We start from the raw sequence: 71,813 nt of genomic DNA, 5'->3' as shown, positions 1-71,813 counted from the left end.
TGTCGAGGAAAGAACTTTACAGGGGAGATTTGCCAGTTTAACTCTACATCAGGTTTTACCTTCTTGTCAGGTATGAAATGGCAGAACAGGCTTAAGCAAGCAGTGTGATAGGAATCCTAGAGAGAAATTAATGAATTAAATAAAATTAAACAGTAAATAAATAGATATAATTTATTTATTCAATTTATTCAATAATAAATAAATCAAAAGTAATAAATTATCATTTAAATACTAAATAATAAATTAAAATAAGTACAATTAGGAGAACTATTTTGCTGACAGTGAAGTCCTTTGAGTAAATTGAATTGGGTGTCTTCACTGACACATCTTTTTAACAGGGTTTACAGTACAGAAGTTTTGTGCAGCAATTGGGAAATATTCTGAAAATTTCAAATATCCAAACCATATATGTGGAACAGAATTTCAAGTGCAAACACACTCAAAATTTGGGGTTCTTAATATTCAAGGATTTGGCCCAATAACAAAATATGTATTTGAGAAACACCTGTGTTTGTTTCAGAAACACCTAATGCCTGCAAAAACTCTTCCTCATATCAGGGAAAACTTTGGTGTTGCCAATTGCTTGAAATGGTTCTAATGTAAGGTAAAATTAAAGACTGTCAAACAAACATAGCAATAAACTGTAAATTGCATCCACATGTTATAAACAATTTACATATCTGACTGCAGGAACCGCAAAATTATGTTAGTTGCAAAACATCACTAACAACCTCATAATTAATATCACTGGCACCCTGCTGGAAATATTGCCCAGCTCTGTGGACGTTTGGCATCCACATCTCTGAATCTTTCTACACTACGTGAAAAAAAATCAAGTATATTTATTCAAAATTCATTAAAAGCCTAATAAGTGTCATAATAAACAATTTGCTTCTTCACAGATTAATTTTAACACTGACTTATTTTGCCACGCTGATAAAATCTATCTCCATCTCAAATATTATGCAAGCTGCCTCAGGATCTGCCACTTTTTTTTCCTAAGTTCATTCTTCCTTTTTTTCCTTTCTTTTTTTTCCTCCCAGTGTCTTAGATGAGGATCTGTCTTTATCTTTGCCCCAAGCTTTATGGTATAGCAGTCTTGAATGGCATATCAGAGTCTATTTCTGAGTACTGGAACAATGTCTTTGACAATACGTATTAGCATTCTGGCACATTGCTCTAGACTAAATTTCTACATACTTCAGACAATAGACAATGTTAGGAGAGTTGGACAGACGCTAAAGAAGAGCAGTATTCATCTGCCCTTCTTGGAAACCATTTCAGTACTGCAAGCAGAAGACAACAGAAGGCAGAAATAACTGAAGAGTCAGCTACGAACAAGGAAGGAGCTGTAAGGTTGAGGATTTTATGAAACAGGAAGTATATCATACTTCCTCTGGACAGACTGACCCACTCAACTAAACAAAAGGCAAAGGTAACAAAAAAGAACAGGCCCCAAAATCATGGGTTTGAGCCCCATATTAGTCAAGACATCAAAAGAGTATAAAATAATTACACTGCCTATATCTGCATGATGCCGGCCTCTCCAGTAAAGCACCAAAAAAAGAAAGAAAGAAGACAGACATGAAAGACTTGTTCGTTTACGAGCATAACTACAGCCTTACTGATATTATCAACACTTGCTAGAACAATCTCCTAATGGGAAAATAAAAGTGGTTTCTAAAAACACTCTAAGGAAGGAGCTAGTGCTCTCATTCAGATAGAATTGATTAAAAGAAATCCATGTGTTATGCCAGACGGATTTGACTACTGTGATAGCTGGGTACAACAGTCCTGGATAACGGACTTCATGCATATGATAGGAATACCAAGCAGACATGATGCAGTTGGTAACACTGACTTTAATTGACAGCATTAAGTTTAAGAAAAATTTCCCTGACCAGTTTTCCCTCCAGAAAACTAAAGATTGTGGGCTACCCGCAGTCTTATGGCTGGGTGCTGCGCTGGTTTGTCTTCAGGATATCACCACCAGAAAGCTTCTCTTAGGTGTTTTACAGACATCAACCATACAAAATATTGATAGAGAGCCTTAGTAGCATGTGGCATCCATACTGTATGGGGTTTTTTTGATAGCAACAAATTCAGAAGCAGAAAACAGCCCCCCTTATTACAAATAATTTTTTTTGTTCACCACTGATATATGTACAACTTCTATACAGACTGGCAGGCCCAAACTATTTACTCTCTAACCCTCCTACAATTTACAGAAATGCTTTGCACACTATAACGACCATAACCCTTTGAGAAGCTGAACATTAATTCAGGTCATGGGTATAGCGGAATTTTAGCTGCCTTATTCATTAGTAGTGGCAAGGGCTCATTTTCTCTAAAAACATCCTGACAATTAAATCTACTGGAAACCGATACTTACCTTCCTGTAAAATAGTACCTTTTTTTTAAAAAAAAAATTCCATTAATTAATCCACTCTGTGAGGGTTAAGACCATACTCTGAAGGCACTTTTGTTTTAAATCAAGGACTTTCAGTCTGTGCTTGATGGACTTATACTCTATGAGGTCCAAGTCAGTGGACTTAACTAAGTTATTTCATACGTGCTACTCAGCAATCTGTGTATACAAAAGTTTATAGTAGGAAATGTGTGAATCATAACCAAAAGAGTAAAATCTACTGATTTATGCCATCAGCTGGAAGTGATAGTGCAGCTTACAGATCAATGCGATCATGTTAGTCCCTGCCACATCAACAATAGTTGATTGGTAAAACAGTTCATTCCAGAATCATCATCTTATGCGTTAATACTACATAAAAACAGGATAACAGGCAATGGGGAAGAGAGAAACACAGGACAGCAATGAAAGGCAGTGTCCTGGGGAAGAACTTTTTGACCAATGCTGAGCCACTGTCTGAACTGGGGAGGAAGGTGTCAAGAGAAAAACAGCAGTAGGAGCCACAGCACATCTGCTTCAAGAAGCAGCATTCCTATTTCATTCATTAGGTAAATTGTGAGCTGTCAACTTTGTTATCCTACTAAACTGCAGCTATTTTGTTACCTTGATCTCCTGCTCCCTTCCCTGACCCCAAGTTTTTGCTGGCTTTGCTCCATGTGTCACAGTGGTTACACCAGCAGTGCTCCTGGCACGGTGACTCTCTTTACCCACGGAGCATCCGTGCTGTAGAAAGCCATGGATCTGCCTGTCTCAAAAGGGATCTACAGGTATAACCCTAAGAGTAGCAATAAACAATACCTTCCTTACTAAAAGACTCTTTTTCAAAGCCACCCAGCCAAATATAACCAAAAAACCATCTGAAACATCAGCACAACCTTAGAGATGTGCCTGCTAGGGGCAAGAGAAAGAATACCTCTTTGTAGCAGTCTCACTTGTTATTTATACAGTCACATCACAGGAATACAGCATGGTCCCTCACACAAGCTAATCTGCACTCACAGCTACTTCCAGAAGTGTGTGACCATGTTACCCCAAGATCTGACACAGGCTGTTACACTCATCTGAACTAAGTAACTCTGAGAGGTCTTCCTGTGCCCTCCTGGTACTGCAGTACATTATATGGTGCGAGCACACCCAGAGCAACCCCTACCTCACAGGACAAATTGTGTTCCTGGACCTGGGCTGGTAGGTCCCAGCATGCTCAAAAGAATTTGTGCCAGTGGGGAATTTAAACATCATTATACCTATTATCTCCAAATCTCAGTTCGAAAACCTGAAAAGCTTCAGAGTGGTACATGTTCCACACAAAACCTGTTGCCCCTTTGCCTCTACCAAAGCTGGAAGTAGCATTAGTTGCACCAAACAGACAAGCCTCCAGGATTTTACAAGCCCTCCATTTCAGTGTGAAGTTCCTGTTAAATGCTGCAGTTCCCATTTGGGGCTGGACAAGTTTCTCCCTGCAAGTAGCTACTGAATGACGACAGTTCTCCCGCTGCAACTTGAAAAACAAAGCTGGTGCAGGGATCATCCAGAAACACACCTGAATTCCACAAAGCCCTTCCATGACACCTACTGGATACGGGACCCAGAGGCTCACAAAGGAAATATCAACTACTCAGTCCTGAATTTTAACGTGTGTATTCACATCTCATATTAACAACACCCAACAGAAAGTCCCAATCATTCTGAGGATTGTATTTCTTAAACAAAAAAAATGAAGTGAAAGAAAGAGAATAAAAATTCTGAAGTAATAGTCACAGCCTACAGATAAGTACACTGGGGCAAGCTGTTACCCACCAACAGAATTTCAAATTTGAATACCAGTGTTTCTATGCATTTGTTGTTTGGTGCTTGGTGGGAAAATTTAATAGAAAACTGACTGAAGTTTGCCCCTTTTGCCTCACAGTGAACAAAATATATCAGTGCCTATCATCTTCCATGTCTGGCTAATCAGAGGAATTCAAGCATCAGGAATTAAACTGCAATAAATCATGAAATTAGCTTAAAACCCACCTGATTTCCCAAATTCCAAGTACAATAAAGGTAAGTCAGATTATCTGGATATTTCTCTTTTGAACTCTTGCTCTTTTCACCTCTAGAGTTTTTAAGTCATTCTTTGTAAGACTGAGGACTAACCATTTCTTTAGTAGATCTGGATATGTAAGAAGCTGATTTCCTATGGGTCCAAGAGCTGCATTAGCAATCAGTTAAGCTGTATATAAATATTTCTATTTTCAGGGTCGCACATTTTTGCATTACAGAGACCTGTGATCCTGCAAAGATTTATGATAAGCCCCCTGTTCACTTCAAGCACTCTAAATGGTTTGACTGAATTTTTCATCAGGGATGTCTCACAGGGCATAAATTCAGTCTCTGCAGGAGCAGTGTCAGGGAGCAGCATGAGTGGGGCTGTGCCATGAGTGGGGACGAGCCAGGAGCCACGTGTGACCCAGCACAGTGCAGTCCCACAGGGTCTGAACACAGGGCAGAGCCAGGTGGTGACAGCAATGAATCCCATCAACAGCCTCAGGCAAGGCAATGTAATCCGCCAGGTCCAAGGTCCATCCAGCAGACAAGGGCCAGAGGTAGCACTGGAGACAGGACTACAACATGGATCCATCCAGGAGGCAAGGTCAGAAATAGACACGGCCACGATGTAGGTCAGGCAACAACTGGGTGCCAAGCCCTGAGCTGAAACGAGCAGAAAGTGGCTTGTCAGGGCCAGTAAGGGTCATTAGTGTCTACAGAGCCCTGACAGCCACTGCATTTGGGGAAAAGCTCAGGCAGAGTCCTGACCCCAGGAAAATCAAAGAAAATACTTCCATTGACTTCCCTGAGCTCAGGATCCACTGGATGTCTTTCTTTTCCAGGTCCTCCGCCACATACCACAGAAGTCCTTGGGTCACATGACAAATAGATAAAAGTGATAAAAGTTAACTGAAGTCATGCACTGCATAGTCACAGCTGTTAAGGATATTAGCACTGTATCAACCACTAACAAAATAAAAATTGCTATTGTGTTTCTGGACAGCACTGGAAGGTTTTGAAGCTTTTTTCTAAGGCTAGTTGCCAACAGTGCCATGGGAGTGCTAACACACTGCCATTCCATTTCAGGGCTAATATTGAAACATAGTAAAAATCTGCATTTATTCAGAACTATAAAGGCCAAAGAACATATTCCTCTTGCTTTTGGCAAGCTTTGGATCAAGTAGTATATGCAGCATTTTCATGTGCGAGAGTGATGTTGCCCTCTGGTGGGTAACCCACAACCAGAGCAAAGCCCTTGCTCTTGAGAGTCTCAGCAGATTTGAGCAGAAGCAGCCCACATTTTTTGATACCAGAATCTTTGCAAATACCAGGTGATTTAGCTTTGCCACACCCTGAGGAGGCAGGAGTGCACTATTAGCCTCTTTTTACAAGTGAAGAGCCAGGAGGTACAGGAAAGATGCGGTTTCAATCCTCGTCTCTTTGTAGAATACAGCCCATTGACTTCCAGTGCAGAATCAGCCCCATCCAACTTTTCCAAGGTCATGTAAAAAGTCTGTAAGAAAGCTAAATAAAAATTTAAAAAGAAAAAAAAGAGACTCTGTGTTTCATGACTTTCAAGTTTTAACCACAAGATTGAAAGAATAAACAATCCCTCAAATACATTTAGTCCTTAAAACCTCTAGACACCACTTATATTCTGCAGGCGGTGTCTACATTAATTCTTACCTATGTTCATTTATTTGTTTTTCCTCCTTTCATGGAATCAGATTTAATATTTCTTAAGTAACAGATAAATTACTAGTGTCTATATTATCAGCACCCTATTAAAAGCAGGAATCCAGCTCAATGCCACTGGGACGTTGTAACATTCCTATCTCATCAACAATCAGACTAAGGTCTAGGGAGTGAAATTTATCAAATCCCATTGTACAGTGTATCTGGAAGGATGATAAACATGATTAAAATTCATTTCACCAACACAGTTGCTCATATGTATTTGATGTCCTTTTCCTTGGAATGGTTAGACAAATTGCACAGTTCCCTAAGATTAAATTCAGTCTTGGATTTTATACAACGTGCCCTGATAATACGAATCAATATTTTGACAAAACACATTTTTGCCTGAAGATGAAGTATAATATGTAATGAAATACATTTAAGTACTTTATAATTTATCCTGAGACCACAATGCACTTGACCAAATGCCATACATCATTCCATAGAAGACTAGGTGGAATATATAATCCATACTCCTTTAAGAAGCAACTGCATTGACAGAGTGTACAATTAAACACTTAATATTCAGAAAACATTTCAAATTCAGGAATTGTGGGCAACCTCTTTAAGATACGTGTTGTTCTATACAACTTAACTGCAAGATCACAGTTTTTTCTCATATGCAATATCATGGTCTCTAATTACTTTCATTTTTAAGATAGAGTACATTATCTTCTGCGCGTCAGCTTGTTTTTGCCATGGACCTCACACAGCTTGTTTACACATACAGCGTAAGAGGAGCCAAAAACCCCCAAAAGTTTCTGTGGACCTTTCACACGCTGTGTGACTCTTACCCAATGTCTGTAATGAATGAGACTGTTTCCTCCAGAATTTCCATGTCCTGGAGCCATTTGACTAGTCACCCTGCAAGGCCTCTCTCCCTGTGGAGCACATAGCAAAATTTCACAGGCAGCAGCGGCACAGACAGAAATTTAAAAGTTGGTAACTTAACGTGTGCCAGTTCCCAACCCCAGTGTGTCCCAAAGGCACTAAGAGCACCTAGCAGCCTGATTCTCCTTCACTTTGCACGGAGATATGACGGCCTATGTATCTTAATGGGTCTTGGCATCAGGTGCTATCTGCATGGTCAGGTAAATATACAAGCAGGGATTTAGCCTTTGACTGAAATATGAGCTGGATGAGGTAGTGCTTAACTCTGTAACTCACTAGACAAGGTTCACCAATACACAAAATAAAACAAGCCATGTATTTTGCTTATTATGTTTTGCTCCATGAAATCTTACTGCCATCTCATTTACTGCTCTCTTGGCCAAAAGAGCATGGCCTTTAGTCTTTAAAAGGAGTTTATCAGAATTCCAAACCGAAGTGCACAGACCATGATCGTTACATATGAATTGTTTTCACCGAGGCCAAGCCATGAGCATGTTCAGGCAGTACACAAAGATCTGTTGCTAAAACATTTCCCACTTGAAATGTAATTGTTCTCCTGTTAGGAAGTAATCACTAAAAAGAAAAATCCTATGGATGACACGCCGAGTTTTATGTTCACAGACGGTTAATATATTTTCCATCCACAGAGGAACTGTTTGAAATTTATAGGCAAAAATTCAGCCCTGGTGTAAGCAAGTGCAATTCTTATTGATCTCAATAGGAGATGCGCTCATTTATAGCTGGGCTGGTTTTGGCGTCATGTCTGTGTAGTACTAGAATGAATAATATTACAAGACAGGGCATAGTAGGTTCAGTACATGTTGAAAGCTTTTGCATGTGAATATTAAAATAGTCTGTCTCCACAATAGCAACTATTTTGGGCTGGAGAACACAACATGTGCCAATCTGAGTTGCATAATGCTTTGCATATCTTGGGGTTCGCTACTCTGAATAGTTCCATACTGAATGGCTGCTTAATCTCTCCAGTGCAGTTACTGTATAGATCCTCTATCTAACAGCACGATGCACGCTTCGCTCAATAGATGAGCCCTGTATTCAGTCTCAAAAGCGCAAGCCAGCCTGTAGGAGAGACTGAGACAGAGCTTCGCTTGAAGAGCCCTGTGGCTTATGCTATTTTGGTATGAGTTTAAAGAAAAGCACTCACATTTTTTACACATTTGGTTTTCATTTGTTTGAAACAGTTTTGTAGTCTCATAAAAAGACCTACAGTTTCATAAAAGGAAGTTAACTGGTTGTCTTTGGGCAGTAGGAGACTTTTTCATTTATTACTGGGTTATTTTAAGGGCATTAACGGCAGTCAGCCCATGAGCTCTGTTATAGAACTGTTTTGATTTAGGATCTTTTTTAATTACAATTGTTTTATTAAAAAAAAAAAAAAGCAAAACCAAAACAAAAAAACAACCAAATGTCAGTGTGAAAATACTGGATCTGTAGCCTTTCTTATTACACTGCTGTGGACTGGAAGGCAGAGAATTGCTTTTGGACTGGCTTGTAAGTCGTCACATTGCCTATTGTCCGTCTGCCTCCTGGCTAGCAGCAAGCGTACCCAACAGGAACAGAGGTTCAGGGTGCTCGTGTTCCCATTCAAGCTCTCCTTCCAGCAGCAGGAAGGCATCTAATTTACCAATACACTTTCACCTTCCAACAGAAAGAAATCTGACAGCCTTATCTCACCTTCCAGCACTCAGACCCATGGGGAAGGGAATTTGCCTTGTGTTTTGGCAGGGGGACAAGAAGGGAAGTAACTTGTCCACTACTGCCTTCCCACTGATAACTTGCAGGCCTCAGGATGGCCATAACTTACCCAATTATCCAAAGTGCCTGCCATCCTCAAAATATACTCCAACGACTTTTCTGAAATGGGTGATCACAGCACACAGCTCAGGAGTAAAACACGAGCATTTTTCTAAAGTCCAAGAAAACACACATCTACTGTGCTCTAAATATGATGACATTACTGTCTTCTTCAACACAGCATGAACAAGCCACTGTGTATAAGCATAAAACACTGGCAGCTACCATTCACCTCATAGGTGTAGTACAGGATAACAAATGTATTGAAAGTTTATTTTCTGAGAGTCCAGCCTATTCCTTCCTTTTTAAATTCAACTTTTCCATATAATGTATACTATCTCAATAAACTCACTTGACAGTTATGACTAGAGTGGCTATTCAGTGTTGAGCTGTATTAATTCAAACATACATCAAGGGACAAATTCAAATGAGGATCTAGTCCAGGTAACTAGAGTAGCAGCCCTGGGAAGGCATATGAAAAGCTGTGTGCTTTGCCTAAACCCATAAAGAAGAAAAAGAGAAGAGAGAAAAAGGAAAGAAAAAAAAAGGCAAAGTCACCCAGGGTCTCTTTAACAGGGCATTTAGCCACCGGATCCACAGTCACGGATCTTTTTGCTCCTGCCTAATACAATGCACCTTTTGGTGCTGCTTTCTCAAATCCTGTCCTATCAGGCAGTGTCACTGTCACATATTCTTTCAGTGCATTAAAGGAAGCTAAAGGGATTTAGTTCCTAAGCAAAACTCATGCATCTGAGTTACACTGGAGTTGTGTCTGGAGGAGCACTGTAGTAATGTGGGTGAATTATACAAATCCTGGAACTATGCTCAGCTATACCTTGATGTTTACAAAATAAAGGGATTTTGAAGTCTAGATTTTACCCTGGACTATGGGAGGCAGTGGAGTGGGTCAGAAAGGACAGAAGAGAGATGTTTTAGATGAGAAGTTGAAGACCTGTTCGCCTTAGTTTTGACTATTTTTATAATAAGAAGTTACTTTAGCTAAGTAAAAGGGCAGAAAGCATATGAAACACATACCTAAAATCTGAGACCCCCGCTGAATGAACAGGCAACACTAAGGCAGATTATCCTTGACATTTCAGGGGGGGACAGGGGAGAACTAAAAACATGTGACAGAAGACTCCTAGTTGGTTACCAGAGGGATGGACCCCAAACCTACCTTAATTTGTCCGTTACAGCCAGGGTGACAGGACAAACAGTACACTCTAGAGATCAGCAAATGAATATCAGCCAAGTACCAAAATCTCAGCAGCTGGAAATTGATGCAACTATGGTAATCGGCACTTCTGGATGTTTGGGGCTGTTACGGGCAGGTTAAAAAGTGAGCACAGCAGACATTACAAATAGCAGCACAGTATCCTAAAAGGTCATTTAGCTTCAATATATTACAGATTGGCCTTGCTGAGAGCTAATTACTCACTGTGTGGATCTGAGGGAGATTCCTGTATAAACACGGTGTGTTATACTAACAGGCCTGCTCCTTGTCCTGTCAAAGTCAACAGCAAACTTTGCTGACTCGGGCCAAGTATGAACAAGGTCGATCACTGCAGGCTTCCTTAAAGCACAGGAAGGCTTTGCTGTGAGTGAAAATAAGACTTGCTGCATGATATACTGAGTATGGGGCAAAAAGGTGTTTTGCTTTGCAGGATCATGGAAGCCCTTTTTTTATAGGGACTAAGTTCCATATCTGATATGTCCAGCCAGAGTTTTAAAAAAATCTCACACATGCGTATTACTTATGAATGATATTGTTTAAAGCTAGAAACTGTGAGCTGATAGTCTTTAAAGAACAGGCAGACAGGCAAGAAATTCCACCGAATGATTTATAAGCAGGTGGAAGAGAAAGTGGAAACTTCTGTGAATCTTGGTCAGGATCCAGTTCAGAGCCTTATTTTGATGGAGGGCTCCCTCTTCTGGATGTTGATTGAAGCATATTTCCCAAAGTCCAGACTGGTTTTTATTTTTTCCAATGCAATTGAAAGGTATTTTCAACTAGAAAACCTATGAGGGAGCCTCTACGCACTCTCATAGTCCCTCTGCCACATGCACTGCAGGGATCTGGGCTTTGGATAGCACTTCCGACTGCACCTGCCCCACAGACCTGCTAGAGGTAACAGGAGCTGCCACTGAGGTTTTAGTTTTTAATTTGCATATTTAAGTTAATAGATGTCACAGGCAAAAGGGTGAGCATTTACTCCAGTCATGATTCTTTATTTTTGTTGCTTACTAAATGCAAGTTTTGGAGAATTACATCATTAAGAAATTGCCTTAGTTGTGACAGTTCCTGGGAACTCTACTTTGGACAAGAATGGCTTCAAGTTAAGCAGCTCAAAAAGAAAAATATCTGTTTGGTTGGAAGTTCTCCAGTGACATGAAAAATAACCTTTTAGTCCCTTATACAAATCAAAATAGTCCTACACGAAAGATCCTCCCTAATCTGTGGGGAATTTCCTCCCCCATAGGAATTCCTTCTGAAAACAGACACTTCCTGAATGGCAGGTGGGACTGCTAGAAACTGAAACTGCAGCTTTGAGTAATTTACATTTCGTAAAGAGAAAAACCTTTTCAGACAGAAACCTGCTTCAATGAAGATTTTCCTTTAATACAGCCAGAGTTTAATACACCAGTGCAAATACATCTGAAAGACTATGCTACAGACGGTTATCGTGGCCAGAGGGGAATTCATTATTTCAGAATAGGATAGGAATGCAAGCAAAACTCTGAGTTTTGCTGAAAAAGATATAATAGTAATAATAACACATATTGCTTTGTGGCCTGAAAAAGAGTCACATCTCTCTGATTTTAGAGAATGAACGCAACTGTGCATTCTGTTTAAATGGAATAATAATCCAGTTTGAAGTAAATATTTAAATTTAGCAACAAGGATGTGGCAAAAGCTACACATCCCTTTATCAGAGAATCATACACTGTTCTTCCACATACATGGCAGGCCTTTGCCTTCTACTGTTACTACTGCCCACAAGACAGCATTCACCTAGAGCACCTATTCCCTGGCTTGTTTTTTTTCCCTGCAGATTAACAAATAGCAATCAGTGCTGTCAAAATTTGGGGCCTATGAGACCCACAAGCCGTTCACAGCAAGCTCCCAGACCCACCTGCAGGCCCTCAAGCCTAAGTTTGGGGACCACCAACTTGAAAAGCTACAGCTGATGCCAGATGCTTCCCTGCTGTAGGTGCTCTGAAGCCACATCGAAAAAGAGTGCCAGTCCCCCAACAGGTTTGTAATTTGAAGAGATGAGATGTATAAGTGGTATGAGGAAAAACAGAAGGAAAGTGAGCTGGATGGAAGGCCAGGAACAGAGCACGGGTTTCTTGGGAACAAGCTCAATGCTCTCTGCAGACCAACATCCCTTAAATTCAGGCCACAATCACAAAAGGGGCCATAAAAAACAAAGCTTCCGCTGTAATGCAGCTACTTCAAACTTATGCAGAAATTGATGTTTTGGTTAAGAGGTCCCCACAATTTCCAGCACTACAAAAAAAATAGCCAAGAACTATAAGCCGAGTTCCTTCCTTCTAACTGATGTCATCACTATTAATAAAAATGTTGTTGGCTTGTTTTTCCTGCTTCTGCTGACACTTCTGCTGAACTGGACAGCTATAGCTCTGGAAGGAATTGCCCTGTAGGCTTGCGGGGTGGAGTGAGGTGGTGTTTTACGGGTTTTTTACTGCTATTGTCATAATAATGTGGAAGCAGAAAATTTGTGCTGTATACCAAGTTCCTATTATTTAGCCTTGCCAGGAGAAAGATCACATAAAATTTGACCAGCGTTATAAGAACATGGCTCTTGATTCTGAGAAAATAATTAAACAAACAAATAAAAAGCCCTAGTGTTTTCTTGCTACTGTGCTGTAAATAAATAAGTTCATTTTCATACTCGTGTAACTTGGTGGTATTACAACAGATGGTTTTTGAGAAACAAAAAAAGGTTTTAGTCTCTTCTAATGCACCCTGATTTATCTTTAGTAAGGCTTTGTGTTCATCTTTCCTTGGAGCACAGTTGCACAATGCTACCAACCTTCACTAGGGCTTTGGGCTGCAGCCCTCCCGTGTTTAAGAGTATCTGCCTGGAATATGTGGACCCTGCGGTTGACTCCCCCGAGAGCAATGACAATTTTAACCATTTCACAAGCTCTGTGACACACAGTATTTTTAAAAAATCCTATTCAAAACAACAGACTAACTGGGCATCAGTCACGTGTTTAACTCTCCCACAGAGAAAATCTGAGAGGACAATCCACATTTGCTTTCTCTCAGGACATCTGCATCCATCTGTATCTCACATCAGCCTGTTTGCTGGCAATGCCTGGTAACACACACCTCACAACAGGAATCAAGGCAATTCTTCATATTCAGTACTCCTCTCTGCTGGTAACTCCGACTTCTCACCAAACTGAGTTTGTGACAAGAAGCAAGGTTTTAAAAAATAATACCCCTCCCACATCACCTCTCTGGGAAGCTGTTGTGCTTCTTTCCTCCTGTCCTTCCCCACAAATGGCCAAGGCACTGACATGGGAAAATCACATACCATATTCATTAGATTGTTACCACTCAGGGTTTTATTCCTGAGAGAAACACAGGAGCTCCATTCCGTCATACTCATAAAAATCTCATTCAAGAATACAGTATGGGGGGTTTGCTGGCAAAAAGGCCCTATTAGGTGCAAGAAGAGCTGTTTGATGTTGAACTTATTCCTTGCAAGGTTCCCATGAACTGTGAGAACATGTGCCAGGGACAGGTTGTTATTCCTTCTTAATCTTTTCACATATCCTCCTACTTCCCTACGGCTATTAGTGGTGATGTCCATTCCCACACCTGCCCTCAGGTGGGCTCTCACTTAGTCCTGTACTGTCCTTGTAACACTTAATGTTTTCATTTCTTCTGCTGTGCCCTCCTACAACAACCCTTACCAATAGTTCCTAATTTCCCATGATTCCCTCATCCACCCCCACCATCATCACCACTGGGACCATCACTTCCTGGTCCCCACTGGTCTGTGGCTATGTCCTCTCTGTTGCTTAGAGACCCTTTTCCACTCTTCCCTCATTTACTTCAGCAGGGTACAGCAGGGCACTGGGACAACAGAAAGCCATGGATCTGGGAACACTTTGCCACTTTGCCATCTTTTAGACCCTATATACCCAGCATCATCAAAAGCTGCAGGCCAAGCCATCAGGTAGCATGTACCACCATCTGCCTCCACAGCACAAGGGATGTTGTGGCCCCAGATCATCATAGCAATATCATTGCTTCAACTTTGTAACACAGGTAGCAACTTGGAGATTTTTTCTAATCTATTTTATAAAATATGACAAAATAGCAGCCAATTTGTACCTTTTTTTCCATATTCAAAATGGATGCTGATGCCACAGGAGCTGAAGAGTTGCTTCAAATCATTCACAAGAGGAAATAAAACTGACTTTCACTGCAATCCTACAGCCAGCAACATGGCTGGTTTTTTATAGCCCAGGGGCAAACCTAGGACATACATGGGAATCAGAAACTGATGGGAACAACCCTGACCCTGCAAAGTGGTAGAGTGCAGGGGTATCAGGACATTGGGGAACAGGAGGCCAATTTAACGGGCATATGGGAATCAAATGGGGTGGCAGGTGGAAACAGCACAACAGCTGATTCCCAAAAATTGTATATGAGTCTTGAGTGTAACGCTGAGAGCATCTACCCTTAAGAAAACCCCCAAATTTGAAAACAAGGCAAAAGGTATGTTCTACTACACCTTGGGATTTTTGAAGGTCTGAGTTAATTTCTGGACACATAAAATTAGCAGTCCTACAGTAATGTACTACACACTGCATCCTCGCTAGATCAGGTACCCACATGTTAGAAGGTATCATGAAAACAGGATTGATTTTAGTTAACATATTTCTTTGTGATCAAGGGAGTAGAGGTCAGCAACAGCCTGACTTTCCCCAGTCTTTCGTTGGACCTCAGCCAACACAGAACTCACTTAGCAATTCGCCTCCAACACAGCAAAGAAAACTGAAAGTCAAAAGGCCATGAACTACTGTATGATCTCTGGGGTGGGGGGTGGGCAGCAGGGAAAAAAGGCACACAAAAACTCAATGAAATTTGTTAAGATTCCCAAGAGAGATTCTTCAGCTCATGGTTTTAGAAACATGGAACAAAGAATGCACATTCAGCCCATGGACAAAACCCAGGCACAGGAAAAATATCCAGAGTCACAAAACATAACACTTTGGAGACACATGCGTTTTGCATTTCAGACATCAGCATTAGAAAGTACTGGACAGAAATCTCAATAGCAGGGTAGAACATGGAAATGTGCTTTCATTTCTCTCAGATGAGACCCTACTGCAGTCTTGGCTCTGCAAAACCCTTCTGCTGCTTGCAGCAATTGAACTAGTTTAAAAACAAAACAAAACAACAACAAAAAAAAACACCTAAAAACCAGCATGCTCTCTCTCTTACAGTTGATGTATTGGTACAGTTGGCTAATGGATGAATCCAGAATTCAACACGAGACCCAATCCCAGAAAAGCCTCTCTCATTGGGTGTGAGAAATTTCCGTTACTGAACTGCCCTTTGCTCATATTCATATGCATTAAGAACAAGTTCAGCCAGGGACCTCAGCATGCTCTATAGTGGCTAATAAGACTGGACTTACTGTTTTCAACCCTCACTTGGTGGCAAGGTTGGTGGTGCTACACTTTAATTACCATTATAATAGAGAAAAAGCAAAATTTCCTAGGCAAGGTGTGAAATGGAGAAGGTTCACCAGAACATGAATCGCCTGTAGTCACCCTTAATTCCCTTAAGGTGGCCTGCATCAATTCTACTAACCATGCAAAATCTTGAGACTCAGTCCCTGAACTGTTCCTAGCCACTCTGCTGCTTTCTGCCAGCCTGCTGAAAGCCCTTTGAGGCATCCAGGCCAGGGCATCTCCTCTGAGCTATGTTTCAATATCACTGGTCTCCTCACAGAGTCAGGCTTTGACATGGGAGTATGACTTAGTGCTTAGAACAGAGATACACCCTCTGTACCATCTCTTTTATTTCCCCCATAGGCGTTTATCTACTCAATTCAATAGGAAGCTTTTTTCCTAATGGATTAAATGAGGAAGTCACTTCAACAGTACATGGAATAGTAAATAATGAAGCAGAAAACCTCTCCAACTTCCATTTTCATCATCATCACTTTGTTTTGTGACTTTCAGCTTTAAAACCAGCTTGTGGGAATGCTTCTGGACATGTCATACATCTGGATATGTATCATTATGTCTATCATACACATAAAATTACATTCAAATATTACTGTGGACATTGCATAGTCAACTACTCCATCTTTAGGAAGTGGCAGATCTATGATTTTCCTATGCAATGCTTACACAGATCCTCTGAGCCACACAACTATGTAACATAAGTCTCCTGCTTCATCCAGAGCCCATGATGAAGCACGAACTGGAGGATGGCTATTTGGTTTTACTGTTATTATTCAGTTTGTGGTATTAAAAGTAAATCTTTCCCCCTGCTGATCTAAGCACAGAATTATGAATCTTAACAGGCTTTTCTACAGTACTCATCACTCCTTTGTGAGAGTCCTCCAGCACATCATGAACTTACCTAAAATACCTGCCATGTGCATGTTCATCTCAGTTCCACAGCTGAGATATAGGGAGGTGTTGAAAAAGTACAAGTATTCACAGAGATCCAGAGTTGTGAGTACTGGATACAAAGCATAGACCCTTTCCAATTCAAGTGCTTCTTTAAATGTGCTTTCTGTGCATTTGAGGGCTTTCTGCAGATCAGCCCTCAAAAGCTACCTTTGGCAGAAGTAAGGAAAGTTTTCAAGACAGGTTCAGCTGCATAGTCATGACACCAAATCTTTGTCTTCCTTGTGTTCCTGCCAATTGCTGCAACAAATTACAACAGATTTCATAAAGGTTGTAAGTGACAAAATTATTATTCTCCCCCCTCCCCTTCACATCATGCAACAAATAAGGTCAATATCCCACAGTAAAAATTACATGTATCATGTATTTAAACAATAGCATGACAATCAGGAGTCAAAGGAAAGTTGCATGGATAAATTCTGACATCTCACGAATAATGTAGGATTATTTCAAACTACATCTTATGGAGATTTAAAATGGGGCTTTTAGAGCTTTACTAGAATGCAGACTGATTAAACCACCCCCAAGAAGTCCTACATCCAAACCTTCAGTTCTGCTTCCTAAATGGTTACCAAGCTTAGCCTCTCTAGATGTCAGCACAGTAACAGAAATATGAAAGACAAAAATCCTTGTTTGTCTGTTCTGTGTATATGGTAGACTTCACTCAAAAATTTTGGAACAATGTTATTGCTTGTAAATTTTCACAGGAAAAATATATAGCTTTTTTTTTTTTTTTTTGTAATATGAAAAAGATTGAAGGGATGGTGTCATAATTTCCACTATATGATATCATAGAGGAAGTGACATCTGTAAAGCATTTGTTCATAGACATGAATTAATAGTGCCTATGCTGTCATGTTTGCCTGACTTAAGTGTCCTTTTCTGTTAAAATACTGGTCCTGTCAAGGAGCCAGATCCTGAAGCTTTTGTTCCCCTTTGTTTTGTTTGCATTCAGGGATATTTCCCAATAAATTTTTCAAGTGCCAAGAATTTTCTTTGAGCGTAATTGTGACAAATTATGTAATAAATTCCCCTCTAGCCATGTTAGGAAAAGATTCAGTAAAACTAGAATACTATCGATGTTTTGGCCCAAAAAGAACAGGTTGGGTATAGACAAGAAAGTCTTCCCGTAGAGCTGCAAGGAGAAAAAAAAAACATCTAAGAGTTTAGCTGGTAAAACATTTGCCTGACAAACTTGACTTCATGGGGGACTCCAGATCTCCCACCAATGTCAGTGAAGCAGGCAAAGCTGCTGGACTGGGACCCTCCAGAAGCCAATGCTGTGCACAATTTTTGCTTTGGTATTCATTTGCTCTACCGATTTGCTGAAAATTTCTGGTGTTTTACATTTCCCCTGTTACTTCTGAGGAATTAAAAAGGGATTCATAATTTTCCAGCACAGACAGGATTCACAGGATTTTAAGCACATTAAGTAATTGATACTGTCCAAAAAATTGTAGAAGTCAGGGAAATACACAAACTACCACCTCCAAGTGCAAGCTACAGCTACCTATGGCACTTAGTTCCTAATCAAGAGTTTGCTAACAAATCATAACACATATAGCCAGGACTGCCAAGTTTGAACCTAAGTGTCAGGGCTCAGCCATGACACATTGACTCATCGTGTTACCTAAAGAATTATCCTCATAAACAGCTTTACACTGTCTTTTATGTATATGCGACCAAGCGTAACGGAGTGTCAGTAGTGCAAATGCAAACAGCAAGGCCTTCCATTAAAGCAATCACATACCCAGACACAAAATCCAGGACTCTGAGACCTCATGCGAATCTGAGAGTCCCTGGGGAATTTGGGTTTGATGAGAAATACATACAAATATTATAATCTGTGACAGATATAATCTTGCTCCAATATTTTCCACTTTATTTAAAAGGAAAGCTACCCATTTTGTTCAGCCCCACAGTCTAGAAGTTACAAAGATAAAAGGACCTCTCAGCATGAGCAAACTGCAAAACGTATTTGAAAATAAATTCTTTAATGCCAATTGTCATTATGAATTTATTTTCAAATATGCTTTGCAGCCTGCTCATGCTGAGGGGTGCTTTTATCTTTTGAACTGGATGCTGCTAGACTGAGCAGAGGTGAAGAGTTTCCTCTTAACTCTTTCAGCACCATGCAAACAGCAGAATCCATCGGGATTTTCTTATAAAGTACTTATACCTGCATTAGAGACACATTGCATTACAGGGGCTTAGTTTCTAGTCCCAAGAAAAGAAGCAGATAACCACAGGTCTCCTAGCTGATCATCTGACACCTACTTTTAAAGTTAAGAATATTTCTTCCTTAAAATAGTCTCTTAATGCTTTTTCTCAACAGAAATCCCAGTTGCTGTGCTAACAGTGCCTTTCTGGTTAGCCACAAATCACAACTGCTTTACCTACTAAGTAGCAGGCATGCTGCGTAAGGCCAGAATTTCCCACTCCCTGGTGGGAGTCAGCGTCTTGCATTACAAGTAGCTCCTTTGTTGACAAGGAAAAGGCAAGCTCTGCCTCCATTTCTGGCACCCCTTCTGCTTTGTGTGCCTCAACCTTCATTGCAACTCAGTTGCTTTTAAGGTCACAAGATAAACTCAGATCTCTGCTGAACAGCGTAGTCCATCCTCCACAGCTCTGCCTTCCTACAGTCATTACTATCCTTTCCCTTTGGGCACACAGCTGCACAATGAGCCAGGACAGGAAGCAAATCAGCAGAGAGCAACCCTTCTGGTTTGAGTCCTTTTTCAGCAAGATAGTTCCCTGGCTTGTCTGACTGCATAGCCAGATAAATGTCACAGAGGCAAAAGTTAGAGGGTGGGAACAAGAAGTTCCCATCCATCATAGGAATGTGCTGGAGAGCTATTTGCAGCATTATGAATTTATGTTGGATTTAAAAAAGTAATTGCATAACTGCAGATTAAGACTCAGGTATAACAGAAGCTTCAATATGAAATTCTAAAAGCCTAAAGAAAGTTGGGATGTGAAGGAATATACATTTCCTAGGAGTATTAACCACCTAGAGTTTGTGCTACAGTGCAAATTTGCCCATTATTTCCATTCCTGATCTTGTACTGTTAAACAGGGCAACAGGACGTAACCAAACAAAGGAGAACAAGAAGGGCCTCGAGACAGAAAGACCCATCCCAGTGTCACTGGAGTTTAGATCAAGCTGTAAAACATAATCCTGCCTCTAAGAAAACTCCATTTCTTTTCCTCTGTGGGCAGAATGAGGAGAAAGAGAAATCATCTGAAGACAGGACTTAAGTAGTAGAAATTACAAGAAGAAATTCTGAAATATTCTTTTTTGCCCAGCTTGCTCTGTTTCAGGGAGACATCTTGTAGAGAGGGGAAGTTGGAAGAGGTATTTTGGATCACTACATCCAGCCCCTAGTTACCCCTGTCAGATCATGAAATCCCTTTCATCCACCTATCATGTCTCATCTTAAAAAAACACATTTGTTCTTTTGGTTTACTATTCCCCTCTGAAAGCTCTTGCAAAATTATCCTCCTTTTCCCTTTTCCAGTCTCAGTGTACATAAAGCTTTTGTTCCTGTACCAACACCTACAACAGCTCTTCTTCAGCTGCAGCATTTACCCTCCCAACGCATTAATGACTGGCAAAACAGGTCACCTCCTGCCCTGTATTTGTTAGGCTGAACAAGCCAACCTCTCACAAGATGGACTCTTCAGCTCTATGATTCACCAGAACAATCAGGAACTGAGGGAGCTGGTCTGGGGAGGCTGTAAGTCAGCAGTGGGTTGATTGTCTGAGTGTTTTGGCAGAAAGGCTCTTCCAGGAAGCCAACGGGGTGTAGGCTAGGAGGAAGCCATGCGGGTGGCGCAGCCTCTCTCCCTGGTTTCCATCAAATATTTTGACACAGTAACACAGCAATGTTGAATGTTGCAGTGCTGGCAAATTAATATTTGCCAGCAGGAAAGTATTGCACCCAAAAAACTCAACTGGCTCCACAAAAATTTTAAAACATCTTAATCCCAAAGGGAAGTTAGATAAGAGGGAGTGAAATTTACGAGCTCTACAACCCACCTCTCTACAGATGTTAGGCAAATAGTAACAAAAGCATTTAAAGAATCAAGACTGATACAACTAGTGCTTATATTTGAGGCAGGAACAAGCAACGGCAATGCCACTGAAAACCTTATGACTATCCAGACCAAAGCCAGACTGAAACAGATAGATCTTAACACTGTACAGAACCTATTATTGCCTTAGCACGGCCTTTCTGGTAAACATCCCAAGAGAGATGATCATTGACTTCTTTACTGAAACATCCCTCCTCAAATAAAAGAATCTTTCTTGATATATAGTACAAATCAGTGCAGGATTTGAAGATGGATGACCTGCATCTTACAACACCCCAATGAGAAGGTCTCTCACTCATGTGCTGTTAGTGGCAAAGGTTTAAAGCAACCCTATTCTTCTAGCAGGCTCACTACAGATTAATAAGGTTTCACAAAACACCTGTTGAATATGTGCAAGCTGTTGCTTTGACTGGTTAAATACCTTTCATAACCATCCAGTCCTGTGTTCACAAGGATAAGCAGAACATACTGAAACTTCAAACTAAGCAGGATCCATGGATATCCAAATCTGCATCTAAAACAATAATCAAGATGCTAAAGAAAGCTCTTGCTCGATCCAACAGCTGCTGTACTCCAGGGCTGTTGATATGGAACACTTACCAAGAGTGATACTAACAATCAAGTTATGAAGTTGGAGCAGAGGCACATACCAAAAAGGCTTTCATGGACAACCAAAAATGCTGAATAAACCCAATTTACTGGTGTGATACCTACCTCAAGAGGAGCGTTCTAGAAGGGGAGGAAGATGACTTCTTTGCTCACATAAGATTAAAAAAAGGCAGAAAACACGAGCTCTGGCACTCCTCACAGCTGCTCTTCAATTGAAGTAGGAAACACAGTTTCCACTAGCTTTAGTAATACTGATTCCTAAAAGAGGGAAAACAATTCATAATAGACCACGCTTCCCGGATATAAGAAAGATCCTTCTATACATGAAACCTATGACTTTATTACACTACTCACAAAACATTTTTAAAGCATACAGTGTATTTCTGAGAAACATTTCTGTTTGTTCCTCTCATGAGCAGAAGTGATATTTTTGCAGGCGATGTTGCTGTGCTCTATTAATATTGCCAGCACTTGGTGTGTCATACAAAAGCTTAAAATTATTAGGAGAGCTACAGAAAATTAAAACATGTTGGAAAAGTGACAGAAGAAAGTAATAAAATAATTTTGCATTGCGTCTTCCACATTCAGCTGAGATGTGTCCTCCATGGCTCCTGCAGAAGAGCTGAGGTGCCTCTGCTAAGCACTCTCGCATTTTCTCAGAACCTGCTGGAATTCAGATACTACAGTGAACACCCTTTACAGAGCAGGCAAGCTCTGACATCTGTGCCACTATGGCACTTGTTTTTCCATAGATCCTTCCCTACACGAAGCACTCCATTTCAGAAAAGCTCCCAAAGGCAGTGGGAAGTCATGACATTATGGGGTCAAATATGCTGCTTGGTAAGCCAAAGATCTCAACGGTTTAGTAGGGTCACATTATCTCTGAGTAAGCATTTTTGCCCTCTGGCAGAAGCCTGAGAGCCTGAGGTTTTAGAGATAAGACAATACTTCTATCCACTCCAACCTGGCAAAGTTCAGGTGAGCTCCTTCCCTCCTGACCTCTTTCAGATGACTCTCCGTGGAAAGGAGACTAAAGTTGTCTTATGAAACAGTGACAAACATGCATTTAGAAAACAGCGATGGCAGAAGTGGACACAGAAAAGAAAGGCAGAAAGAACATGATGCTGTTGAGACATGAAAGGACATGGAACAAGATTACAAAGTAGAGCATGGAAATTATCGTGTTGATAAAAGCAGGAAAATTACCCAAGCCTGCCTCTCCTACTAAACACACTACCAAATCGATGCATCAGCTAATCCATTTGACTGGCTTTCCCCAGCAGAATACCACTGCAAACTGCACATCTGCTTTGCTGGCTCGTACTTTCCTGCCTGCTCTCAAATGCCAGTCCCTGGCACTGTTGGTAACTATGGACAAGCCTGGGTTGGTGTGAGAGTTTCCACTAAAACAATGGAGCTTAAGGGGAAGCCCTGAGTGCACTTCTGAGCTGTAACCCTGCAATCCACAGCTGTCTGGTGCTGCCAAGCTCACTGCAGTCGCAACCTGCAGAGGGGCTCTTCTGAGACAGCAGTGTCTGGTCTAAAACTGCCACCATCAGCTCCATTTGGACTAATTAATGGCAATTTGTCCTTATACAGATAAAGCAAAGAGTAACTACAACCCAACATTTCAATTTATGTCTTTCCAGCGAGTTATGGAGCAATCAGATGAGATCAGCTGAGGTGACCAAGCAGCTCACTGCCACTAACATGACTCTGTTCTCGGCCATGTGCTCCCACTGCCTCCCTACATCAGCTCCAGTGCTCATCTGACCTCTACTGAGATGTTTTAATTCTTCAGTCTTTATTATTTTACCCAGGTTCAATCCATGGAAGTTGCAACCCAATCTGATTTAAATTGTATCAAATTACACCTCTCAAAATTAAATAGAAGGTTCTGTAAAGGCTTTTATATCAGTTCATATGTAAGAATTCAAATTTACATCCAAATTTACATAGCCAAAATTAGAGTACCCCCCAATAAAGGGCAGGAAAAGTAAAGAATCGTGCTAGATCTTCACTCCTTGGGTTGGTAAAATTAACAGTAAGTCAAAGTGAAGTGCTTAAGCAATGTGGAAGCTTTCTACAGTGGAATCAAGGGCTACACAGCTTCCTACTGCTCCCACCTTACCATGCTCTTATAAACGGAAAGACTGAGCAGAAAAGGCAAGGTATAAACCATCTTCTCTGTCCTTACACCTTTAGAGAAGCTGATTCATTTATCTAGAGTATTTTCATTACACTCATCTAATAACATTACATTAGATTACATTACCAAATGACGAGGTGTTACAGTACCTAGTTGTTAAATAGATAGCTCACAATTCTCTTTGAAAGTTGCATGAACCACTCTTAGATGACCATTTAAGTAAAACAGAATCAGATTATTCTCTTCTACACATTGGAGTGGCTTAAAGCTGCTTTATTTGAGCAGTCGGATATTCTCCTTACACAGTGGACCTCTGGGTTGATTTACCCAAACAGCAAAGCCAGCTCTGAAATATCTTTAGAAATGAAGACACATAAAACAGGTCAATTCTGACAGCATTTCTGCAAAAATCAACTTTCCACCTTGCTATTGGCCATGCATCATGGGTTAATTTCTCAACCATTTCAACCATTTTTCCATCATTAGCTCATGGAAATTACTGTCATCAGATTTTAATAAGGGCAAAAATGTAGCAAGACTCCAAAAGTGCTTAATGTTGTTGGAGATGATGAGACAACACAATGTCTACAACGATCAGAAACAAACATAGGATTTGGGCTCTCCCAAACACCTCATTAATGACAGCTAGAAAGAAGGGCTCTCTGTAGGCAAACTGTTCAATAACAGCTTACTACATGGCTTCTTTACCACCCCTGTCATAAACGTGGACATCAACTTTGCGCAGGGCTCAAGTGAGGATAGCAGGACCTGTTTCAACTTTACCATTCCTGAGTTATTCTACATTGAGCTGTAGACATGGCCTACAAAGAACACACACCCAAACACCAATTCCTTCTGACCTAACACAGGTATCTTAACTTTCCATAGCATCTTTCTCTCTCATGACCTCCTTCACCTCCTCTGCATGGATCCCCTCACCCCCCATCTCTGGAAAAACTGAGATACTTTATTTTGAGACATCCCTGAGAGGCAGCACATTATCATTCATTCAGTCTCATTTGTGCCTCAGTATCCCCAGCTGTGAAGTGATAAAAACTTATTCACCTTTATAAATTATATTGGACTTCTGTGGGAAAAAAAGTGGCTGAGTCCCAAGCAGTGCTGAAAGTCTGGCCTGAATCACAAAACGTTATTTCAAACAGTTCTATTTAGAGCTTCTGGTATGTAACTCAGCCTATCTTTATCTATACACAAAAGATCATGACCTTATATTTTTCCCAGATTCCAGAAAAGGCCCAGATTTGCCTTATTGACAAAACAACAACAAAAAAAAGTTAGCTCCATGAAGCTTGCTGGAACATTAAGCACTAAGTACAGTCCGCAAAACTCTTCTTTCTGTGGAATTTGACTCTAAAGAAACAGAATCTTTGCCTTTCCTTTTGCAAAGAAGAAAACTTTTTGCAAAATACAAATGAAGTACCTGAAGGGACACTACCACAGATCCTTTCCCCCAAACATAAATAGCTATACTGACACAAGATGCCCTAGGGCACCTACAGCCCTCAGCTCACAAGAAAAGAATGAAATAGTCTTAAGAACTTCCACCTTTCCAGAAAATCTGGTCCTTGCTGCTATCAAAAAAATAGCTTGTTTTTAAAACAGTGGTTTCTGTCTTGTATTGTGCAATCTAATCTCACAGGTCTTTAGCACTGAGTCTACTTCTAAAAATCAAACAATTTCCCAAATTACCTCCTCTGGTAAGATCACAAAACTAAAAATTATTCTGCCTAAGATGTATTCTGCAACAGCTTAAAAAACCCAACCAACCTACAAAAAGCCTGTATAAGAATTTGTATATTGTTCAAACACCAATGAAAATAACAAGCTACATTTGGGTTTAAGTGTTCTGCAGCTGTTTCAGATACCCAAATTAGGATCAACATCTTTCCCTCCTATGCTAGTCCAAAGGATATTAGTCAATATGTTTAACATAACCGAGTCTGACCCTAGCCTAGTGCCCCATTCGCAAAGGTGGCCATAAGCTGATGCCCAGAGAAAAGAAAGAATTTAGAAGAAGCCTTTATATTATATGCACATAAATACATGCAGTATGTCAGCCTCCAACTAATATTCTCTCCCTTTCCAGCTATTTATGAAGGTTATCTAAAGCCAGGCTTGACAGTGGAACCCAATGGGATCACAAGAGACAACAGGCATAAGTTGAAATAAGGGAAGTTCAGACTGAATATAAGAAACACTTTTTCACCCTGAGGACTGTCAAGCATTGGAGCAGGTTGCCCAGAGAGGTTGTGCAGGCTCTGTCCTTAGAGGCTTTCAAAACCAGACCGAATAAAGCTCTGAGTCAACTGGTATGAGCTAGTTGACCCTGCTTTCAGCAGGATATTGGACCAGAGACTCCCAAGATCCCTTCCAGGCTGAATTATCGTATGATCTTATTTTGTATCCGAGGATCTCTTGGCGTGGATTTTGCTTCCATGTATTTAGTTATCCTCAGCTGTACTTTTATATGCAGCCTTCTCCTGAGCCTGTGTAATCTCCTGACGACTAGTTCCTCCACCATCTGACAAACAACATCCCTTGATTTGACCCTAGCTTCACTAAGTTTCATTTCATGGCACCGGCTTGCTTTCAGGAGAAAGAAATATTAAAAACATCAACTGGGGAAAAAAAGAAATAAATTTTTAAAAAATTATTTTACTACCATTTACTCATAATATTCTCAGTACATGAAAACCCTTTCAATAAACATCCTGCACTACATTTCCCAATTTGGAGGTGAGGAGGAAGGGAGGCTACATATCATGACTTGCTCCAGTTACCATTACTTGCTGTCAAAACCTCTTAGCACTGTGCCTGCCTGCACAGCACACCTTTGGAATACTTACACTGGATTGTTAAAATGCAAAATAAGTTTTCACTTCCAGCCATTGCACAGGCACAGAAGTATAAGAAGGAAGAATTTCTTGTCTCACACCTACTGGAGTTCCAGGTGCCAGTCTCAGTCTCAATCAAGGCACCTGGACCGAATGGGTACAAAGAATGAGTGAAGTGGTCCGTCCACAGAGATGGTATACGACAGTATCATCACAACCTATCCTGCTCCAGGGATTAACAAACAGTTTCAGTCACTGTCAGGTTTCTATCAGGTAACCTTCAAAACTTAAATTCAGTTAAGGCAGAGTTCACTTTTATTCTCCTGACTAAAGATGCTCTGCAGATACTTGCAGAGTTTTCCACCTTCTGCACATGAGTGAGCCAAACGTAGTGCATGAACAGCTTGTGCAAATGTGCTGGTATGCTGCAACCTTCTGCATTTTAACAGTGAGACCAAACACCTTCCACCACCCCACAGAGTAAGGTGGTGATCCATCTCCATAGTATTGAAGTCGTATTTGCTCCTCCTTAGGAGCAATACACTGTACAATATCAGTACATAATCCGGCCAGTTGAGACTCAAGAGACCACAAGGCTAAGAGGAACCACTGGATAATCATACCTAGGGTTTAATCCATCAGGTTTTTAAATACCACTCAGATCCCTTATAGAAAGTCCAGTGATTAGTACCTAAATCATTAATTTTGTTTTGGCATCAAGCCACGGTCTCTGGTTATGCCTCTATCCATGCCATTAATGAATGCTTTAGGACCTAGCATTTTCTTCCCCCCCCCCCCCCCCCCCCCCCCCCCCAAAGCTACAAAGCATAAGTCACTCCTGTATAAGTCTTTTTGATAAAATAAACAGATTGGGCATCTGGAAAGATTTCTGCCTTCACAGGGAGGGATTTTTTCCCAGCAATAAATATTTATGGTTTATTTCTTTACTCTAACTTGGTTATATTCTGTAATGGGTGTTATTATTTGGACTGAGGGCCACTTTTTAGAATTTGGGGAAGGAAACATTTGGAAAAGACTGTTTTCCAGGATGCAGCTTAAGTATGGCTTTTATTCCTTTATCCTGTACACGTAACTTGCCTTCTTGGCTGGGGTCTATTGAAGAAAATTTAGCTAAATGTAATAAACCTGTAACACACCTCTGTCCTCACCATTATTTATTCTTCAGGAATCTCATTTGTTGATTCTTTCAGCAACGTTAATTGTATTTACTTTCAGATAACTCAAGATGTTGAATGGTGACAGGCTCAGTACTAAATTCTAAACAAAAAAGCCAAAACAAAACAAAAAACCCAAACCAACCAACCAAAACCCCCCACAAAACCCCAAACAGTAAGAACTCCTACGTAAAATTTATCCCTTAATTACTACTTTTTGAGATTTCTCCTCAACAACTCTTAGCAAGACACGTGGCAGCAGTGAAAACCAGTGAATCTAACTTTGTCTCCAGACAACCAACTCACCTCCAACCCTGCCTTAAAATGCTTACGTTCACTGCTCCCAATTTGTTAGAAGCTGTAACAATGAAAAAAGCAGAAAAGATCTGGGAAGAGCAAGATGGGCAACACTGCTCAGTGAGCCACATGAGAAGGGAAGATAAATACTTCAGAAACAAATTTGAGATCCACTGAGGGAGTAACATGACAACTCCTCTTTCCTTGCACAGTAATAAGGAGTAACACAGTAGGAGTAACAGAATCTGTGGCACGTTTGTTTGCTCTTACTTCACAAATAGCAGGTCCACCCCGTTATCGAAAAAACTGCATGTTAAAAAAAAAATTCAAGAGTGAGAAACAAGAGTTCTTAGTCTATACTGAAGAATCTTGCTCATTGCAGATAGTTATCTGCAGATTTCTGACCTGTGCATCATGCTGCTACTTCTTATAGGTGAGTCGATGACAAATTCTTCCATTCGCATTTGAAAAAAAGATGTTACACATGAACCTTCAACTAAAACTAGTAACACAGGTGAAATCTGCTGCAGCAGCCATGTATCTGTAGGTGTTGATGGGCATCAGCTTTTCTTTTTCACTTCAAGGAAAAAAAACAAAAAATCCTTCTGTTGCACCACAAAAAGACTGATTAGAAGAATAATGCCTCAGGCAAACCCTAGAGGTAGAAGCAACTTGAAAGAAACCTTGTGCTGAAAAACTAAGTTGATGCAATATTAAACAACTAAAATCAGGGAAATGGGGAAAAAAAAATCTGAGAGCACCAGATTCTGAATTCTTTGCATTGATTTGACATTAACTTAATTCTGCCAATTACTGCAGAATTGCTAGTTATAGCAATTATGCCACTCATTCATACCAATGTAATATACAGAACCAGGCCCACAGTTCTCTATCTGCATCACAGAGAGTTGAACACACAGACCTGAGTCCACTGCTCCCCCAGCAGATCCTGAAACATAACTAGCCCAGTTACATTTGCCACAACGTCTGAGTGTCTTGCCATGACCCACATCCCTGGTTAGTGGTGCGCGGTGATGGGGAAGGTCATGGGGAACTGCATCCAGGCAAACAGAGCATCTTTTCTGCATCAGGAATGGCCCCTGGAACCACCGTTGTGCTTTGCTGATTAAACCACACAAAGGAGCTTGCTCTTCTCTGGAGATTTGTCTGGTTCTGTCTAAACCTTTCAAATGCAGCACTCTGGGGCTGAGATAACGCCTGAGATATCACAGGCTGGATACACACATGCACAAACACAAAAGTTTTCAACAATGAAAAAGGAAGGCTTCCCAATGAATGCTCACCCAGCCTTGACTAAAACATCAGTTCTTTCACACTGTTATTTCCTTACAAGACAAAAGCGAGCTGCACATTTTTTAGTCACACCTCACTTTTCACCTGTTATCGTGAGGCACATTCAATTTGTCAAGTGTCATATCAAAGGATTTTTGAAGATCCTTATTCAAAACCAACCGGATCAATTGCCCTGAGAAACCAGCATTGCCAGAGGCACACTGCGACACCGCTATCATTGCTACTGCAGTCAGGGGCCACCACTGCCCCACCTCTCTGCTCCTAATGTCCTTTACCCCTTGTGGTGAAGGTTATCACAGCCTGTGGCAAGGGGCAGAAACTGACTGATTACAGTCCCTGACAGGTCCTAAATTCATTTTGAGAATGTAATTTGGATGTTGTTTTTGCAACCTGTTATTTTCACGAAGATGCCAAAGCGCACAGGGGTATGAGCTTGCCTTTAAATACCATGGGCTTTCTGTCTGCTACGTACTTCAGGTTTCGCTCCAAAAGCTCGTGCTTAACGTGCCATCTAGGTAACCATGCTGAAAAAGACGACAATCCTTTCAGCACTGCTGTCTCTAATTCTGGTTGATCCGCTAAAGGCACAAGGTGAGTCAAAAACATATTGGAAAATGGAAAATCAATCTTTGTCAATTTGAAATAAGATTAATGTTCCAGAGTGTACTTATTCCCAGAGGTTTTTCCTTCCTCAAGCTCCTACTTGGGCTCTCTGATCCATAAATGCAACTATGTACGTGTTTAGATACCTCTAGAAGTAACTGGGCTTTACAAACCATTCTCCTTTTCCATGTAAATTCCTTCCATTTTATTTGTAGGTACCCCCGTTACCCCTGTGCTTGAGCCAATGAGTGTGGAGCAAAGCAGAGACCCCAGCATGCAACCACGCACAGAGCTCCCCCTGGACTACAGCAGAGACCCATACCAGGAAGAAGGCACAGAGCAAGTTGGGAACACTGGAGTGCCAGAAGGTGAACTGGCTACTTGGGAGCTGAGTGGAGAGCCAAGTACTGAATCTACCCCTAACCCGAGTGCAGAGCCAAGCAAAGAACCAACCCAGGAGTCAACCACTGAAATATCTGGTAAGAGCCATTTTCTCTTTGATTGTCCATGCTATTGTTATCTCAGTCCTGTTACTCCAGTGCTCCTACCTTTCCTGAACTAATGAGGCAAGACATAAAAAATACCCTGCCAGCAATAGACTACAAGGAAAAGCGGTACTTGGCATGCCAGAGATCTAGCCTCCTTCTGCTCCTCTCTCCCTTCCAAAAACATAAATAAATTGCTAGTAATAGAGAGGAAGGTGAGACTCCTTAAGACAAATTGTGTTATTATGGATGAGTGCATTTTACAGCTGTATATGAAGCAAGGAGTCACGAGTGGTGTTCCCCAGGGCTCAGTGCTGGGTCCGGTCCTCTTCAATATCTTCATTGATGATCTGGATGAGGGGATTGAGTGCACCCTCAGTAATTTTTCAGGTGACACCAAGCTGGGTGGAAGTGTCAATATGCTGGAGGGCAGGAAGGCCCTACAGAGGGACCTGCACAGGCTGGATCGATGGGCCGGAGCCAATGGTATGAGATTCAACAAGGCCAAGTGCCGGGTCCTGCACTTGGGTCACAACAACCCCATGCAACACTACAGGCTTGGGGAGGAGTAGCTGGAGAGCTGCCTGGAGGAAAAGGACCTGGGGGTGTTGGTTGACAGCCACCTGAACATGAGCCGGCAGTGTGCTCAGGCGGCCAAGAAGGCCAACGGCATCCTGGCTTGTATCAGGAATAGCGTGGCCAGCAGGAGCAGGGAGGTGATTGTGCCCCTGTACTCGGCACTGGTGAGGCCGCACCTCGAGTACTGTGTTGGGTTTTGGGCCCCTCACTACAAGAAGGGCATGGAGGTGCTGGAGCATGTCCAGGGAAGGGCAATGATGCTGGTGAAGGGTCTAGAGAACAAGCCTTATGAGGAGCGGCTGAGGGGACTGGGGTTGTTTAGTCTGGAGGAGGCTGAGGGGAGACCTTATCGCTCTCTACAACTACCTGAAAGGAGGCTGTAGTGAGGCAGGGGTCGGTCTCTTCTCCCTAGTAACAAGCAATAGGATGAGAGGAAATGGCCTCAAGCTGTGCCAGAGGAAGTTTAGGTTGGATATTAGGAAAAACTTCTTCACCGAAAGGGTTGTCAGACATTGGAACAGGCTGCCCGGAGAGGTGGTTGAGTCTCCATCCCTGGAGGTATTTAAAAGAAGGGTAGACGTGGTGCTTGAGGGTATGGTTTAGTGGTGGACTTGACAGTGATAGGTTAGCGGTTGGACTGGATGATCTTAAGGGTCTTTTCCAACCTTAACGATTCTATGATATCCCCTCCCCATGAAAGAGGTTTTTCTTGTGGATTTAGTTAATGCTAGTTTATAATGCACATTCTTGGGGGGGAGACCAAACAACAAGACCAGATTTAATATGGTGGAGTTTCATTTTTATGAAGGCCTGTGGTCTGCCTGAGTGACATTTCACTTTGCAGAAGGACTATCACATCACCCATTCATACGGACCTCTCACTGGCAAGGGGGTTGTGCGATACATCACCCAAAGAGGTCATCTTGACCAGTGTTACATTTGAAGGCTCTACACTTTGTCCCTTAGAGCTATCATCTTCTTCAGAGCTTGCAGCAGGGCACAGAACACAGAAGGGGATACACTGAAGAATTACTTTTCCCCCACCCTCACCAATCCCTGCCCTGCTTCCAGTCTGGCTAGCAAGATAGTCTGATGCTGACTTAACCTTGGATATTCCTTCACTCATGTTCGCATCAGCTGCCTCACTTTTTGAGAGTGTTTTGCCTTGAGAACATTTCCTTTGAAACGTTTTTGCTTTGTTTCTCTCACTTACTTCAATGGCATGTAGGACTATGTCTGTGCTAGGAAAACTGGAAATCATAATATCATGTCCAGCATGGTTTCAGAAAATGGAGCAACCCTGAAATTAGTCAGTATTACTACCACCAACAAAACAAGGAAGCGCTACAATAGAATTTCCTGAGCTCACTGTAAACTATCACCCTCAGTACTGTTACCACCAGAGCAGTGTTGAGGCTTCAAATGCATCAGTAAATGGATGTGATTAACCTCAGCAAAAAAATGCTATCAAGCACTCACGCTACTGACTCCTCTAGCCCCTGGATTTTGGTACCTACACTGAAGTGTAAACTTCTGTGCCCTGTATATCCGTATTTCTATTACCACAGTGAGCTGCTTTACCATGCACGCAGCCTCATTAATGAATAGGGACACAGCTTCATTATCAAATGTTGTTAATCCTTTCGGTTTTCTTTTTTTTTTCCCCTTTCAGTTTCATTGGTTTGGTTTTTTTGTGGGGTTGAGGGTTTATTGGTTGGGGTTTTTCTTTTTGGCAGTGATAGGTTAGCAGTTGGACTCGATGATCTTAAGGGTCTTTTCCAGCCTTCCAGCCTTCCAGCATTCTATGACTCTATATGATTCTATGATTTGTTCTAAGAGAGTAAAGTCTTATGTAAGACATTATAAGTGAGGATCTTTTAAATGGACAGGAAGATCTGAACAATTAAGGCTTGAGGAGGTTTTTTGTATGGGTTTTTTTTTGTTTGCTTGTTCTTTACAATAGCTTGTGCAGGGAAAATCTTGATTTCCATGGTGTTCATAACAATTTGCAAAGCCCCAAAGTTGCAATTCCAAGCAGTTCTGGCACTCAGTGTAGTAGCTTTACATTCACTCTTTCTTTTTACTCTAGAATAAACTGCAGCATTAAATCTTGATAGAAAAGCAACCGCCACACGTACCTACGGAGTTGATTTTACCACAGAAGAACACACATGTGGTGCCTGCAGCAAGCTGGATGGCAGAGCAGTTCCTAAAGCTACTGCTTGCAGGAAAACTGTAACCACAGCCTTCAGTTCCAGAACCCTGTCTAATTCTTGCTTACTTTACCAGGTAACTTACATAACAGGTGACCTGTGCTGTTTTGCTTGCATAATAACCTGAAATAAAGATGTCATTGCAACCACATGCTTTGTCAGTATTGTAAATCCTTTCCTTGCTCCACTTCAATAAAAGATTTTAGGGTATTTTTTTTAGGTCTCCTCTCAAACTTATTTCAAACAACTATTGCTTGTGTTTTCTTTTATTTATTTATTTATTTATTTATTTATTTATTTATTTATTGATTACTGTTGTGACCAAGCCTACACTCAGTTTTCAGGAACTAGGAACTGGGTTGTGAAAGTATATTCAGACAGGCTCCAGAAGACTTCAGCTGACTACTTTAAGTCATCTTTAGATTTTATTAGAGAAAGGGGACAATTTGATACACAAACCACTGTTCACCCTGTTAACCTACCAAAGAATAACACTTTTACACAGCTGTGGTTGCATCGTGCACCTCTGAGCGATTTCATGGCTTGCAGGTACAATGACAAACAAGTCATTTATCCGCAAATTTTGTCAGCCAGAACAGCAGCAAGTGAAGAACATACAACCTGTGTCCAAAAACAAGTTTGCTTTTGACAAAACTGTGGCAGACAAATTAGAAACAAATGTATTAACAACTTAACTTACCTATTTATTTCTCATATAATATCCAAGTTTGTCCTATGGCCTGGCATCAATCGCAGCATTCCTTGTTTGGTATTCTTGCTGCTGGAATGAAGAGAACAGGCTGAGTGCTGCACAGAACAGAGATGCTGGCTCTCCTCGGAGCCGATGGAACCATACAGAGATAATGTAAAATAAGTTGAAAGTGCCAGAAGAACAAGGTTCTCCAAAACAGTTGCCAAGGCACTTAATGCTGAAAAATTTAAAGAAAAAAATAACCAAACAAATTCCATTACGGCAGTGAGACGTTGTTGTATCCTCAAGTGCCCGGTGTAGTGTAGACAAAGCAGTTGTGTGATATTGGAAGAAAAGTCCTGGATTTCCTTTTTTTTTTTTCAACTTAATTTCAAACATAATTTGGTATCTTCTAATTACTCATTTGTAAAGTCTCAAATATGGGAAGTCCAACATTTAATCCCCTATTTGTAAAATTAAACAGAAGCTATCTAAATGCACTAAACCAGAACACTGGTTTATATTTGTCGAACACCAATATCTTGGAAGGCAACACAAAAGCCACCAAATATTACAAACACATTTTGGTTCCAAGCCAGCATTTAGTTCCAGGTTTCATCTTATAAAGCAATTCTTACAGTTTGCCAGCACTGCATTGATGTTTGACCAATAATCCAGAAAACCACTGAAAATAAAAATAGCTTTAAAAAAACCCCAAACCAGAACACCCACATTTGGAGCTTTTTATTGCACCATACAACAAAAGACACAAAATAACAATAAACAACCCTTCAAGTCGCACAGTGGTATGCAGATAATTTCTAGAGTTTCGTATTCTTAAAATACTGTTCATATGATTGGTAGAAATTGGTAACAGATAGAAAATGGATTGAGTAACAAATACTGTGTTGGGCAAAAATGACTGGTAATGAAAAATATCACCACACGATGGCTCCAGACCCAGAGGCTTTTAAACAGAGCTGCATTTAATGTTCATACAAAACTATCACTACAAAACAAGTCAGCTCTGCAGCAGCAGGAGTGAAGCAATACAGCAAACAGAGCTCACCCACTTCTAATGTGGGAAATGCAGAGGTTACTTGCTTTTCCCTACTTCCTCTGTAGAGAGAAACACATTCTCTGTAAGAATGCGGGTCACTGCCCTCTCATCTATGGTTTGGAGAACCCTCTTTAGAGGGTGCCAAAGATGGTATCCAAGAGTACTGAATGGGATACGGCAAGGAAAAGGGTGGAAACCCACTTCTTAGAGTCACAGCAAGAAGCGGAATGTAGCAGCTCTCTCCCATTTACTCATTCAAAACCCTCATCAAAACCCTACCGGAAGGCTGCAAACAAATCAAAAGTAACTTAAATACAAAGGATTAGTTCGTAAAAGGCCATAACGAATTAGCATGCATAAGGGAATGGTTACCATGCACTTTAAGTATATCCTGTAAGACTGTAAAACAGATTAATCAGTGATAAATAGCAAGTTGTCTGTTGGGACCTCAGCTTTTAAAGCTCTGAGTTGAACACAAAAACAACCCCTCTCCCAGGTTGTTTGCTCATAAATTATTCAGTAGGAGGCTTCGTGTACCTTCTTTCAGCAGAAACCAGGGACAGGTGAAGAGCAGACCATCCTCTGCACTGTTAAAAGTTACAGGTAAAGATATGCAGCATGTGGATACTGGTGACGACTCCTAATGGGTCACTCTACAGGCAGAGTAAGAACAGAACAGAGCTAGAGCCGTAGAGAAAAAAAGCACATTTTTGCTCCTTGGAGTTAAGCTTAGTCAGCTGGGAGAGACACGCAGAGTGGTTTTGCTGGCATGCCAGTATCTTTACATCAGTTCTGGAGTATTCCAGAGTACTGGAGATAGAAATAGGTAGACTATGGCTGAGGGCAGCACTGCAGCTACTTTGTACTGTAGGGGAGCGGCAAAAGGCAAGGGAGTGTTATTTGCCTGAACTATAAGCTGCATAATAATGCTATCTTGTTGAACAACAGCCTGTAACATATTCAGTGGGTATCTCTTTCACTGACCTGATAAAATGTGTAGCTCAGGGCCAAGAGGTTCACTCTGGCATCTCAAAAATTTTCCACTAGGAGCCTGATGCAAATTAATACCAAACAGTATGTGCTGTCATTACAGCATAGAGAAAACATTAGAAAGACTTCTAAAACAGCAGCTCTCCTGGGAAAAGGGAAGAAATTGTTGCTTATTCTTCTCTCTGCCATAGGGCAAACTATCAGTTAACATACCCCACAAACCTCCTCCTCCTCCACCATACCAACACTAAAGGACCTCAGTGAGGCATTTTTTCAGGTAACCCACAAGCAAGAGCCAAATTCAAGTGCACCACAAGTCCTCAGAGAGCTTCGCAGTATCAAAAGCTACCTGGGTGCAGGCTCAGTTTAGGAGTATTCTGTTATGTGAAGCCTCAAGATGAGTTCTGCACCCAGGAAGCCTTTGCACTTGGGCAAAGGCAAAGAGAAAAGGGAAGCAGATTTGCCTCCTTGGCCTGCTACCACTGGCTGTCCAGTTTGGCCCAAGAGTCAGAACATACTAGTGCCAATAAACTCCAATTTCAAGGAATTTTTCCCGGAATTTTAAAGCTGTTGCCCAGTTCAGTCTAACATGGTATAAATACAGAGTTTTTTTTCAGGAAAAGAAGGAAGACTTATGTTGGTTTCTGTTCGTGGCTACTAGCCACATCTTCACAGAACAGCATACATCCCAAAAGGCATAGGTCTCCACACAAGTTACCTCTGAATCAACCGAGAATTCAGTTGAATAGGATAGGTCAAAGAAAGATTTACGTTCCACAGAAGTCATGTCTGAAGTCTATCTATGGTGCTGAATTTAATCGCTTTGAAGAGGACAAAAACAAGGGCACAACAGCAACTGTGCTTCAACTGAACTTTTTAATAGGGATGGATACAATTAATGTACTGTAAGCCAGTTAACAATTTTCACCGAAATCTTCTTACCTTAGTGAATAAATTAATGGTCAGCTGAACAAAAAATACCCAAGGATTGAGTAAAGACACTGCAAATCCCTTGAGGAGCCCTCCCGCCGCTACAGTTACTGTTTTCACTGATACACACCCTAAAATGTATTGTCATGATTCTTCTGTTTCTCCAAATGCCTCCACTACAGCACCTGCAATATTTCAGTGACTAACTCATTAAATGACTTATAGTCCATTATCAGGTGGGCAGCTCTTTGGTAAAGGTGTGGCAACAGATTCTTTACTTTCTGTCAATGCTCGTGGCTGATGGACAAAAACACTGAACCTTACACCTTGGTTAGCCGCTGCCCTCACAAAACCACTATTTGCGGTCATGGTGATGGCTTTTAAAGCGTCTCCTGTCCCAAAAATGGTTAGAGAACGGCTGTTGATTTTAGAACTAGCCACTAGTCCTAAGGCACGGTCAGACAGCTGATCTGGCACCACATTAATTCTTTTAACAAGCAATGCAGCTCGCTCTTTTTCCCCAGGTCCTCCCAGCGTTTCCAAGATGGACTGAAAATCTCTGACAGCAGATTCACAGGCAAAGAGCTCTTTCCCCTTCATGAACTCCTCCAGCTGAGGCAGGACTCTTTCCTTCCTTTCTTGAGCCGCTTGCTCTGTTAGCACTTTTTCTTTGAAGACGAAGTAGCAGCCACCATAGCTCAGAGCAGAGACATAGGTTATTAAGGTAGTGATGTCCAAGTTAACTCTATTACACACATTTACTTTGATCTGGGTAGGAAAAGCAATGCTGGCCAATAAATTCTTCCGGTCTACTCTGGTCACCTGCAGGAGATCAGAGCCTTCTTCATCCGATTCACTGGTGCTACGGTGCCTGTTTTCTAAAGATGGCTCCACCAATGAGTTCACAGCAACAATGTCTCCTCGCACAGATATTCCCATCTCCTTGAGTCTCTCTGCCATAGGACTGGACACGCTGTTGAAGAACGCAAAGATTATGTGGGGATTGCTGTACTCCACTGGCTGCTGACGGCTTGCCTGCAGGAAATCCTCCGCCTGCTCAATGGCACTTTTGTCACCATACTGGCCTCTCCCCAGCCAGATGTTATGCAGGGCCTCAGCCTTCCGACCAATGGCCTTCACCCATGTGTGACCTCCGTTTGCAACAACATCTACCACCAGTGTCTGTTTGTCTCCAAACCTGTCCTCATAAGCAAAGACATGAAGGACACTGACAACGTCCTCCAGGTTCTCTGCTGACTGTATAACAGCTTGGAGATGGGTAAGGTTTGTACTCTGCAGATGGGATTCTTTAATGGCAACCTTCCCTGCCTCCACCTTGTGTAAAAAGTTTAGCTCAGCCTTCAGTTTGCCACATAGTTTTGCCCCACCTTCTATTCTTCTTTTCTGGGACTTGGAAAGGGCTTCTGCTCTCTTGATCAATTCTTTGGCAACAGCAATTCTTTCAGACAGCAGTGACTGAACAGACATGTTGGAAACATTATTCCTATCAAGTGAAAGCAAGAGAGAAGATTGTTATTGCATGGCCAAGAATAAAGACAGTCAAAAGAGGTCTTTGCAACAGTATACACTGGAGCTCTGCAGTAGATTTAGCTCAACAGCTACCAGTATTGTAAAGCACAAGCATCAGGAACGTCAGAACAAATCTCATCGAAGAGATCAATTCCTTTCCTTCGCCTCTGGGGATCCAAACCATAGCCTCAGAAGATGTCAGTTCTCAGTAAGGGAGAACAGCAGCATTCCAGCCTCCACACACATCTTGCAAGTTTGTGGTTTTTCCCCTGGCGTGTGAACCCTTCATTGAGCTAGTCACTCAGAGAGATCTCAACTATCACAGCTCATTTGCTAAAGTTACTACCCAGAGGAAAATTAAGAAATCTTGTTAATGCCATAAGCAAATCTTGCCTCTCCCTCTCACCAATAAAATATAAAAGCTACCCACCATGCTTACAGGCATACATAAAAAGAGCAAAGTCTGCCTCCCAGCAAGTATTTTAACACAACATAGAGGATGCCCATTGCATTTTACAATTATGGGTAGCACAGCTCTGTCTTCCCCAGCTTCCACTGCACAACTCTGTGAATGAGCCTCAAATAACCTCCTGGCAAAGGTTCAACATCACACAGCATCATGACAGGCTACAATTCATCATTCTAGAGCCAGGTGGATCTAAAACTCTCTGTTTTCTAGTTCTACTAAAGATTTACTGTGTTGCACTCAGGAGGTCTATCCCTTTGCATACACATTACTTCAGTATGTCCCCCTGAGGAAAGGATGATAGGAATTACTTAACTGAATGTGTACTGGCTTTGAAAAACTTAGGATTCAATACACAGCAAACAATATCATTTTTATGACAGGCAGTAAATAGCCACTATGAATAGTGAAATATACTAATTTTGTGTCTCAACTACAAGTATGAACAGACGCTCCTGTAATTCTTACCTAAGCTGCATGTTGAATCAAACTGGTATTAAAGGGCAAGACAAATGCAGCTTCAGCTGAAAATGAGCAACAGGATATGGCCTGGGTCCTACAACAGGCTCTGCCAGTGACGCTGTGAGCTTGGCTTCAAGCGGTTGAAATCACCCTTGCATGATGTACAAGTTCAAATTCAGTCAGCATTAACTGCTACAGGCCCAGCTGATACTCAACACGACCAAAATCTCCCCCTTCTTCTCAACCAAAAAGCCTAATGTCTTCCAACGTGACCTACTGACTTTCTTCAGGGTCAGAGGAGAGGGAAATTAGTTCTTTCCTCCCTAAAGTCTTCCCCATTGCCACAAGTTTACTCTTATATGCAAAGCAATGACTAAAAACCCTCACTTACTACTTTGGCACCTCTTCCCACAGCAGCTTCATCTTCTACAAACATAAAAATTATTCAAGATGAAGCTTGCCTCCAGTTTTTCAGTGAAAGTAACCCCACAAACCCAACTACTTTTTCAGCACCACAACTGCGAGGCGGCCTTGTTACCAACCACAGGGCTGCTCCTTGAAACGAGGTGGGGGAAAAAAAATAAACCCCTTCACACGCACGTCTGCGGCTAGCAGGAGCCGCGGGAGGCCGCCCCCCGAGGCGGACCCGCCCCAGCCAGCGCGGCCTTAGCCCGCCGCGGCGGCCACGGCCGTCCCCACGCCCACCATTTGGGGCGCCCCTCAGGGCCCGCCCCGCAGCCGCAGCCCGCCCCCCCTCGGCAGCCACGCACCGGCGCTGCTTCACCGGCCTCCCTTACTCTCGCGGTCCGCATCTCCGCTGGGCGGGGAGCAGCGGAACGGGCCGCCTCTCCCGGCCCCGCCTTCGCGCCGCTCCGCGATCGAGCCAGAGCGGCGGCGGCGGCGGCGGCGGGGGGTGGGGGTGGCGGCGCCATCTTGGGTGAGGGCAGGGTGCCCTCGGCGCTTGCCCCCGGCCCGTCTCGGCAGCGCCGGCGGACCCCGGGGAGCCCGGCGGCGCTCCCTTGCCTCGCCCCCATCTGGTACACCTCCCCCGGCAGGGTGGGCGGCGAGGCTCGGGTGGCTGCGGGACGCGGGCTCCTGCCCCCTTCGCCCCCCAGTCACCGCCGGGGCGCAACAAACCCGCGCCCGCCTCGCCTCTGCGGGCGTTGCCGAGCCCTGCTCCCTCCCCTCCACCGTGCCACCGCCCGCAGCCGATACTCACAGCCCGGCGGCAACAGCGTCGGCCCCGGCGGCGGCAGTAGGCGGCCCGGCCCGGCCCAGCGCCTCCCCCGGGGCGGCCGGGCGGGGACAGGCTCGCCGCACCGCCCCACCCGGGCTCCCCTCCCCGCCGTGCCCGCAGTCAGGGGCACGACCGTCCGCAACTAAGCAGGTATTTAATTCCGAAAAGCCTTTATTAAGGAGCAAAGACGTTTCGGTAGGACTGAAAGGCCAGAGGCAAGTCAGCCTTGGGCTTGACCTTCAGCGGGGAAGAAGCAGCCATGGCTTGATGCATGTCGGGCCCGTGAAGTTCAGATAACAAAAGCGGGCCTTATTAAACCATTTGGTGCTAGATGGGGGCGACTGCCCTTGCTCTCCCCGAGCTGATGACTGCTTCCAAGCCGCCGGCATCTCCCTGGCCTCCAGCCTCCCTCCATGCTGCAGCAATACTCCCAAACAGCACAGGAGAGACTTTCCTCCTCTACCCCCACTCCTGATGGCTGGTTCCTACAGCAAATAGCTGTCAAATCATTTCACAAAATTCTGCAAAGCAATAGTAAACCAAAGCAAGTTGTAAGGGGCTTAACGCACCTGTATCTTCTATCATATTGGAACCTACTTAAAGTCACAACCTCAGGAAATGGTGATACCATTCTCTGATCCCGATCCTACCAGTTAAATAAAGCCCACAGAACTACTCTGTTCTCGTAGGTGTCACACAATCCCAAGTTCCTCAGAGCAGATCATCTTCCAGGACATGTAAATCAAGAACCTCACCTACTTTAAGCAACTAGTGTCTCTTTCAGATGACTGCATTAGGAACAAGATAAATGAAGCAAAGTCATACTTCATGGTCAGCTTAAGTAATAAAGCTTCTAATTTGGCGTTTCTCACAAATGAACAATGCTTGTCCACTTTATTCACCCTTGACCATGCTTTTTGCAGTGAGTTGTTTTACAAAATATAGAAAATACTAGTATCTTAACTAAAAAAAAATGAATTACACTTTTTGAAAATGACCACAACCATTATATCATTTGCTACTCCATTGCACTAGTATCTCTCACTCCTGAAGTGGTTTTATTGAGAAATACATCTCAAAATTACTAGTTCCTTAAATTCCAAGGATTTTGAATAGAAAAATATATAAATTAGTTCCCTGCAGTTTAAAGCTTCCCTTTAAATACTAGATAAAATTTCGTTACTAATTCTAGATGTGCAGTCATCCAAGTATGGCAATGATTTTCTTCAGTGTAGGATTAAGCAGTTTAAAAAAAACCCCACACTCCAAATCACCCCACCTTCCCCAGCAGAACAGTGTAATATCAAGGTCTATCCACCTACCACTAAGAAACTAATTCTCTAAATAAAGCCTAAGCTCAAAATATTATGCACACTCTTTCCAAATTACACCAAGTCCCATGAACTTTGATTCTCTGTAGGGCTCCAGTGAATCAGGGAGCTTTAGGACTCAGTTCTTAACAGTGTAAAAACCGTCTTTCTCAACTGCCACCTTGGTGGCTCACCAAAATGAATAACTGACAACCAACCATCAGACTGTGATATAGACCTACCCTTCTTGTTTCACACAAAGCATAGAGCAATTAAATATTACCACAGAAATGACAGGGGCTATGAAATCACGCCTCAGAGAGACAGCCTGAGGAATGAGCTGTCAAAGGAGTTAAAACCAACCTTTTTGTCATAAAAGGAGACCATGCACTATTGTGTGGTTCTACAATAGCCTCGTGATAGCATCTTCATCTTTCTCAAGGCACACTTCTACTTGTTCTCAAAAGGTGCCACTGTTCAGCAATAAGCACATTGCACATTTTACCCATTTAACAGTTTACATTCCTAAAAGCACTGACTGAGGCAACCTGGTATAAATTGACATTCAGGACATCTGACAAATGTACTAACTTGATGTTGCCACTAACGCACAACATTGGTACATAACAACATGAATTAAAACCAACACCACTTTTGAAGTATACACTTCAGTAGAAACACCCTGTGTGACAATGGTTGTCTGTCCTCCTAATGGGGTGGGGGGAGCGGGCAAAACCCCACCCTCAACATTTATACCAGTTATCAGGTATCTGAAGGACAGCACTTTCCTCACTCAGAGCATAATAGTTTCCGTACAATGCACACAACTACATTTAAATTATTAACCCACAGGAAAAGATGGAAGATACTGTTTTTTCACTTCCCTTCACCACCTGTGAAATTAATAAAATTCTACATATGGAAGTTGTTCAATTGTTAAAAAACAAAACAACAACCAAAACCAAACCACACCCCTAAAACCCTAAAACATTTGGATTTTTTTGTTTGTCCCATTGTTATCACCTTGGGAGTGAGACTAAGAATTTGAAACTTGCTTTGGTTTCAACTACCCTTCGTAGGGTGTTCTTTGCTAATCAACTGTTTCTAGTAGAGGAGGCAACTAACCTACTGCAGTTCACACTAACCATGTTCTGAAGTACCTGTCTGCATTTTTTCACACAGAAAACTACTTTAAATATTTATGTAGTGTTAAAAAACTGAATGTGTATAAATAAATGTGTCAATAAATTGAAGATGTAGCAATACAAAGTCTCCAGTTTCAGTTCCAGTTGTTCATTTTCCCAAGAAGAACCAGAGCATGGATTAGTTTTCAGAGTAAAATATTCAAAAAGTGATCTGGCATAAGTCTTAATGAACCTTTTGGACACAGCTTTTATTTCTGACATTAGGAAATAAAACTTCATTTAGGGCATGCTTCAGAAATTCTTATTTACCTAATGACAACATAAAATATCAGAAGACAGACATTGGAAAGGACACTTCACACTTTCTCCATTAGCTCTGGCTGGCTAACATGTAACCTGTCTGGCTGCTCCCATCCGTGCTTAACCTCACGTACGAGCAGAGTGATCCAGCTACCACTCCCAGTTCACTATCAACATTTGAACAATCAGACTGCTTAAAAAAATATCTGCGAACAGTAAATTAAATGGCTGCAGACTAGATTATTTCTGCTGAAAAAAAAGTACATATAGTTATCCTATTTCTTTTGCGGTAAATTTTGTGTTCCTGCATAACCCGAACAATTCTACACATGTACAAATGTGTCGAAACATACACCCACCACATGCAGAAATATTCAAGCATCTAGTTCTGCACCTGTAGAAGTTGTGACGCATAAGTAATTTAAAGCACTCTTTTAATTACTGCACTTTGACAGTTATCTTGCAAGTTGGAAAATGCTTTAACACAATTCAAGCGATAAAGTAATTACATTACAAATTCTCATTTTGCTTTGTATATCCTGTTGATTTTTATTGATGGAGATAAAGGCATTTAGTTTTCGGTAAGTTATTACTTCCATTATTTTTAACAATATTTTAAGGTTGAAAAAGTGCAATTTCTAGGGCCAAGAAAATAACCTAAGTAATAGAAAACAAATTCTTGAGACACAAAGACCGAGAGGGTCAAGAACCAAGATGCTCAAGTCAAGTATATCACCGTTCACACCTGAAATGGAAGACACTGCCTCTTTGTGAAAATACATCATTTTTTTATACCAGATAAAACAATTTTTGGAAGTAACTTAACATTTAAACAACATTCAAAAGTGAAAAAAATTATCCAGCCCACTCAAAATTTAATTTCTTTAAAAGAAGGCCTAACATGAGCTCATCATGGCTGATACATACGTGGAAGATTGCTTCCTCAACAATAAAGATACTGAAATCTCAGCCTTATGCAGATAAATAAGCTATGATTAAAAAGACACACAGACACCTTCCCCCGAAACAGTGTCCTTCAAAGTTTATTCTTTAGCCTTTTTCAAGCTGTCATTGTAACTTTACATTTTGTACAGTATTTTGTGTACAAAGATTCCATGTATCAAGGGAAAGGATTACTTGTAATAAGATTCCATGTATTACAATATTAGGACTGTTGCACTTGCACCATGATATTTAAAAAATCTCTCTGACAAACCACGTAGAAATAAGTATGCAAAAACTGCAAACAAAAACATTTAAGTAGCCAAAATTAAAAATACTTTTGTGTGAATCACACAGTCTTGCTCGGTTTCTACTAGGCTATTGCAGCCAAGTAGTCCTTAACCTCAGTTGGAGTGAGCCTCCTAAAACCAGCTTCATTACAGATGCCAACTTCAATGTTGTCTTCTGTCATTTGCCCTTCAAAGCTCTCCTATTAAAGAAAATACAGTTCAGTGAATCCTATCAATGATACCATAACAGTAAGAAACTTTTGTCTTAAATATTTTGCTAACCTTTAGTGTTAAGATAGCTGTATGAATGGCATCTTCGAGCTCCAAATCTTCATTATATCTGTAAGCAGAATTTAATGTATTTCAGCATGGGACAAAGATCCTTCCAAATCCTAACAATTCTGGAGTCTCTAAAAACCCAAACACTACTAAAATCTTCCTATTTCTCATACAGATATAATTTGTAAGCACTGTGATATTAACAAAGTTATTCTTTGTGGAAAAAAAAACCACCAAACAAAAACAAACCCAAAAACAAACCCAAACCAAAACATTCCACTACTTTTCCTACTGACACTATATAGAACAATATTTCTGTAAATATGTTGAATATTATGTTTATTGCACTGAAATAATTTGCCATAAACACAGAAATTGGGGTTCAAATAAAGCAAATTTCCTGTGCATGTGTAAATAAGTAAACTGAAAGCATCCAATCTTAAGCATTTTAAAATTTTGTTCTGATAATCTAGAAGCGTGCATTTTTTTATCTGGCTGTTTTACATGGAACCTGAACAAGACGGACAGTAGCCTTTCAGACCAGTATCAAATACATTACCTTTTCTCAAGGAATGTTTTCCCATTGACATAATTTTTTCCCATTGCTGTTGCTTTCCACGCGAAGTAAGCTCCCTGTAGAAGCAACAGTCTATTTAACTGGTTTGTATAACTTAGTCAACCACTCCGTATTCAATTACTTGGTAAAAAGCACAGAAGCAATTATGAAAATACTGTATGCTCTGAGAATATAGGAGACTATTTTGGATCACATGCAGACTAATTTGATATGGAAACATATGCTGTGAAAACGTACAAAACATTTGTATAGGGCCCCACCTATCTTCATCCTCCCGCTACTTTGAAAGATAAATTTAGTAAGTCATTAGCATAGTTTTGATTTGGGATTCCTTGAACAGAAATAGTGTTTTGCCCTTGACAGTGAACACAGTTAGATCTTTCCTGAGGTTCACGCCATATGCTCTTCTTTTTTAAGATTAAGTAATGTAAACAACTTGTTGCAAATCAGCCATCTGATTTATCTTAGCTACTAACGGGATATTGAGCCATCACTTCTGTTCTCTCCTTTGGCATGAAGGCCACCAGCAGTTCTATGCCTCAGTCAAGTTGCCTTGCACAAGGCATCTGCATTTTGTTTTTTACATCTGAGCATCAGGTAGTAATAAAAATTTCTGAAGGTTATAAATGATCACTACAGTGACCATGTTTTTTGTTTCACGTAAGGCGTTACAACTCACATATGCATCAAAGGGTAGTTCTTCAGAAGTGCAGTGCAAACACAGCAAATAAACTCAAATTAACCACTGTCATTAAACACTAAAGCATATGCATTACATTTCACAATAGAAGAGATTTTGGCCTAACTTCCATCCAGTTTAGAGAACAACTATTTGAGTTGTTCATAAGCAGTCAATTTTTTTTTTCCTGGTACCTGCTGCAAAATGCCACTCTTGCTGACACTATCAACTCGGTGGGAGGGCGTGAAAAGGGATGATGATCTCCCTTCAAAAACAGCTGCCATCCCTCAAGCAGTACAGGAACGGGCAGGCACAGAATGATCCAGGCTTGCTCCAGGCACCTACTGAAATGGCTCATTCTGACTTCTAAAGTCATGTTAAGGGATCTTTTGTTCTAGCTCTGCACCCTTCTTCAGGAGCACATATAAAGCTTCAGATGTTTTATCAAAGCAGTAGAATTTACAAACCCAAGATACTTACAGATGGATCTGACTGAAATAAATAGGGCCGCCCTTCATTCCAGCCACATATTAGCAGTGATACACCAAATGGACGAACACCACTACAGGCAAAAAAATGACCAGACTAAAAAATCACAGTCAATACGTGAAATTCATTCAGTGAAATCCAAAGGTGACTAAATCATTTTGGATGTGTTAACCTTCCCCCAAATGCCTCCCACCAGTCCAGAGCTGTGATCAGGACCGATTAGTCAACCAAGAGTACAAAAACAAAAGCATGCTGCCTTGTCTGACATGCTCTTTTGCAAGGTATGCAGACCCTATCTCTCCTGCTGCCCATTAGCACTCCTCCCGTTGGCCACTTCTCCATGGTGGGCATTCTCCATTGAAAAACTAACTGCCTTTTTGACAGAAAAAATGGAATCACCAGGTAGCTGTTATTCCTTACGTTTAAAAAACATGATCTTTCTAAGCAGCCTCAGAATTCAGAAAACTACATACCCAGACTGCGTGTACTCCTGCATCACAGAGGCAATTCTCTGTACTAGCTGAGCTGTTGGAATGGGCTCATGATAAACCAAGTAATATTGCTGGGCCAGCTTCCGAGCTCTGTGCACAAGTACTCTAAAAACAAAGACAAAATTGGTGTGTCAAAGAAATTCCAACTAGTTTTCACAACTAGAACTAAAAACTCATAATAAACACGATGCTAAGGAGTTATACATCTGGCATAACACCAACATAAGAAAACATAGACTGTGCTGGGTTATCTTTATCAGCTGACTAGTCTGTGAAATACTTAAGCTGAAATTAAGGTTGAATTACACTGCTCTTCATTCCCTACTCATTCTTTAGATAGAAGGTTACTTGCCAAGGTATTGAATATAGTAAGAAAATCTTGATGTGAATTTCCTGTACAGTGAAATACAATATAATATTATGCCATACACTTAGAAAGAGCTAATTGCTATCTGTTTCTTACAATTCTTGCATGCAAATGCATCTAAATGGCGACCAAACAAAATTTTTTAATACCTGTAATCTGGACCCATACCGCTGTATACTAAACCTATATGTTTGGTAATTGGTTCTACTTTGTGGACGCTCCTTTCATCATAAAGAATGGATTTCTGCTTCTTCTCAGTTGCCAACACCACTCCATTTGCCGCTGGAAAGGAACAAGATTTTTTTTCCCCCATATTAAACTAAAATTATGGAAAGCAGTCAAAACACAGAACCAGTTTATCAGACTGTAAAGAATTTTGCTTCTCCCTTTCTAAGAAACCCTTCAAGTTTACAATCACATTAAACAGAGAAACTCTGATGAACCCACCCAACACATTGTTTCTCATTGTAAATAATCATACATCTCCCATAATCCCATTATGAAGATTTTGAAGCACATAATAATTGAGCAGTTGAAGTAACTTTTGGTGTAATTTCAATATATATGGACACACAGCTGGAGTTATTTACTTAAGAGACAGGAACACTCAAAAAAAGATGTCTACTCCTACCAGCTAAGCGTCTCCAAAATCAACTCAGCAATTTTCTTCTCCTACCACGGAGCTTCCTTCTTTATTAAAAAAATAATCACTGAGTTGCAGAAAAAAGCCCAGGAAATATTAAACCCACTAAAACATGTGAAAAGCCACTGAAAGAAAAACAAAATATTTAATAGATGCCAAGAAGAAGAAAAACCCAATACAGAGTCCAAACTATTTTAGTTCTCCCAAATGATACTCAGAATCCCGTATCCTTCACTGAAGTAGTTATTTTCTGAACATACCTTTAATCCCAACCGATGGAGCTCCTGCAGCCACTGCAGCCAAAGCATATTCAATCTGAACAAGCTTTCCAGAAGGACTAAAAAGGAAAATGCAAAAGTAAGCCTAACATAGTTCTGATATGCTCAAATCTTTCCTAAAATAATCTGATGCTAACTTGCTTTTTAAATCCTCTTTGTGCCTAGCATCAGCATATTCTAATCAGAATTAAAAAAACAAACCCAAAGCCCACAGTTCTGAAGATTCATAACACCTTCTAAAAGAACTGGACTGGTTCAGCACAGAACACTCTGCTGCACAGTGCTACTGGGATACTCACACAGCACCTGCCTACAACCCTGATGAAGGCTAGTGTGTGTCTCAGATAGGGAGCAGCAACTGGAATGCAGGTTGAAGGAGGGCAAGTCCGTTCTCCAACTTTATACCATTTTAAATGAGTTTCCCACTCAGTGGGAAAAATCTTCAGAGCACATCATGACTTTCTACTGAAATAGCATTACATGTGTGGTTTGCAAAAGTCTTCAAGACACTGATGTTCACTGCGGAAAGGTACAAGCAAAACACAGGTACTCTTTTTAACTGGTAAGCACACATCAGGTCAATGGCACAACATATAAAGAGCTCCCATTCCATCCCCAGGTATTCCTGCATTTTGTTTTAATGATCATTCTGGTAATGGATACAGAACCATAAGAACAGAGCAGCAGGTGTCAAGCCAACAAAGTAACTCATCCAGCATGAGGGCATCAAGAACGGACCCCTCAATCCCCAGGGAAAAGGACAGCACAGAACCGGTCACACACTGGACAAGTGACTTTGCAAGTGGCATCTATTTTCTGGGCTGTATTTCAGACACTGCTGTTTTAACAGACACAGAAGTAAAACAGTAAGTTATGTAACTCAGTGTGTAGAGGAGTTAGAAAAAAACCTAAGTTAGCAATAATCAATTAATACAGTTATTTATACACTGGGTAAACAGCATATAAAGGTGACATGGTAATAATTCTAGCTTCTCCCCTACAAAATACTAGCAAACCAGAATAGTTTCCTTGCCAGCAATTAAAATATACAGAACATTAGCAAAACATTTTAAAACTAATCACGAACTAAAATAACCAAGTCTCAGTACAAGAAACAGATGAGTGAGGGAAAGTGTAAGCAGGTGTATTCTCTTCTGTGTGAGAATGCTGTGCTTCTGTACAGTATAAGAAGTTTCTAACTCCCTTAGGAAACTATTTCCAAGAGCTAATAAAAAACTCAACCTGCTTGAGTAAAGCAGGCATGCTTGGCTGTATTCATCTATTAAGATTCTTTTCCTAGTCTTAGATTGTGAACTGCTTCATTTGCTTGACTGCAACAAGCCTTTAGTAACCCACTTTGCAATTACACAACATTACTCTCCTCTGAGATTAAGCAGGTACTTCAGCAAAAGCAGCACAAAGATCCTTACATTCAGCTTCTCTTTTTCTATGTATGATATAATTCCGGATAGCTCAATATTTTCAACAAAAAAAAAAAAAAAAGAAGAATGGGATGTAATTTCCTTTTCTCGGAATTAGTCTTAAGTGTACATATTAGAGCAACACTTTTACAGATACCACCCCAATAGCATATTTATTCTGTGCATGCAATCGTCCCACATCTAGGCAGTGCACAACACAAAGTGCAAGGAGAGCGTTGGCTGCAAAGTGCAGCAGGAAAGGAAATAAACTACTTAAAGCTCATCTGAAGGCTTCTTTCATTCCAATATCTGCAAAACTCATTCGGAAGCAAGCTCTCAAAATACCATAGCTCAGGTATCATCGTGCATTTCCAATTACCTCAGACTTACAGAATTACTACCCAGCCTGAAGCGTGTGCATGGGGACCCCAGGTTTGCTAAACCGTTCCACCAACCACGCGCTACAGGGCACTACCAGGACGTGACAGACTTCAGGCTGGCCCCACACTGACTCCTGACTTACAGCAACGAAAGGAAAGACAAACAGGGACCACATCCGGGCCCGAGGTCAGGGATCAGGCGCGACTCGGGGCTCTTCTCTCAGCCCCCACCTACATCCCCACCAGCGGCCGTTCGGCTCACGAAGGCTCCCGGCAACAGTGTGCCCCACCCAGGCGAAGGCGAAGCCGCCCGATTCCCGGAGTTCTGCCCACGCCCCTCTCGTCTGCCCCGGTCCAGCCGCTGCCGCCCCCCGGCCCTCACAGGCCCGGCTCCGCGAACCCGCAATGACTCTGCAAAGTCCCCTCTCCGCCCTGCCCCGCCGCCCGAACACCGGTCCGCGCAGGCTGCACACCCTCCTCCCCCTCGCCCGCGGGCCAGGCACCTAGGCCCGCAGCCCTCTGCCTCCGAGTACCTGAACGTCGTGAGGGAGAAGCTGTAGCCGCGCTCCGCCATTTTGGAACAAAGCCCTCCACTCCGCTTACCACCTCCCTCTGCGCAGGCGCAACCGCTCCACTCACTTCCTGCACGAGGAGACAACTAGCACGCTGACTGGCCAGCAGGCGGCTTACGCCGGAGCATGCCGGGAAGCGGCGCTGGGCCCGCGAAGGACATGATTGGCGAGGAGGCGGCGGTGAGGCATGCTGGGACTTGAAGTCCTACTCTCTGTCCCCGTTAGGCCGTGGCGTGCTCGGGAAACTCGCTTTCCCAGAAGGCTCAGAGGTAGGCGCGCATGCCCAGTGCGCTCCCGGGCGAGCGACCGCCTCCTGTTCCTCCGGGGCCTCGGTGGGACTGCGAGCGGATATGGCGGCTCTGGTCCTGGTGTTTTCTCCGCTGCCGCGCCTTCGCGGTCTCCTTCAACGCTGCTGGGGGCGGCTAGAGCGTGGCCTCCTGCCGTTTTTTTCCGGGGGGCAGAGCCCGCCCTGGGGTGGGTACCAGCCTGTTCTCTCCGCTGATGGAGAGGGCGGCATCGGGATAACCGTTGAACGGCTGAGGGAGGCGGGTGGAGCAGGAGACAGTGCAGCCCCTGGAACAGTGAGGCGCCGCTGGCCCCTCTTACCTCTTCGCTTTGGGGGGTGTCAGTAGCATCCGTATCCTGTCTCCTCGACTGCACGCGAAAACGGGGCTCGGGTGTAATGAATTAGCTTTTCTTTTCACTGCAGGACCAGCCCTGGCTGTCCAGGGTCCAGCTGTTCTTCCACAGTCGGTAAACGACACTATCGAAAGTAACGAGGCACCACACCTGTTGGATAGCATCTTGTGGATGGCGGCACCAAAGAAAAGGCGCACCATTGAAGTGAACCGCTGCCGGCGAAGAAATCCAAATAAGCTTATAAAAGTAAAGGTAATCACCAAATTTCTGTGGGCTTGCCACCTTATTTGCTGCAATCAATTTTGTTAGTGGCAAACAAGCATGCTGGAGTAAGATTTACACCAGTCGTTTTTTATCTCACTTATTTTAGGGAATCACTGTAGTGGTCAATAGTGAATGAAAAAGTTTTCTGGAATTTGTTTATAAATAAGCTTAAAAGACATTGTAATCTTCAAAATATTTTGTGACAGGTATGTTCATCATATGTGACAGTAGTCAGTGGTTAAATAAACATTGGCCATTTAGGTGCAAGCCAACAAAATATGAATTTTAGCTAAACAGCTAATATAAATGGAAAAGGTCTATTCTTTCAGTGTATCTAATTGAGTTGGCAGGTCTTTAGTCTTCCAAACATCAATAGGCATAATGATGTAGGTATTTACTTCATAGGTTATTTTCAGTAAGTAAGCATTTGAGATCGCAAGATGTTACAGAAAAATTAGAGAAGAATAAATTTTGAAAAGTCAATTGAATTTCTCTGGTATTTCATTTAATATTTTTAGTAGTTTTTGCTTGATCCCTGTTTCTTTTGTTGGTGCTGTTCAAATTACAAAGTTCCTATTTTCCACTGTCTTTTTCAGAGGAACATAGATGTTTGTCCTGAGTGTGGAAACTTGAAACAGAAACATGTCCTTTGTGGGTATTGTTATGCAAAGGTCAAAGCAGAAACTCGACTGATACGGTTGGAAATAGGTAAAAAGGAAGGAGGACCATTTAATGCTCCAACAGTAGAGACTGTTGTCCTTTATGATGGAGAAAAGCCCACAGAAAAAGATGCAGGCAAGCGGATCATTGAAAGAGCCAGGAAGCGCCCATCTTGGTTTGTTCAAAACTGATGCTATAGAACTAATGATCACAAAAACAGTTCCTACAGCAAGAAGGATCGTGATTTTCAAGAATGTTTTCCTCATTTTGTTCACTCAGTGTTGACACAGAAAACCTATGAACTTTTGGGAAGCCTGCTTGACTTGCATGTCATGCCATATGATTTTGCAGTCAGGTGTTGTTTCTGTAGCATGCAGTGGGAAGTGCTTCTCAGTGATGCATCACAGCAGTCAACAGTTAAAGAGAAGTCAGGATCTACCTTGGGTTTGGACATCTGCGTACAACACACTGAATAATTTGTATGATAATGTTCTCTGCTGGTTTTGTTAATAACTTTTTAACAAAGGGAAAACATTCACAGATGTAAAATAAAGTACATTAAGTTTCCCGGGGAAATCTGCTTTCTGGTTTTGGCTGCAGCTCTTTTGGAGGGGAAGAAAGGGCGGGGGAGAGGGGAAGTTTGAAACCGATGTTGATTAGGTACAAAGGATATTTACAAGGAAAGATACAGTCATCTGGTTATTTCCGTGGCTCTTAACAGAATCTGCCTGGATCTCTCCACAATGCTGCTCTTTGAGATACTTGGTGATATTCCTGATTTCGACTGAAATAGTGGTTGCCATGTAGTATTTGCACTTTTTCTGTACTGGACTGAAAAATAAGTGTTTCTTGCTGTTGTCAGTATACAAAATAATTTTCTGTCTTAAAGGGATATGGAAAGCCTTTTTTTTCCTCCCTGCAAAGTGCACTTGATTTCTTGAGTGAATTAACGAATTGAAATGCAATGACTGGAAATCTGTAAATTTGACAAGGGTCAAAGCTGACTCTTTGCAGCCATTGCTGTTAGGTAATCTGGGTGGTCAGTGTGTGCTTGGAAAACTGCCAAGGCCAGTGGTGCCTTCCTGTCTTGAGTCTTCTGCAGATAGGGGCAGCTCTGCCCTCTGCTGTCCATTGGTGCCCTTCAGCAGTGCAGTTACAGCACCCAGCTGTGGATTCACTTCGGTTTTGGCCACACAGTAGCACCGTTGCATTTAAGGTAAAGACCGCTTTCAGTTTTAGGTTGGGATTTCAATATACAAACGGTAGCGTTTGAGATTATGGGTCAGCCAGTCTAATAGCTATTTGCTGCAAAACCATGCAAGCCTGCCCCTAACCCTGGCTAGGTTGTCTGTGTGTCTTTGGCACTTGAGTGTATCTGCTCCTGAGCTGTCCTAGTTCAGGGAGCTAGGCTGACAGTGAACTGTTCCCTGGACTTCTACAGGTTTTTTGGTTTTTAGTGGGTACCTCCCTGTGGCTTGGCCTATGTCAGGGTCAGAAAAGTGGCAATATGGAAGTGGAGGACACAGGACCATGCTTTCCAGAATAGCCTGCGTTTGTATGTGGCTGAGCCATTTCTGCCTGCTTAAGCAGTGGGCTTGTGTGTGCTGTAACGCTTCACTTCTGCTTTCCTCACTCTGGCTTCCATGTTCTGAAACATAACTCGTAGGAACAAGCTGGCAGAGATGTTACATTCCCTCCATAGTCTAGAGGAATAATGAAAGCTGGTAAGTGTAAATTGATGCTATTTAGTTGGCAGTATCCAAGCAAACGACGTAAGTTCTTTTTGGTTTGTCTAAACAGGATTTATTCCAGTCGTCTCTGTTTTTCACTTATTCAGAGCTGAAGCCCATAAGAGGTGGCAAACAGGATGCAGAGTGGAAGGCTTAATTTTGACAGCTACATGGGATGAGACTGACATATTGGAGGTGAGATTAGCCAGGCAATAAGACAGATACTATCCCGAGGGCTGTGTATGTATTTTAGGGAAAGGTGAGGGGTTTTTTGTTTCTTTGTCCACATATAGGACCCATTACACCTTACTGTCTTCATTGCTTTTTATACATTTATATTTTTGACAAAGGTTCTGTAGAGAAATAAGCTAAATTAGCCTGGGATGTTGAGAGTCATGGGTTAATTTATCAGAAACACAGAAGTATTATTTGAAAAAAAAAAGACTATTTTTCTTTAAACATGAGAGAGGACATGTGGTTTCTGCTAATGGAGTAATAATTATAATTGGCAGTATATTGCATTGGATTATTAAATTCTAGTGTCAGTGAAGCAATGAACATTTCTTATGAAACATGAGTGAAGTTAGGCTGTGTCAACACTAGACATTGTAAGACACTTGCCAGGTCACGGTTAGGTAATGATTCATTTCACAGCCATTCTGCTTATGTTAATGCTGTGTTTGTGCAATCCAGACAAGAGGAGATGCTTGATAATGTTTCATAGTGGTTTTTGAATAATGTGGGAGGGAAAAAGTAATTAAAACATCTGGTATTCATGGTCTCTAAAAGAAAAATTAGAAACAACTGATAAATATTGAAGATTTGTATATGCAACCGACATAGTACCAGTTAATCTTCTGAAAAAGGAATTATCTTCACTCAGAGTCGGAACAGTTTAGTTTGAATGACTTTTCCTTCAAAAGAAGAACAAAGGAAGTCTCACTTTCATAGCTATGTTTTATTAACACTGACAATACGAAGCTCCGTTACTTTTTAAAGAAATAAAAATTAAAGAAAAATAACTGAATTCCTCTAAAACATGTGGCATGGTCTTACTTGAAATAAACCCTGGGTTTATATGTAATTTTGAATGAAATATAAATTGCAGTAGCGCTAATATATAAACATACACTTTTCAAAACAATGTAAATTAAAACTAACAAAAAGCAAGCTGGTTGTTACAAATGCTGTACTCCAGAATCCATTTAAAACCAAAAATTAAATGCCTCAGGGAAATTTCACTTTGATACATTGGGAACCTGCTAGTAGTTGAAAAAGACAATCTTTTTTGTCTGAAAATTTCATATGATTAGATACATGTTATATTTTGTTTTTCTTCTAGAAGGATTTTATGTAAAAATTCTTTTATTTTACATTTTAGAAAGAACCAGGAAGATGGTGTAATGTCCTAAAATACAAGGGTGCAAGTTGCTAAACAATTCTCTGTCATACCAAGATCTGCAGAGATAGAGGTGGTCTCTGGCAGTGGTGAGTTACAATATCCATAGAGGTTGATAAACCAAATTTCAATCTCCCATTTAGCAAGGAAATTTTAATAAAAGGTTTCTGCACAGTCCTCATCTATTCTGTTCAACACACCATGCCAGCAAGAGCTGGCAGTGGATATAAAAGATACTTCTTTAAGGCACTAGGTGGCAGAGGAGCGTAGCTTTCTGGTAGGTGCAAAACAAAAGCCAAAGATGACTAGTGAGATAGGGAACAGTCGGTGTCGGTTTCAATAAATTTGCACCTGTGTAAGCAAAAGATCTGCAAAAAGACTAAATTTGCTAAGTACGAAGAAATATAGAATATCTATTACAAGACATAAACTAATCTACTGTAATTCATTGTTCCGCCTAAATTTAATTAGATCTCTACTGGGAGCTATCGTACTGGCTTTTTTGTGTATTTATATACTTCTGCTCTTTGCTGGGTGATTTAGTTGAAATTGCAGTTGTACCTATCATTTTTCCCTAACAAGATAGCGGAGCTCTTTTTACACCTCTTAATTACAGATGGCTTTCTGTGTTGCTTTGCATGCCTAGTATATTCAATTAGTTGACATTTTATTTATGCAGCTAGAAAGTCCTGCAAATAGTAGGTCTGGCTGCATTCCAATGAATTTTAAGGTATAACTGCCTTGATTTTGTAGAGTCGTAAGGATCAATTTGCAAACAGCAGACACAAAGTGGAAAGAAAATAAAACCAATGTGGTGTTTAAATGAATATTAGTTGCTTAGAAGGGAATAGAAGATCGTGTGCTCCATCAAATTTTTAAAATGTTTTGCACGCACATGAATGATAAAGGCACCTGTATCTTTAGAACTTACTTGTTAATTAGTATTTAAATAAGATATTAGCAAAAATCCTTCTTTTACCTTACATGACTATATTGCATAATTTATCAAGTGAATGAGGGTCAGTAAATACAAGTTGTTTCCAAATAATGTGTTCAACTCTTAACATGCCAAAGACTTTAAGAATGGGGCCAAATGGAGAAAAATCAATGAAAGGCATGAGAAAGAAGTAGGCTATGCAGTAGTGATGGATCTGGTTTTGCCTACTCCATGTATATTCCTAGGAAATTTTGTTGAAGTAAGTGGAGTATAATTCAAGGCAGATTTGGTCCAATGTACTGAAACCCGGGACATATGGATGTATGCAAGTCTACATATTTCTAATGCAGAGCATATACATGTGAAACTATTGCTGGATACCAGCAGGACTGGGTTTACAGCTGAAAACTAAAATTGTGTTTGATGAATGCAGTAAATTGAGTCTAATCGGTTGATACTTGAATTTCTTTCAAACGTCCTATATTTCAGTTTCTTCTGGTTGAGGACAATATACCTATTTAGAAGAAAGGGTATAGGATTCACTTCATATTGAATGTGCTGGATAAATGTATGAAAAGCAAAAATGAAGCTGCTCTGGAGCAGAAGACACAAAACAAAAGCTTTTGTGGAGTTGTCAACATATGATATTTGGCAGGGATTTCTCTACAGCCTCACTGCTGGGTCGTGTGATTTTTTTTCTTTTTTAATAGAACAAATTTCCTGGTTTTGAGATGGTGGGTCAAAGATGAAGAAGCAAAGATTTGGAAAATCACTAGGCAGAAATCCAATCCTATGTTATTATTTTCTTAAGTGTCATACCTTCTAAACCAATTCTATGATTTTGAAAATTAGGGATATACTTAGTGTGTTCTGATCATCCAAAGATGTTTCCCTTGGTTTCTTGAAAGGGAGCAGACTCTTCTCTATACAAGGTGGTTCTGATGAAGTTGTCGCTATGTAAGCATATAGAAATGTTCTGTCTGATATGCCCTGGGTATAAGCTTGATTAATCCTTTATGTGTCCTAAATTTGGGAGCAGCTCAAGAGGAATAGGCACGTTATATGCAGTGTGTCTCATGGTGTAGGTCCCTATTTATACAGCTGACACAGCTTTTACATTCATTCCGAAGGTATCCTAACGCTGTTTCTATTCCCAGCCCCAACCCACAGGCTCATCGGCTTGTCTAGCACTATGGCTATAGCTCCGTTTTCCATTGTGGTGTAGCTCTAGAGCACATTATGTGAAATAATTCCAAGGGAACTAAGGATTTCGAACAGGCTATTGGAAAGATGTATGCTTAATTTTATAATCTGGGGTTAATATTAAGTACAAAGAACAGTGGTTTTAAAGGGGCTATACCGAATAGTTTAAGGCTCAAAATTGACAGACCAGTCCAGTAGTTCCAAATTAAATTGAGTTCAGATGTTCCTACTCAGCTGTAATCAGATCAAGCAAAGCATCTAGGGTGTTTGAAGAATAACATCAGGATTTGGTCCAATTAAAGATACCTTATATAATTCTCTCGCTCTTAAACAGGATAAATGATACCTTGATCTTCAAGAAGCCATTGATTTTAGTAGGATTTCTTTTAAAGGAAATTGTAGTTCCAAGTGACTGAGAGGCAGGCTGTGAAGCATCAAGCTGTTGTGTTACAAAGTCAAGTAATGAGGTCATGAAAGCAGTTTTTTTTTTAAATTGAAATCAAGGAAACAAAAATTAAGCCTGTCAGTTGCCAACATCCATTGTGATACATCACTTGATCCCATGAGTCCAGTTCTGCTGTAGTCCTTTGGATAAGGTCATTTATGAACAAGGAATGTAATCTTTTAGTTCAGGAGAGCACCAAGACATTTGAATTACTCTTACCCCAAATAAATTCTTCTTAGATAGTTTTGTCCAGCACAGAGTAGACTACCACAAAGTTACTATGAAAAAAATAAAGGAGGAAGGGTTGAAGACCAAGGAGGTACACTCACTGGCAAGTATGTGGAAGTCAGAGTTATCCTGTTGCTGTGTATGTAATATGAGAAGTACAATAGGAGTTTCTGCAAGAAGCATACCTACTTTGTGCAATTGAGTCAATAACTGCAAAGTACTCGTGTGAGGCACTGCAGAAATGGATGGCATAGCAAATACCACTCCATCATGCATCACTTTTATGTTAGCAATTTATATTGGAAGCTAAATGGCACGATTCCTACTTGACAAGTGGCAAACTGAAGTGCAGAAAGAGCAACTGAATTCCTCAAAATTGCTCCCTCAGTCAGTGGCAGAGGAAGGAACTGACGCTATTTGCAGATTATCAGCCTATTGTATTCTCTAGTGTGTCTCAGGTTAGGGAATAATAACAATTATCACTTGTGGTGACCATTGATCTAGCTAGGTTTGTGTTTTGATCAAGTCAACGGCTGCAAAGATACTATATATCTAAATATTTGTTAGGACATAAGCCCATGAGGGTCTTTATCCAGAGCTCTTCAGATAAGTCGGAAATCTGTTTTATTACTGAATGATGCCTTCTTTTTTTCTCCTTTCACTTGCAGAATTGTTTCTTACCATAAAAGAAAAGGCATTCTGTGCAGTGGGCTTATTTAGAAGAGTATGATTCAGCTGGACAACAATGGCAGAATCTATCTGCAGGAATTTTTTAATGTAAGAATCTAAAAATAAGTGTAGTCCTCGAAGTAAAAGATTTCACCTCCACAGATTAGACTCCTTTGGTCCAGGAATAAAGTGCCTTCTTTATCTGCTATACATGAGACATTCTGTCTAATAGGAAAACTACCCAACCCAAACAATACAAGCAATAAAAAAAAAAACCAAAACAAAACAAAAGTAAACAAGAACATGAGATCCAGAGATAGTTCACCAGCAAAACCAGCAGTACCAATGTGCAAAGAATTGGTTTAGATCACTTCTCAAAAAATATATTTTTCCTCTGAGACATTTCATGCTGAAAAATACAAAGGAAGAGAATTTGTGATTGTTTTTCCACTTTTCTTTCTGATCAAAGAGATGTACTTCGCTTTCAAGCCACCAGAGTGTATCTTCCTCATCCTGCTGACATGGCAGATGCTGGGCTCTCTCCTGCTTAGGTTATATGACTATCAGATTCAACAGGCAACCGATTGAGAATAGGTAGTCTTGATCAAAAGTAATTTAATTATTTTGAGTTTATTGATGTTATAATGACCCTGATTGATTGCAATGACTGTATCTTCCCAAGAACATACACATTGGCTTTGCTGATATGATTTTCAAGAATGCTGTTTGTATCAGGAACATAGCACTTGGAGGAGCAAAAAGAAAAAGGACTCCATATCCTTCTTTGACAGGTCTTATAGCCACATTTGGGTCTGAGAAATATAAAGGAGAATCTGAGACTTTAAGCAAGATTCCTTTCTTTCAAAAGATAAAGCTGAAATGAAAAAATGATGACCAGTGACAAATATGTTTCACGGAGTTTTGCCAGCCTGTGGAGGTAAAAAATAAAAAGGTGACGGTTCCTTGCTGAATTCAAAGCTGTAGGGAGCATTGTCATACAGGCTACTTTTTGTGCATACTATATCCATGTCCCAGCAGAACTCCTCTTACATGTCTGCGGTCCATGTTAATCAGGACCACAAATAGATCTCATTGGTAGAGCAAGCAGCAGAAAAAAGCAGAAAAAGAAAAGTTATAAATCCCCTACTTCAACAGTAAAATCCATAGTTACTTTGGTCACGTAATAAACATTAACATTTCACCACTGAGCATCTTCCCTTAAGTGGTTACCATAAGCCATGGCCCTAGTGGGTATGTTGCCAATAATTGGAGAAAATTGTCCCCATCTCTCTATGCCTCTCTTTTCTGTCTACAAAATGGGGATAATACCAATTTCATGGCACTCCCATGGAACTCTGTCAGGAATCTTTTCTCCTAGGCCACCTACATCTTGAAGGTCACCAGAATGCAGACACAGGTGTGTTTAACAGAAAAGCCAGGGACGTGCAGAAGTCTACCTGACTGGTGCACTGGGATTCCTTGCAAAGCCTGTCTTCAAAATGTTGGCTACTGGGCGCTGGTGCCCACTTCAGCTTCTGAGAAAGGCTGGAGGAGTCCCTTGTGTAGAAATAACCATGCTTACAGCCCATTTCTCAGGCTCTTCACACTCACGTCACTAGATGCGGTGTGCCCATTACAGAAACACATCTCTTCCCACTCGCTAGGCTATACGATGCAGCATCACTGGCCTGCGCAGAAGCACTAACAGCAGCTCTGCACTGACAGTCTCAGAGGAGTAGTTGTGGAAAATAATCATTCCCACCGATTTCTGGGGAACAATAAACAAGTACAAAGCCTCATGGAGACAGCACAAACTGTATCTTGGTTTGGTTGTATGCAGCCAGCAGCAGCAGGCTTGTGCCTGTGTGTGGTCTGTGTGTTTTCCTGACTGTGCCACACACTGTGGCCCCTAAATGGTAAGGGACGGATTCTGCCATACCTGGTGGTTAAAGGAAGCATGGACTATCTGACTTTTTCAGGTCCTGATGGGGCAGGAGGGAGCAGAGGCAGTCCCTAGCCGAGGGCAGTTGAAATGTGTGGCACCTCTTTTCCACCCATCAACCACCATCTTCAACAGTGGGCTTGGATTACACATGGCATAAAGATTCTTGGATCCGTGCCAAGATCAGGACAGAGTACAGCAGGACGCAATTCCCCCTTACCCACTCCTTCTGCCTTTACTGGAAAGAATATGGAGCTGAGCTTTTTAAATTTAAGCTGTTTGAAGTGTACCATACTTCTTCCGTCAGTGAAACAGACAGAAGTATGGGGAATGTTTGACAGGCCAGGCACCAACTTCTAGTCTTGTTCCTGCTGGAGGAACTGCCAGCTCTCATTTTCCATGGACTACTTGGTGCTCTGCTATCCTGGACTCCATCCATAAGGCAATTCTTGCTGCAGTGCCTGAATATTTAGACATTTGCATTATAAGTTGGCCACAGTGGACTTCCATGTGCTGCTTACCCCACCGCCAAAATATGCATAGCTTTGGCATGTCTTGCGATTTCCCAACCTAATCACTTATTTTCCACATTTGAAATTTTAAGACAACACTAACTACTGGACACCTTTCTTAATAGAAGATCTTACCTTTTATACAGCCTAATTTTCTTAGTATCCTCCTCCTATTTTCTGCATAGGGCCTTGGGGATAATTTCACCTTTGGTAAACTATTGATCTGAGCATGGTTCTGTATTTCCAGACAGCCTACTGCTGGGTTCTGCATTAGTCCAGATTTTGCAATAAGTGAATTAATGCAGGGCAGAAGTTAAGCAGTATTCTCAGACTTCCTCCATTTTAAGTTTGAAATCCTGGACTGGCACAGTTCTTGCTCTCTTCCTCAGTCATTTTCCAGTAAAGCAAAATACTGAGCCAAAGCTCAAGAACTGGTGAACAACTTGGTGCAAATTACTTTCAGCATTCAGTCCCCAAGTTAGTCAATAAACATGGAGGACTCTCTGTACCGTGTTGACTTCTCTCCAGTTTGTATTTTCCTTTAAAGAAAAGAACATTGTGCTGTTGTGAAATTCAGCTCCTACAAAAGAATGCTTTGTGTCTGCACAGCTCCAGCAGCAGCAATACGTAACACTAGTAACAATGAAGAGCTCGTGCTGAGGAGGATCCTCCACTTGCTCACACAGAGATATCTGTATCCAATTTTTTCTGTTTCTGATCAGCTGGAAAGACAGTGGCAGCATATAGAAGTAGAGGTCTGATGCATCACTCATTATGCTGAGACTAATATGGCCTTATATCTTATTTTAGCTACAGAGGAAGTGCTGAGGCCGTGGGGGATTATCAGGAAAGCAGCAGTATGGAAATGTGTATGGGGGGGGAAGGGGAATGAACAGCCAGAGAGTACTCAGTGCTGGTACTCTATAGGGATAGCAGAGATCTCATCGTAAGCGTGTTCATCTCATAGGGTCGTGCAAAGAGAACAGGAATTGCAAGTTGTGGACCACCACCAGTTGTGGGGATTTTATCCCATAATATGCAGCATGGTTTTGATTTGCTTGCCATGTAGTGTGCCTGGCTGCAATACCTTTCAATTAATTTATGCACTGGTTTTCTCAAAGCCAGCAGAAAGCCACATTTTGTAATTAATTAGTTTTTAAATATTGTATCAGTGTATAAGAAGTGCTTTAATTAGCCCACCACTTTCCTTGAGGGGTAAGGTATTTTCTACTATTTATTCACACATATTGCATATATTCTTCTAAGCAGGGGAAAATTGTCTTAAAATATTAAGAACTGTTATTGGCTAAACAAGTTCTCTAACAGAGAAATTAATTACTTCATTGCCTTGTTCAGAAATTCTTTTCAAGTGGATGACCTTGTCCAAGTTAATAACCAGAAATGTGGATCAATATGGGAAGCATATATGCAAATCTAGCAGCTGAAAGAAAGCTTCAATAAAGATAATTATATTGTTAAAAAGTGCTATTTTACTTTCTGCCATTTCATGTATAATCCCAAATCTGTTCTCCCTCTTGCTTTCTATGTTCCTTTGTCTCAGTGAAGCGATCAGCTTTGTTTCACTTTTCCCACATCTCTGACCCATCTGTTAGATGTTCTTTCTTCCCATATTTTCTTGTAAGGATTTCCTCTTTTTCATCTTCAGCTATTGTATGAAACCCTTACCCTTACCCCCACTGAAGTTCGAGATACCTTATGCTCTTCTCTAGCTCCTGAAAACAAACCTTTCTTTGTTCTTCTGAGGTCTCGCCTTAAGTGTGTTTGGGACCTGACATTTCTATTTGGCATTTAAAAAGACTGTCAGTTTACTGGGGAAGCCACAAGGACACCCGAAAGTTTTGTTCAGGAAAGGTGATGGGAAGTGTTAATAAGAAGGGAAAACACAAAGGCAGAGAGGGAGGGTGGCAGGGAGGGAAGAAGGGAAATCCTGTGTGTTTGGAGTTGTGAGATTAGGCTCAGATGGAGAATTGCTCGAGGACTTGCTGTCCCAGATGTTGCGCATGCCCAACCCTAGCTGCATTCCTAGAGTGCTCTGTCTCACATGCTCAGTTGCAGGTTTTTCCACTCTTCTACTTAATAATTTAACTAGGAAGATTGAGGAACTACTGACTGAATTATTGAAGGTGTAATTAAACTGGCAAGAGTTGAGGGGAGCATGTGAGCATTTTCTTAGCAAAAAAAAATCTGTTTCACTATGAAATGAAACGTTGCAGCTAAATTCAGTTACTACCTAGAACCTGCTCCCACTCAGTCTGTTAAATAGCTGATGCACCAGTGCAGTAATTGTGAATATGGGTAGCAACTCTTCAGCAACTCAGCTGTTTAGAAGGTGACCAATTTCTGACATTGTGACATGACAGGGAAAAAAAAGCTGTCATCTTCCACTTCTTTATCTTCTGCAGTGGCAGTGGTGAGCTCCTGTTTAAAGGCAAGGTCATGCCCCTATATACAGCTCCGGGTAAATATTGAGCTATTGTATGCAAAAATTTAGCAGCATCTGTACTGCAAAGATTAGTATAGACAGAAAAACTGCTTCCTGGTTGCCTGGAGTTCCTCAAAGGTAGAGGTAAGGAGCTCACAATTTTGTCCCATGTGTAGCAGAGTTCTTCAGGGTTGTGACTTTGGTTGTGGCAAAGATATAATTCATCTTGGTACGATTAGGCCTGGTAATGAAGCAAAGGTTATTTTAGATAGGCTTCCTTTTTGAAAGACTTTGGCTAATCTTGGCTGTCTTCCTGTAGCCTAAGAAGGCATAATCCAGCTGAGGAAATCAGGTTTGACAGGATTTTATTTAGTCTAGTAAAGGCTTGCTTTAATTCTGGGATTTAATCAGTCCACAGCTGAGAGCTATGTTGTGACGAAGTTGTGATGGGTGTCTCTCATTCAAGTTATTCCAGCTCCTATGGCACAAAACGTTAAACTAAAAAATGCATCTTTTCCTGCTTTGCCTCCTTAAATTTATGACTATATTTAACAGATGGCATTTCCCAGAGAATTACTTTTTTTTTTCCCCTATATCATACTTTGCTGTTTATCTGATTTTGGTTGGATCTTTTTGGTTTTGCCATCTTTTTTCTTCTGGAGAGGAAGGAAGATTGTATTAATAAGGTGCTGTTGATGTGACCTTCCCTTCACAAAACATTGGGTCAGAGAAGCAGAACGAGGACCATCCCTTCTTCCACTTGCTCCAGTACAGAACTAGTGTTCTCTCTGCCAGTGTGACTGAAGCAGAGTCCAAGTAGCATTTGATATGGTGTCATAGTGTGGCTGGTCCAAGTCACAGTCCAGCTCCTAGTTTTATTTAATAGCCAAAGAAACCCCTATATTGGGCAGAACCCATGGGGAAACCTGTAGGGAGGAATGCAGAAGTCAAAAGGTGTGGAGAAGTTGAGAGAACTTAATGAAACAAAATTCTTTTGGAATTTAAAAAAATATGTCTAAGCACATTAAAATAAACAGGAACGTATCTTCATAGGCTGCTTTGAAAATTTCACTTATATTTTCCAGTTGCCTATTTTTTTTGTTTGTTCTGACTTTTTTGAACAGTTTACGACAACTGAGCATCCAACAGATTGTTTCTGTCTAGTCCAGATCCTTTTGGGAAAATGGTGAAGTTAATTTATTGAGCAATTATCCTATGGCCTGAGGTGTGCCAGTAATACAGTTTGATAACGAAAAACCAAGTGTCCCCAGGGACAGTTAACAGGCAGATGAAATATGGTTTATTTTGTGATTGTGTGAGTCGGTAAGGAATGGGACAGGTGACATAAGGAGAAGCTAAGCTTCCCCCTCCACCCACCCAAGGTATACAAAGACAAACATCATATTGTCTGTGCTAGCAAGGGTTCGGGGAACTTCTTTAAACAGAGGATAAAGTGGAAAAGTTAAACTCACGTGAGATTCCTTAGGTCATTTCTGACCAATTGGCAGAGGCAATCTGACCCACAAAAGTCTTGAAAGCAAATACTTTCAGTGCTTCAGGCAATTGTACAGGTTTCCCAAATAAACTATATCATTTCCTCAACTCTCTTCCAAAAGTCTCCTTCCCTGCTTCTTTTGTGATGAGTTTATGGTCTTTACCTCTCCAGCTTGAGATAAAACAGAGGCAAGCTGCATTTACACAGGGTCCTGTACTTTGTTATATTTCAGCTAGCTATTGTACTACTGACCTTCCCCTCAAAACTAGACTAGACTAAACTTCTTCAGTAAAATCGTGTATGAGTCTTTACAGAGCCAGCTGCCAAATACATTGCAGGTCACAAAGGCTGCCAGACATGTGAGGAAAGCAAGCACTGGGAATAAGAACACTTGTGTTAAATCATGAAGAAAGGGTAAGCCAAAAAAGGATGCTGAATGAAATGCAGAGAATGAACACAGAGGAGCTGAAGGCAGATACCGACAGAGACCCAAGTCACTTCCCACTGAGCCAAACTCGCACCCAGCAGCCTTACTGGTGTGTGATGGTGAAAGCTGGGAAGGTTGCCTTCTACTGCCATCGAGGCTGGGATGCCAAACTGCATGCTGGCAGATTTTGCAGGAGACATGCAGCATTTTGAGGGTGACATTTACAAGAAGCAGCAGCTCCCACTGAGAGACAAACTCGCAGAAGGGAGAGGTGTTGTTCTCCACAGAGGCACATCACACCATCAGCACGTCTCCCACTGAGCTTTTGTCACCATGCTAATTTGAGAAAGAAAGGTGTGGTCTGTCACACCAGCCTTGCAAGTTGCTGAGCCCTTGATGAAACTGTTGCCAGCTGTAATGAGGAAAGCTTCAGAACTTTTTCCTTTTATCCAGGTTGCAACAATCCCACAGTCACAGCTCCAGATCACATTGTGTCTCTTCTGATCTCTTGTGCTTGTCTCTAAGATGGAGAATGCTGTCTATCACAAAGTCTGTCAGCAGGCCTCCACCTGCTTCCTTTTCTTGCAGATGCTTATGCTAGGTTTTCAGCTTTGGTTGTCGTTAGTCTCTTAGCCCAATTGTCCTTTGGGTAGAAAAAGCTAATAATAAATGTATGTGATTTTGCAAGTTATACTGCTTGATGCCAGCTTTTGTCTCCATCTCTCGCAGTATCTCCTCAGTGCTGCTTTTGCATTCTGCAGACCATGGAGTAAGATGTGGTGTGGATGAGTACCTCAGATACAAGAGAAGTCCCTTAACTAGCCCCTACAGGCTTCTAGTGGTTCTAGTTGCCTGTTAGAAATCAAACAGGAAAGCATGTTTAGATCAGCGGGTACTTTTAACCTGAAGCTACAAACTAAGAGTTTGGGGATACTGTCTCCTTCCCCCAGGGTAAAAAAGAAACAGAAACAGATCCCACAGCCCATGTGACTTTCACATTTACTAGAAACCAGTTGCTGAGGACGAAGATAATAACATCCACTTTAAAATTATTCTCTCCTTGAATGGGGAGGGAAAGCAGACTCTTTTAATTTGATTTCAAATATCCAGGGTGGACTTTCTGCTGGGTCCGTTTTGTGGGTGCTTCAAAAATGTGCATTTAAACACAAACTTTATTTTCCTAGCGGGAATAATACAAAAGAAAACATATGCCTCTTCTCCCTCTCCCTTTCCTCTTACCCTGCTCAATAGAGATGTATGATGAGTGAGAATACAGAACATATCCCTTCATCTCTGCTGCCCCCATTCTTGCAGTAATATTTTTAAGTCTTAGGTCTCCACTGAGGTTTCATTCTATTTTTAAAAAATGGAGAAAAGGAAAAACAAAATGTAGCTTCCAGCCAGGCCTCTTTCAATACACCAAGGTAGATCTCTTATCTCTTATCCAGATTCAGTGAACTTTTCCCACAGGTGCCAGCATCATGAAAACTCAGAAATACAAAATCAAAACAACTGAGCCAGTTACTTGTACAGCTTGCATGAAAAATTGACCTTCTTGGGAAAAGGGATGAAGGGGTTGTCAGGGAAAAGCTGGAGACAAAAAAGGAAAAAGACATCCTTGCTCTTAGAAAATTTTGTTGTCAGATTTTCAGATGTGCAAAGACATAGAAATAATGTGGTCATCTGAATCTCTGGTTTAATGATTTATTGTGCTGTGTTTTGCATTGGGAAAGCAAAAATTTTTCTAGGAGGAAAAATGGAATAATGTGTGTATCTGCTAATTATGGGATTTAGACAAGGTCTTCTATACTGCCGTTTCCCAGGGAAGTATACAGTGGTAGCGCAGGCTTATCCCTCAGTCTTGGTAACAGTCCTCAACTTGGCTTTGAGGCAGTGCCTCGAGGGGTGAGAGGCAAGTTCATCTTCAAGGCCATGCAGGCAGTAGCCTCTGCACTGAGGCAGCCAACAGAAGCACAAGTTAGCATAATTTTGGTTATAACAGCCGACCTGCTTGGAAATAAACAGAGACCATTGCTGCTTTGCAGCTTACCCCCTTCAAGTGATTGACTTGTTGCTGAAGTGGCTGGATGCATTCGTGGTAACTTCCAAGGGAGGCAAACAGATCCATGGCATCGTGTGTGCTACCACAATGGAGGGAAATCCCGTTCTGAACTTGGGAAGCTCTGGGTGTCCATCAAGAGGACTGCCTTGTGTTTGTTTATAGAACTGCCAAAGCATTAAGATTTATCCAAGAAGTGACCTGCTTATCAAGAATGCTGCACAGGAAGGGGCCAGGTTAAGCCAAAATGGTGAAATACCAGATTTGAATTCCTACAGAATTTCTACAACTGCTCAAAAATTGGGTGGGGCAGTCTAGATGGGAAATCCACGGGTCTTAGCTTTTTTCAAAGGGATTTTTGTAGTGAAACTTCAAACTCAAACCACCCCAAATTAATTAACTATAGGTATATATTAAAGTTTTGAAGATGATGCATTTACTTGTATTGAGGCTAAACAGAGTGGCTTCCCCGGACATCTATAATTTCAGATTCCTATAACAGCATTATCTGAAATAAAAGCCCAGATGATTCGTGAGACTCAGAAGCATTCACTGTTGCCTGAAGACAGTGTTGTAAAAGGGTGTAAGCAGCAGGGCATTATTAAGTGTGGCTCTAGTGAAAAGGCCTGAATTGACAGCTGTTACGTGCTTCTGGGTTTGCACATTTTTGCAGGGTGCTCCTGATTTTTATCTTAGTCTTGCATTTTTTTAAAGGATTGGCCTAGAATGGCAGAGAAGTCAACCCAAGTGGTTAGTCCATAGTCAGCTGCGAGAGACAGGGAGAGCTGCTGACATAGGGCTTTGCATTAGGGGTTGTTCAGCCTGGAGAAGAGAAGGGTCTGGGTAGACCTTATTGGGGCCTTTCAATATATAAAGGAGGCTTATAAGAAAGACATAGAGACTTTGTACCAAAGCCTATAGTGACAGGACAAAGGGCAGTGATTTTAAACTGAAGGAGGGTAGATTTAGATTTGACATAAGGAAGACATTTTTTACACTGAGGGTGGTGAGACACTGGAACATGTTGCCCAGAGCAGCTGTGGATGCCCCATGCCTGGACATGTTCAAGGTCAGGTTGGTTGGGGTTTTCAGCAACCTGATCTAGTGAAAGATGACCCTGCCCACAGCAGGAGGGTTGGACTTTTCAAAGGTCCCTTCCAACCCAAACCATTCTGTGATTCTTAGATTTTTTTCCATCTCCCATGGAGACCCAGGGGCGTTGTCCTGTGCAGATGGATAACAGAACTTGTGAAAATGTGCGTGCTTACTGGAAATAACAGGAAGTCATCTTTGGAAGGACCTGTTCTCTGATCCCCAGGCGCTATTTTGCACAAGCTCCTTAATGCTAAAGGAAATGTAAATTTGGTGGGTTGCTTCTGCCTAAGGACTCCTCCAGCTGAGGGGAATCCTTATATAGTGTATGCTACAGCAGCTGTAGTGACTCCCATGCCAGCGCTGTGCCAGGTTGCTGGATGGCATATGTTCCAAAGAGACTGAAAAAACACTAGAAAAAACGAGCAGTGAGACTGGGAGAGACACTGTTACGTTCTCCAGGCTTGGTGTGTGGATCTAGGGCGGTGCTGTGCACCTGAACAGTCCTGGCTTTGATGTGATGCTCTCTGGGAGTCCCCAGCCTTCAGCTCTCTAGCAGTGCATGTGAGGGGACCGCTGGCATGTCAGCTGGCTTTTCTGGAGGAGGCTACAGCTCCTGCAGCACCCGACACAGGACAAATGCCCCCAGCTCCTACCTGGAGCTTGGGGCCACCCTGCTGGGTGGTGGCCAGGCCAACAGGGACTGCATCAACATCAAGCACTGGTTTGCACAGTGCATGAAAGAAATGGAAATTATTGTTGTTTGGAAAACTGTCCTGCAGAAAACAATTTACCCAATCATTCTTAATATTACTGTCTCGGAAGCCAGTCTTTGCTGGAATGAAGAGAGAAGCATTCATTTAATAAATTATGAGCAGCAGCCTGACTCAATGCACAGCTTCTTAATAGTACTTGGCAGTGCTACTGCTTGTGATGATATCCTTAATGCATTTGCTCCTGAATAAGTAATAGATTTTCCCAATGCAATTGCACATTCTGCTCAACTCATTTTTCTTGAATATTCAAGTGTTGGCTTTCAGATAGTAGGGTTATTTCATTGAAATGACCAATCTTGTAGCCTAGATTTCTTTTTGTTTTCTATTCATTACCATGGCATTGTTTGTTTGCAAGAGGAAAATGTAGTCCCAGATCCTGAGAAGCGTTTGCATAATGTTAAGAGCAAGTCGTCATATTGGTCCTTACAGATATTTGTGTATGTTTAAGGGCTATGCTGGATCCTTGCACATTAGGCTCGTTAATTTAAGAGGGACCTTTTTTGATTCCTGTAATTGTTTTTTTTTTATGTGGAGCCAGTTCTGCTTGACTGTGTATTATAGAGGAAATTTCGGCCCTTGTACAAATTAGGATTGCAGCATATGTTTTCTTTTGTTCACTGTAAGCAACTAGCTCCACTTGAGCACAAGTCAGGATTCTGCTCTCTGAGTAAGCTTCACCCCAGTAGCTAGCCAGAGGAGGAATCAGCGTTGCATCTTCTCCTTGTAGCCAACAGGTTGTTACCTAGTGCATTCACCTATATAGGAGACCTCAGTTCAAAACCTTCCTCTGTCTAAAAAACTTGACCTGTATCTCCCAAAGCCCAAGACACTGCACTAATTCCTGGAGCCTTTCAGGGGAACATCCTAAGTCACTGAGCTAGAGGAAGTGAAGGTGTCCTCTATACGCTTCCTTGGCAGCGCAGGGGGATTGGTGCATGGAGAGCACACCCCATGGTTTGAGCCTGGCAGATGAAATAATCAGAGTAACAGTATTTTGTGGCTCGTGATGGGGCCTAGATGTGTACTAGATACCTAGTGACTCAGCGCTGTGGGATTTCAGACACTGGTGCAACCACTTGAGCAGCGGTGTTACATGAAGACATCTGAGCGGGTGACAGAGCAGTGGAACAGGCTGCCCAGAGAGGTTGTAGTGTTTCCTTCCCTGGAGACATTCAAAACCTGCCTGGACACGTTCCTGTGCCCCCTGCTCTAGGTGTCCCTGCTCAAGCAGGGGGGTTGGACGAGATGATTTCCAGAGGTCCTTTCCAACCCCTACCAGTCTGGGATTCTGGGATTCTGAGCCACTGAAGAATACATTAACTTGGTCGTGGAAGTAGCCTAGATATGTTATTATGGCATTTTACTCTGATTCTCTTTGGCCTTTTAGAGAAACATATATTGGCCTGGGAGTCCCATACTTTGCTATGCATCTTCCATCTCCAAGCTTACCTTACTCAGAGATAGCTATTATGAATAGTATATGGCGTTGCTGTAGCGTACCATTATGCACCTGCAGGGTTAGTTGTCACTTCAGAGGTGGCTTCAAGAATGTCAGTGACATCTCAGCATTGTATCTAAGCATCCAAAGCCCCTTGGAAAGCCAATTTTCCTGCTTCTAAACACCTTTCATTCATTCTTTCAATATGCAGGAGAGCTCTTCAAGTGAGAAGTATAGTTATTTGCACTGTACAAGCAAGAAGTTTAGTGATTGCCAAAGTCAGCTTTAAGAATCAGGGAAGTTTTGGTCCCATGTGTAAAACCGCAGACAAAACTACTGCCTTTGATTCTGTGCTCTTGTATTGCTCTTTTATGTTGGAGCTGACTGATGCCTACAAGGAAATGCGTTCAGCTAAGTCGGGCTCTGAGAGCTAGCAAGGGAGATGCTTGCATTCTGTATAAATGTGCATCCCGTTTGCCTACTGATGAATTATTTAAATCTCTGCTATTTATGGAAGATGTCAGCATGCTTTGTTCTGCTGTTTTGTCAGGAGAAGCAAAGGAATCTGAGTGAAGTGACCATCTAAGTGTTAAAATTTATTATTAATAGTCACACTGCACTCGGTTACATTTTGCTCAGTATTTGGCAGCACTCAGAGATATTACCTGTTACTATAAATAAAACACATGCTGCCAGGATAACTGTTCTTCATTTGTCTGACAAAATGAGCCATTTTTTTTATTTTACTTTTAAAATCTGTATTATTAAGGCTTGTGTGTGTATTTGGGCTCTCAGCACAGACAGCTTTTACTCTAGTCTGATGTTGCTGTTCCTCCATGTGGTGTTTGTACTCAGAGATGGATTTCACATAGTAATGCTGAAAGCTCCCACGCACCATAGAGAAATGCGGACTGGGCTGCTACCGAGCTGGCAGGCAGACCTGGTGCTGCTCAGGAGCTAG

At 41.6% G+C, this 71,813-nt stretch overlaps 3 protein-coding genes across 5 annotated transcripts; 1 reads left to right on the top strand and 2 right to left on the bottom strand.

The window, feature by feature from the left end:
- Nucleotides 1-36,563: 36,563 nt before the first annotated feature.
- On the bottom strand, nucleotides 36,564-40,432 carry C2H7orf25 (chromosome 2 C7orf25 homolog). Of its 3 annotated transcripts, none has more exons than XM_064443849.1 (2): nucleotides 40,314-40,432; nucleotides 36,564-38,140 (listed from the first exon to the last, which is right to left on the bottom strand). In XM_064443849.1, the coding sequence occupies exon 2, from the start codon at nucleotides 38,122-38,124 to the stop codon at nucleotides 36,856-36,858; it is 1,269 nt and encodes a 422-aa protein (XP_064299919.1). In that variant the 5' UTR covers nucleotides 38,125-38,140; nucleotides 40,314-40,432; the 3' UTR covers nucleotides 36,564-36,855. The 3 variants fall into 3 exon arrangements, with proteins under 3 accessions (XP_064299919.1, XP_064299918.1, XP_064299917.1); XM_064443848.1 differs by lacking the exon at nucleotides 40,314-40,432 and adding an exon at nucleotides 39,892-40,021; XM_064443847.1 differs by lacking the exon at nucleotides 40,314-40,432 and adding an exon at nucleotides 39,865-40,001.
- Nucleotides 40,433-44,106: 3,674 nt separating this feature from the next.
- On the bottom strand, nucleotides 44,107-50,584 carry PSMA2 (proteasome 20S subunit alpha 2). Its single transcript, XM_064443850.1, has 8 exons — nucleotides 50,456-50,584; nucleotides 48,104-48,180; nucleotides 47,350-47,482; nucleotides 46,816-46,938; nucleotides 46,334-46,415; nucleotides 45,157-45,230; nucleotides 44,601-44,658; nucleotides 44,107-44,518 (listed from the first exon to the last, which is right to left on the bottom strand). Exons 1-8 carry the CDS (start codon nucleotides 50,494-50,496, stop codon nucleotides 44,402-44,404), a joined length of 705 nt encoding a protein of 234 aa, XP_064299920.1. The 5' UTR covers nucleotides 50,497-50,584; the 3' UTR covers nucleotides 44,107-44,401.
- A 211-nt stretch (nucleotides 50,585-50,795) lies between these two features.
- MRPL32 (mitochondrial ribosomal protein L32) lies at nucleotides 50,796-52,633 on the top strand. The gene is made up of 3 exons (XM_064443851.1): nucleotides 50,796-50,968; nucleotides 51,204-51,385; nucleotides 51,994-52,633. Exons 1-3 carry the CDS (start codon nucleotides 50,845-50,847, stop codon nucleotides 52,246-52,248), a joined length of 561 nt encoding a protein of 186 aa, XP_064299921.1. The 5' UTR covers nucleotides 50,796-50,844; the 3' UTR covers nucleotides 52,249-52,633.
- The last annotated feature ends 19,180 nt before the right edge of the window (nucleotides 52,634-71,813 follow it).

Source organism: Phalacrocorax carbo, chromosome 2 (assembly GCF_963921805.1).
Source record: "Phalacrocorax carbo chromosome 2, bPhaCar2.1, whole genome shotgun sequence".
NCBI lineage: Eukaryota > Metazoa > Chordata > Aves > Suliformes > Phalacrocoracidae > Phalacrocorax > Phalacrocorax carbo.
This window is presented reverse-complemented; position numbering and strand designations above follow the sequence as displayed.

Excerpts from the sequence above, each read along its gene's own strand:
- C2H7orf25 (XM_064443849.1), bottom strand. The coding sequence starts at position 38,124 with ATGTCTGTTCAGTCACTGCTGTCTGAAAGAATTGCTGTTGCCAAAGAA.
- MRPL32 (XM_064443851.1), top strand. The coding sequence starts at position 50,845 with ATGGCGGCTCTGGTCCTGGTGTTTTCTCCGCTGCCGCGCCTTCGCGGT. Across the intron at positions 50,969-51,203 it reads GGGGCAGAGCCCGCCCTGGG|GACCAGCCCTGGCTGTCCAG; the intron begins GTGGGTACCAGC and ends TTTTCACTGCAG. Across the intron at positions 51,386-51,993 it reads ATAAGCTTATAAAAGTAAAG|AGGAACATAGATGTTTGTCC; the intron begins GTAATCACCAAA and ends TGTCTTTTTCAG.
- PSMA2 (XM_064443850.1), bottom strand. The coding sequence starts at position 50,496 with ATGGCGGAGCGCGGCTACAGCTTCTCCCTCACGACGTTCAG. Across the intron at positions 47,483-48,103 it reads TCCATCGGTTGGGATTAAAG|CGGCAAATGGAGTGGTGTTG; the intron begins GTATGTTCAGAA and ends GTTCCTTTCCAG. Across the intron at positions 44,519-44,600 it reads CAGCTATCTTAACACTAAAG|GAGAGCTTTGAAGGGCAAAT; the intron begins GTTAGCAAAATA and ends TTTCTTTAATAG.